The following is a 72,089-nucleotide window of genomic DNA, read 5'->3' on the forward strand; positions in this document are numbered from 1 at the left end:
GCATTGCGGGTCCGGGGAAATAACATGCTGACCGGGACCCCCCCTGGACCCTGGTAGGACACCGGGGGCATTGCCTGCATTGGCTAAGCCTGCAACTGGGGCCGCGATTATGCTGGTAGGAGACGGCGAAGCGCGTGAAGCAGCGGGGAGCGCTGGGGGCCGCATCGGGGGACGGGAGCATGACAGACTGAGCTCCCTATTCTGTCCGACTGCCTGCTGTGTAGTGCTAGCATTGGGACATACCTCCGCATTGCTGCCCGGAGAGGCTGGGATCCGAGAAAATACACTGCCGCCATTTTGAAAAACGGCGCAACACCGCGAACTGCCCTGCTGCCCGCCAAAGGCGCTGAGAGTGTGTGGAGGCTGCTTGGGCACCTGTCAAGTCCTGCCTGGCCGGAACCCCACATATTAACACTGGTGACCTGGCTACGTGCCCCTCGCCTCTCGGGCGCACACTGCTTGCAGAAGATGGATAATACCTGCACCGGTTAATACATGTACACTAAGGACCTGCATTGGAGGCTGTTGAAACACATATAAAACTATCAGGAGCTCCCTGAAACCGGCGGCGCTACGACGCATTCAGCTGCTATCCCCGCACTGCGCAAGCGGTAATAACCCTGAGCGCTGGACATATCATACTGCAGGAGGCTCTCTGGCTGATACAATGGGGCTATCAGAGGCTAAACAAACGAAAATACCGTTTGAGGCTCATAAGCCCTCCAAATCACGCGCGGAGGAGCAAGAAGACACAGACAGCACTGAAGCGTCTGGGGAGGATTGGAAGGAAATCCTAATTGGCATGCGGCAAAGTCTCTCTTCAATCGACGCCAAGATGGATTCGTTGAATGCCCGCATGGACTCTGTAGTGACCAAGCTGGGGCAGCACGACCAACGCTTCAAGGAAGCGGAATCTAGAGTGTTGGACTTAGAATATGGGGCATCCACAAACAAAAAGCAGGTCTCGCAAATGGATAAACTGCTTAAAATAATCGCGGAAAAAAATGAGGACCTGGAAGCGTGTTCCCGACGGAACAACGTGCGAATCCTGGGCCTGGCGGAGTCAATAGTCACGGGCCGCATGGAGGACTTTGTAGAGAAATTAGTGATTGACCTCTTCAGCAGAGAAGCCTTTTCGACCCATCTGATTGTCGAACGTGCTCATATATCCCTGACCGCCCGTCCACCCCCGGGTGCTGAGCCACGTCCAGTGATAGCTCGTTTTTTGAACTATCGCGACAGAGACGGTCTTAAGACTTGCCCGAGAAAAAGGCCAAGTGCACTATGAAAACACAATACTGTCTTTTTACCCGGACTTTACGCAGATGGTGCAGGATGCTTGGCGAAAATTTGCGGCAGTTAAGAAAAGACTACCGACGCAGAAGATCCCGTACGCCATGGTATACCCGGCAAAGATCAAGATCACCCATCATGGATCGCAGCACTTCTTTTCTAACCCTCAGCAGGTAGAAGATAATTTGTGACGCCACCGCCGCTCGGACACCACTGACTCTGACATCAGGGAACGCGGATCCCCGCCGCTCGAAACAGAACCCCGCTGACACAAGAACTGAGTATAATTGATAGCCGAACCTGGTTTACCTATCCGACAGTGGACGAACATTGAGATATTGGTGATGTATTCCTATTTGGCTCGGCAACTTGCCCCCGTCCCACCACGGCTAGCAGCCTGAGGGTGGGTGAGAGTATGGGGGGAAGTGGGCAGGTCGTGAGCCCCTAGCGTGTTCCCGATAGTGCGATCCCCTGGAGGCAGTAGTTATGGGGAATGTTGATGGAAATGTACGTTTGGGGATTTGGAAAGGTGGGGATTTGCACCCTGGAAGTTGGGGAAGCCGGCGTGGGAGGGGGGAGGTGTTGGGATTGGGAATTCGCTAATTTATGTCCAACCCAGGGAGGCTGTTGCCCCACAGACATTAGATCCACATCACACGGGCACTAATGGCTACTGACACACAAGGCAGTACAACACTAACTATTGCATCGTGGAATGCGCGAGGATTAAATGACTCGAGGAAAAATCGTCAGATTCTAGGCTATCTCGACAGGCACCACATCACAGTAGCGATGCTGCAAGAGACACACTTGAGTCCCGATACCGTTCCCCACTTTGCCTCGAGATGGGCAGCGCACCGCAGTTTTGCGTCATACTCCACGTATTCTATATATATATATATATATATATACTGGTAAAAAGGGGGGTTCCCTTCCTCCCTGGCAGCTCGGAGGCGGACGAAGGAGGCCGATTTTGTCTACTCTGGGGTAGGCTACACTCCTATGATGTTACCTTCGCAAACTACTATGGGCCTAATGTAGACGATCCACAATCTCTCCTCCGGCTGTGGGACAAGATTCATGAGATTGGATCCACCTACATTATATGGGGTGGGGACTTTAATACTGTTATGTCTCCCGGAATGGACAGATCACAGGGCACACCAGCACATCATACAACCACACAAAGAACGTTAAACGCCGTTATTGCAGATAACTACCTACTTGACACCTGGAGGCACTCGCACCCGACTCACCAGGAGGGAACTCACTTCTCGGCATACCACTCCACTTGGGCCCGTCTGGATTACGTATTCGTTTCCAGGGGAATTGCTCACTGGTTGGGGCAAGTGACCCACCTAGCGTGCACACACTCGGACCATTCCCTAGTTGTAGTCACCATGCATGTACCCCTCCATCACTCCCCATAGAGCGGTCGGCGCCTTAACCCACTGCATTTACAGGACGCAGCATTCCGGACACAAATGGAGCAGGACATCAAAGACTTTTTTGATCGAAACATTGACTCTGTCCCAAGCATCACAACAGTCTGAGAAACGTTCAAAGTCACGGTCCGAGGCTGGTGTATATCTAAAGGGGGAGGTATTCTGGAGTCACTGCGCACCTGCTTGACCGCCTTAGATAACGAACTTAAGCAATTGGAAACAGAACTAGGCTCAAACTCTGAGGCCGAGGGGGTAAGGGCAACCATTCGTGATAAACTGACGGAATATGGTGACATGGCAGATAGAGAGTGCAAGTTTCGGGGGAAGCATCATGTGGCAAGGGTTTATGGTGTGGGGGACCGCCCCGGTAGAGCCTTAGCAGCTGCAGTGCGCCCGCCCAGATTCTCAAACTACGTGACTGAGTTACAAGACATTCATGGGGACATGCATAGGAATCTCCTTGACCAACTGCATGCCCTCAAAGAGTTTTACATTGAGCTGTACTCTTCCCACAGAGGCACTCCCTTACAACTGCCTGAATATTTCGAAGACACTGCTCTGGCCTGGCTGGGGGACACACAGAGGAAGTTCCTTAGCTTGGAACTTGAGCTCGACGAAATAACGGAAGCCATAATGCAAACGAGTTTGGGTCGGGCACTGGGGTCGGATGGACTGCCCATAGAGTTCTATAAAACATATGCCAGTGTGTTAGCAACGATATTGAAGGCAGTATACTATACAGCATTAGAAGAAGGCAGCCTACCCACCACGATGCGCGAAGCGCTTATAATGTCCCTACTGAAACCAGGGTAATCCCCTCATTGTTGCGATTCCTACTGACCTTTATCCCTTTCAAACAGCGATTCCAAGATATTAGCCAAAGTTCTGGCAACTCGCCTTAACTTACTAATGCAACGCCTGGCATTACACGATCAGGCAGGCTTTATCCCCACCAGAGCCACATCGCATAATCTCGGCACACTGGCGGTGGTGCTTCAGGCGATAGACCCGAAATGTTCGGCGGTGGCAGTGTTCCTCGACTCCACCAAGGCGTTTGACTCCCTGGAGTGGGACTACCTGCTAGGAACACTTTGCCATATGGGGATGCCACCGATTTTTCTCCAATGGGTTCAGTTACTGTATACCCACCCTGTGGCCTCAGTCCTCCTGAATGGAGCCAAGTCCACTCCTTTCCCTGTATCTAGGGGTACGAGGCAAGGTTGCCCCCTATCTCCCATTCTGTTCGCTTTAGCCATCTAGCCCCTGGCCGCCAAATAACGACAGCACCACAATCACAGAGTGCTAATTTACCCATCTTGACAGCTACCCGTCTCCCTGTATGCGGACAACGTGACACTATATGTACATAAACCGCAGGAGAACCTCAACCCTATACTACGGGAGATCACTAAATTTGGGGCCATCTCTGGAGTGCAGATTATTTAGTCCAAATACGCCGTCTTCCCCCTCACTGACAATACTCCACAGCACCAGTTAGATTATCCACTGGCTTGGGTAGAAGACAAGGTGAAATATTTAGGTATTAGGATTACTAGAGACCGAGACATGCTCATGCGGCTTAATTACGGCACGACAATAGATAAAATAACGGACACTATCACTAAATGGTTGCGCTTACCACTCTCCATGGCAGGATGAATCGCCTTAATTAAAATGGTTATACTCCCCAAACCTTTGTACCTTTTTATTAACATACCATATCACCCGGGCCTTTCTTTTTTAAAACACTAAACTCGCAACTAATTAGGCTCATCTGGGGAGGGAAGCAGGCATGGCTAAAGCTACATACTTTAATGCTGCCTTACCATCAAGGGGGGTATGATGTCCCGAATTTTGAGATATACTATTATTGTGCACAGGCGCATTTCGCCACCTACTGGTTCCACCCACCGCCGTTCATGCCCCACTTGGCAGTGGAAGATGGCTATATGGCCCCAACGCCCACGCCATGTTACCTCTTCACAGCTGTGAAACAGAGGGAAAGAGACCCTTCTATGGTAGACTGCACTATACAGGCATGGCAGCGCATTGCTAATAGACTGGAAATACCCATGCTGTACTCCCCTAAAATATCCCTGCAATGCAACCCACTGTTGCAGGTTACCTATGAAGGAATTTGCCGCAAGCTGCTGGAAAAACTAAACTTTAGTAACTGGGGGGACCTTTACATGGGGGGTCGCTTCCGAACCAAGGAGCAATTCTTTGAGAAACATACCCCGTCGTTTATGGATGTATTCATGTACACCCGACTTCGACAGAGCGTGAAAGCCGCCACTCCTGACTTCCCGCAGGAACCGGAGATATTGGTCCCACTGCACACACTATTGCAGGCAGATAACCCTCAACACACTGTGTCACTATTATACGGCTATGTGCGCACCCCACCTACGCCCGCATGCGTAAAAGCCAGGCAGGGCTGGGATAATGAATTGCAGATCACACTGACTGATGACCAGTGGGAACTCAGCTCTGCGCAAACAGAAGCAGTGACCGGCAATAACAGGCTACGGCTTATTCACTTTAAATTCCTACACAGCCTATACCACACCCCGGCTAGGCTTTACAGATTCCCACTTCGAGACAGCGACGCGTGCATGCGATGCGGCCAACGAGATGCGGGGTTTTTTCATTTGGCATGGACCTGCCCCAGAGTAAGTGAATACTGGACGCATACGTTCCAGGGGCTATCGACCATGCTGGACACCCAAATCGACCCATGTCCCTTCACTGCTCTTCTGGGCCTGACTCAAGACATTCAGACGATAGACAAAAAGTTCCTGGCACTGGGACTACTGCTGGCAAAACGTCAGGAGGCATGCCGATGGGGGAGAGGCAGAGCCCCAAGATTTAAGGACTGGATACATGACATGACACGTGGCAAGACCACTTGCACCACTACGCTGATACACTTCCCCTTAAGTCGCGTCCTAAAAACATTTGGAGCCCATTCATGACGTATATCTTAGCGCAGACGGCAGCCGCAGAGGAAAGGGAGGAATTACCGGGAACAGGACCGAGCTCCCACTCTTCGCAAGAACAATCTGGAGGGAGTAGGGAGGTTTAACACCACACGGAATGGGGCAGATGGGAGACTTTGTTCATTGAAAGTACCAAATTGCAGTTTTGGGCAGGCGGGCGGAGGGAGGTAATTGGGAAGCTACTCCATGCGTATACTGATTTGTTCCACACCATAGAGGGACTATACACCAAGATGTACCGCTATGAGATGTATGGGACAGTGCCGGTCTTGGAGTGACCTGAGGTTGGACAATTTATATTGAACATTTTTGGACAAGAGTTAATATAAGCAATACGTGGGTGGGGGGTGGAGTTAGACTGTATATATAGCACTGTGGGCTGTTGCTTTTACAAGTTGCAATGCATACACCAGCATTGACATGTGTGTTCTTGTTTCCCATTCTTCTAAACCCTGGACCATGCAACATACTCTCAATAAAAGTTTTTGAACTATTACAAAAAAAAGGGGGGAAAAAGCGGAGGAGCACACTCCAATACAGCCCTGGAACCTGCTGCAAGATTGTGGCTACCTAAGTAATGCTCCACAACATAGCTATGAAAAAAGGCATCCCAATAGAACTGAGTGTTACTGATACATCGGACGATGATGGCCCAGGTCCCCCTTGCAGACCAGCAGTTGGAGTTGGGGCAGCTGCCGGACGGCAGAGACAGAACAACTTCTAGGTGAGTAATGATGGCATGAGGCAACATATATTTTGTAGCAGATCTGTGTTTATTCAAACCTTTAACTGCTGTATGAGAGTTCTTCACACAGTCTGACCAACACAATGAGTGTCGTTGCACGTAGCACATGTTAGGTTCACAGTGCAGGTAGTCAGGCAAGTCTGGAGTCTTGTAGGAATGGGTTGCCTCACCCATTTGCATGACTCATTGTTTCAAATTCACCTCCTTCTGGGACTGACTGCTGCTGCCCGTTCTGGGGGCTGATTGCCCTCCCTTGGGTCCACAGGTGCTGCACCCTGTCACCAACGGCGCCTTCTTGGATCTGGCACTGGTGGGTGATACTGCTCCTGCTGGATGTCTCCTCACTCTCCCCTTAGCCCATGAGTGCTGGGCCACCTGTGTTTGCCGTCTGCAGTTGTTCAACGGCAGTGGTGACCTGTGCCAGGCCTTTTGCAATGTGGTGGCAGCAGTGGGACATCTCCACTTGCATGCTCACGCTGCGACGTGTCAGCTGGCTAGTGGTAGTGCACAGGCGGTTCACCGCCTTGGTGTAACTGTGCAGACGGATGTTTGAACATTGGCTAGCCCTGTGCCTGGCTGCTTGGTCCATGTTTAATGTTGCACACAGTTCACGAATGGCACCTGCCATGCCCATGATGCCCTGCCCCATGTAGTGCAGGCTTTTGTTCATTGTGCACAGGTGACAGTTAATGGACCTCATCGATTTCTGTTGCAGGTGCTGTAGCTGCAGCATGCTGCCGTTCAGTCCTGCAAACACTATGACATCTTCATCTGTGGCAGAGCTTGTCCTGGCCCTTGACCTGCATCTCACTGCTCCTAGTTCCCTATGTTGGGGTGTGTGCTGTTCATGCACCTGGGTCACAGCCTGCCCTGGCTCTGCCTGTACATCATCCTCCCCTGTGGCCTGCATTTCATCCTCCAGTGGTGGCAGTGGTGGCACAATGGTGCGCTTCCTACGTGGGACAGGTGTGGCCTCTGTGTTTTCGTCTGAGTTCCATTACCTGCTTGGTCATCCAAATGTTCAAACTCTGCGCTGTCTTCCTGTGTCCTGGCTTGTGCTGTGGATGGAAAGGGGAATTTATGATTTTGTGACATTGTTTGCATTTCTCACTCAAAAAGGTTTTCTCAATTTGTATTGGCTAACTGCTATCTCTCACTTTTCCCCTTTACATGAATTCACATACTGCGTTAACATTGCAATGTCTCATTGCCCCACTGTTATGCATCTAACTACGTCTCCCATGATGCATTGCTGTGTGTGCTGGAAAAAGTGGATGGGAGTGACATGTGAGTTTGTGTTTGGTGCATTCCTGACTGTGTGAATGGGATGGTGATGTGTGCAGCTGCATTTGGCATGCATCTTACCTTGGCTGGTGGTTGTAGGGTCGGAGTTGTCTATGTCAGCCACACCACTGACGCTCTTGGGCAGGAGGGTTCACTCCATCAACTCCTTATGGGGTGTTGAGTCGGTTGCAGTAGATGTTCCACCCCCGGTCTTGTTGGCCTCCACCAGCCTGGCTGCCACCTTCTCCTTCGACCTTTGGCTCATGTTATACCAGCGCTTCCTTAACGCCTTGACCGTGCACTGGTTCACTCCAACTGCATTGACCTTCTCCTGTATGTCCAGCCAGATCTTCCTCTTTCTGGACTCAGGTACCCGGAGTGCCTTCTTGCCAAATAGGAGTTCATGGCTGTACTCCATCTCCTCAATATGCACCTCCTGCTCCCTTTCTCTAAATTTGTGTTTTCTTTTTCTTACTGCATTCTCCTTGTCCTTATGTTTGTCCTGTGACTCCATTGTAGCAGTTTGCTAATGCTGTGCTCACTCCTCTGCCTCTCCTCACAGCCTCTGACTCTGCCTCAGGCAATCAGGTGCAGCAAATCACTCCCACTTTCTGGGTGTGATGTCATCAAGCTGCACCTGAATTGCAGATTCCCCAAATTATGGATTTCTTATTTGCGATTTTCGCAATTAAGGAATCGTAAAAACGGGATTCTCTGAAGTTTGAGACTTTTTATTTACATCGCGATTTGCGGTTTTCAAAATGCAATTCGCAAAAAAATCGCTTTTTTAGAAACGCAAATCAGATTTTTGATACATATGCCCCTATGTCCCTATCTGACCTCAAATCTCATCGACACCCTTAGGGTTGATGCCACATAGGTGCCCTCGCTGCCATACGAGGATTACGCGGTCCTACCAGCCCACACTATTAATGATTTGGGATTGCTGGTGGATCGCTTCGCCTCCTTCATGTGCAATCTTGACCTAACAACCAATTATGGAAAGTGGCACACTATGGCATGTGGACCTGGTAAAACGAATTTAACCAGACTCAGTATCAGAGGCCTACCACTTACTAGTGTTAGCGATTTAGCTACCTAGGCGTACTTTTTAGTTCCTCTGGTTCCTGGCATTCCCAGTTAAAAGGTTCACAGCTTAAGCTATACAGATCCGCAGGAACAATATGTGAACTTCAAGACCCAGGGGAAAAGAGACTATTTCCCTTCTTCTAAAACTGTACACCACATGGTCTGTTATCGCCTCTGCATATGGGGTCATCACAGCACTTCTTTTCTCCAGGCATAGGAAAAACGCGTTTATCAGAGGTTTTTGTACCTCTCCCAATTTACCTCGTGTTTTATTATCCATTTGGAGTTAGATTATCTAGCCCCCTTATTGCTGTGGGTTAGCTTTTTTTCAGACAAGGAGTATTGTACTCAATTAAAGCATTACAAAAAATTTGCGGACAATATAGTATATAAAACTCCCAAGCACTATTTAAAGTTTCAGCTCGAACAGAGAGTGAGGCGCTGTATTCGTCTCTTGCGACAAGGAATTCTCCCTTTAAAAGTTTACTCAACCAGATTGAATTCCCCTAAACATTCTTCAGGTATCTGTGACTTGTGTAACGGTGGAGTACAAGACCATTTTCACATACTTTTAATTTGCCCAAATTCGACTCTGGTAGAAGCACGACAACGTTTTATAAAACCGATCCGCTTTAGATATAATGCTATTCTAACGCAGGATTTAATTACATTGTGAATGTCTCCTCAAAATGAATTTATTTGCTATAACTTGTTTAAGTTCTTAAAGAGTTTTTTTAAGTTGTTTCAAAAAATGGTATAAAACTAATAACTATAAACCATGTATCTGTATTCGTCAATTTTAATTTATTGTGTTTATAATGCATTTTAAAGAAAGTTGTAAAAGTATAAATAAAGCTCTTTGATATTATGTACTTGCATTTGTTGATCTTAGACGAGGTCTGAATTAAATAGATGTTGAATTAATGGGTTAGTGAATCGGTAAACCTGGAGGCGTCACTTTGCAGTGTCGTAATCTTGGATTGCCTCAGCTTGGACAAGGGGTCTTTGATCCCGTTGCTGAACTACATCTCCAAAACTCTTGACTCTTTGGGTCTATCGTCTCTGTTTACAGAGCCGAGAAACAACAACAAAGAGGACAAATTAAGGGTCAAATCAAATTTCCTGGAGTATAGTGAAGAAGTAAGATTGAGATCAGAACTATCTAAACGCTCTGTGTTGGCTTATTAAAGACCCTTACCATCTGCAGTACCTGTTGTTTACTTATCATTAGTTCTTACATAGTGGGAGACAGTGGCTAGACAAAAGCACCCGCAGCCCTTGCTGAGGCGTACTTGATCTCCGGGTGCCTCCTCTGGCACTGGCAGGTCCCTGGCCTTGGAGCTCCAGACTGGGTTCAGAGTGTGGGGGGGGGGGGTCCCTGCATGTACTTTGCAGGGGGGCTCCCTCCAGTTTAGTTATGCTGCTGCTGGGAGAGATCCCTTCTTTTCTGTTTTAGGACATGAACAATCTGGCGGCTTCTGTGTTTTAATGGAGATTTTGGTTTGCTGGGGGATATTGCTCTGACCTACACACCACTGAGCAATCATTGTTACACTTCATGTCCTTTTGTCGATTTTTTAAATTGTCACACAGAAATGTTTTCAATCCTTGACTCAAGAACATAGGGTACCGCAGGTGTGGAGAAGCTTTGTTCTACTTATTCTTACTGAATTACCCCGAAATTTGTTTTTGGGTCATTTCCTTTTTTAAATCTGCAGTAAGAACTAGATATTCACGGGTTATGTAATTACGATAATTTTTATCTTTTGTTTAATTTATTTTCGGTTCATGTATATTCATTAGCCATTTTTATTGCATAATTTAATTTAATTTTAATTGCGGGTTTATATAGCGCTAGGAATCGACTCCCGGAGGAGTATCTCCACGCTTCGACCGCTGGGGAACCCGTCCTGGCTCACCCTGAGAGATGGTCCCAGATGGGTATCTCTAAGGTGCGACCAAGCATCCCTGGCGATCTGGGGGGGCCGTTGTGAAGATGAGGCAAGCTGATGCCCAGAGTTGCCGCGTGTGGTCTCTGACTAGAGTAGGCACCGAGGCGAGAATTATCGAGTCCGCTGAGCCTGGTCCACGACCCTGCCGCGTCGGGAATCGAACCCTGGTCCCGGGCCGTTCTCTGCTTACGGGTCTGCCGCCTCTAACCAGTGAGCCACACTTCTCCACGAAGCATACATTTTAAAATGGTGAATTTTTAGGTTAAGGGACACTTAAATGTGAAAATGTATTGGAATCACTTAGCCCTGCTAATTGCTAATTTGTGTGCTATCTGATCACTGTTATTTTTCATTTTACAAGTGCGTTTCTCTTTATCGTAGTAATCTTTTGATCGTTGGCAATTTAGTCGTAATATGTTTTTATTGAGTTTTGTGCCTTATTTTTTTACCCAAAATGGTCAAATAAAGATTCTTTGAATTGAATATTCTGATCACTTTCTCAGGGGGCCCTTGGAAGGTGTGGGCTCTGGGCAATTGCCCAGTTTATCCATGCCTTAAAGCGTCTTTCTGCGGATGCTTTATCTCATTCACAGTGGCAGAGATTCTATGGGCAGCCACCAGTAGCAGATGTTGGGAAGACACGATTTCTACAGGATGTATGGTTTGTAGGTGAGTAGCAGTGTTGGAATTCATTCAGGATTAATTGTTTGAGATGATGAAAAAGACTATCCAAGGGATGTGGAGGGAGTATTTGGACAACGGTGCTAAGAGGAGTGGGGCATCTCTTAGGGAACTAGTGGAAAGGAAGAAATACATTTTGGGCTTGATTGACAGGAATTTATAGGTGGTGACAATTTCAGGCAAAGTAGAGGGCATAGCATTTTAAGGGAAGAGTGTTTGGCACTATGAACCGTTGGGCGGATTAGGAATGATGGTGGATCGTTGGGCCAGGATGAGGCTATCGAGCAGGAAATTGAAGATTCCAGTTACAACTGAACTGTTACTGGTGATGTCGGTTTGGGGCAATTGCGAAATGTATGTAGGTCACGAGAAAAAGTTGTTTTATTTAAATCATCCATATTATGATTATTGGACACCATGACAGAATATCAACAACACCAATATCGACTTACAAGAAATCATGTCAAACAAGTTGTCTACAAAAATATCGAATTTACATACCTTGAATGTAAACTATCAAAATATTGTGTCAAAAACATTGTTGGACAGAAAATTGTCCCCAAAAAAGTAAGCATATCTAAATTTTAATGTATATATATATATATATATTCACTGAAAAAACCATAGGTTATAGACCATATATAGTTAGGAATTAGCATTTAAAAAACCTTATTTTACTCACACAAAACCATTGAAATTCCATATATAGTTAGTTGCACTAACTATATATCGCGCACCCGCAATCCACTGCTGATGATGTCACATATTACATCATTCATGACATGGTCAGTGACATCACTGATGACATCACTGATGACATCTCAAATGACATCACTGATGACATCACTGATGACATCTCATTTGACATCATTCTTGTGCTAATACGATAAACCTCTTCAGACTCTAATATAACCTTAGATACACTCAGTGTATACAGACACTCACACACTGTCACTCATCCATGGAGTTACTCACACACCTAGTCAGTCATGCAAAGAAACAATCTCACCTCCATTTCCTCAACTATACAGTTATACACACCTTACTTATTCAAACATATACTAACACATATATACTCTCTTATACAATCCCTGATACAAGTTCACAATGATCCATACAGCCACTCACACATTCAGTGGCTCTCATGCACAGTTATTTATATATGCCAACTCTCACATGTACTGTGTTTTACATATGTACTTACTATGACATGTAGCATTGAGATATCCATTCACTCATCAATACACTCATGCACACAGTCAACCGCCCATGTAGCTGTTTCCACATGCACTCTTGAACTCATACACCTAGTGAATCAACTGCTCACACATCTATGCACAGAGTCACACACCTCCCAGCCACCCCCACACAAACTCAATCTCCCATACAAATACTTGGGCAACCAATCAATAACACATATAACCTCTCGTATAGCTAATGATCAACACATGCAGCAGTTTACATCACAACAGACATACTGATGCACACATTCAGACAGTTTAGTCACTAACCCATGCATTTAGTACGACACATTTATTCACTCACTCATACAGTCAGTCACGCACCTACTAAATCCCTCATCCAGACACTTATACATCCACTCATTCTTCAATATATCAAACATATTTAAACTTTACAGAAACACACAGTCACTGGATGATGTCATCAGTGATGTCATCAGTGATGTCATTTGAGATGTCATCAGTGATGTCATCAGTGATGTCATTTGAGATGTTATCAGTGATGTCATTTGAGATGTCATCAGTGATGTCATCAGTGATGTCATTTGAGATGTCATCAGTGATGTCATCAGTGATGTCACTGACCATGTCATGAATGATGTAATATGTGACATCATCAGCAGTGGATTGCGGGTGCGCGATATATAGTTAGTGCAACTAACTATATATGGAATTTCAATGGTTTTGTGTGAGTAAAATAAGGTTTTTTAAATGCTAATTCCTAACTATATATGGTCTATAACCTATGGTTTTTTCAGTGAATTTTCGAGGTTTTTTAAATGCTAATTCCTAACTATATATGGTCTCTAACCTATGGTTTTTTCAGTGAATATATATATATATATATATATAACATCTCTATGGCAAAATGAAACCCCTCATTTTGTTCCTTTGCAAATTAAATGTTTTAAGTGTTAACACTTTATTCCAATCAAGATGACTTCAGGTGTGCCATACTTTTGTCATAAGTAAGACTGTTAGCGCTCTAGTTGTTCTTTAGAACACTCTGGGACATTCTGTCACTGGGCTATAGTTCGGCTACATCTGGCTGATATTTGGGCTACATTTGGGCTCTTTTGTCTCTGGTGGCCATCTTTGGGCTACATTGGGCTACATTGGGCTACTTTGGGCTACATTGGGCTCCAACATATATATAGCCCAATGTAGCCCAATATATATTTTTCAAAGTTAATTTTCGTAAAAACCACTGGAGCATATATCTTGAGACATAGCAAAGGCACATTGGGCTACCAGTCCCTACAATTTTGCCAAGTTTTGTGGAAATCCATTCAGCCGTTCGAGCTAAAAGTGAGTCCAACCGCCCTATGGAAAACTCAATGTTAAAAACATGTTTTGGGACCCCCCTTTTTTCTCGGCCCCTGCTTGACGAAACCCCCCCCAAATTTTCAGGGGCTGCTCAGAAACAAAATGTGCCATTTTCCTGAAAATTTCAGCCAATTCCGTTGACAAACGCCAAAGTTATTAGACATAGAATTTTCAGAAATCCCATAGAGAAAAAATCCTAACTATATATACCTACTGGCTATCGCCAGTAGGTAATATGTGTGTGTATATATATATGTATGTATGTATATATATATATATATATATATATAAAACATTATAAGTAATGTATTTAAAGTGTTAAATTACATTATGTTTATATAATTAAAAAGAAATCATGTTTGTAGGTAATGTAAATACTACATATATTCTTTAAAAATATAAAAACAATAATTAAACACATTATGAAATACATTAAATTGAAAATATTAACAATAACGTAAAAGTTAAAATTAATAAACATATAGGGGCCGATTCCGATTCAGTAAAATTCCTTACAAATAGCCATACGGAGCATATTTCCCATACGAATCGTACCCTTAAACTTCCCCGTACGTACGATGAAGTACGATTCAGACCCAAAGCAGATCTCCATACGAATCGTACGAAAGACCATACGACTTAAAAATCTGTAAGAATCGCATTCGGAACACGCAGTATGCGACGTCTGTATGGATCGAAGCAGCATTTTCCGACCCAGCAAGTACGATTCGTCTCGTCAACACTCCGTACTACCCTTTTTCTACGGGAGCTCAAAACGTGAGGAAAAGCAGATTTCGACTCGAACCACGTACGAAACGGACCCTCCGGGTATGTTGCGTACACCCCATGATTGCAGGGGTACGGTGCTTAAGGGTACGGTACGTAGGGGTACGGTGCGTACACCCCATGATTGCAGGGGTACGGTGCGTAGGGGTATCGTGCGTACACCCCATGATTGCAGGGGTACGGTACGTACACCCCATGATTGCAGGGGTACGGTGCATATGTGATTGTGTGGCTCACCGTACGAATCGCTCATACGCGACGTTTTCCGTACGAATCGCGTTCTCATTCCCCGGTCCGGATCGTACTTGTCGGGTCGTACAGCATGTTTACGATTCGTACGGTTCACTGTGAGGGTCCGTGTCGTACGGATTTTCCCTTGCTTTTCGTACGGTTCCCAACGATTCAGTCGCATATTTTTCAAATGAATCGGACTACGCGATTCGGACGGAATTGTATGAGTCGTACGGAAAGGACTACGGATTTGATTCAGTCGTACGTTTGGTTTACCGAATCGGAATCGCCCCATAATAACCAAAACATACATGTAACCTAATTAAAATATTAAAATTATTAGAAAAATATTTTTCATTAACATTGTGAACTAAATATATATATCCAACAAATTAAAAGAAATACAAAAATAGTTAAACAATAATTTTTTTAATTATAGTAATGATATTAATAATATCTTTAAATTAAAAATAACAAAGATATATTACCAATAACATATCACAAGAGAGCGTGGCTCGCGCGGCCAAGATCGTGGTCACACTCTGAAGAGCCTCTTCTGGACAATCCTGATTATCCATGAAATATCCTGCTGTCTGTTTGTCCTAGACACCAAACATTTCCCCCAACCCACTCTCTACCCAAGCCCCTACCCACGAGCTGCAGCGACGACCAAGGGGAAATGAGTACACCCCCATTGCGTGGGGCATGATGCCAAGGGAGCAGGATCGATACAGCACGGGCCGGCCGGCGAGGTTGCATAGTGCCAGCGACGAGCAGTGACCAATGCGTGCTGCCAGCCCTCTTGCTACTTGCACTCAGGGACCCACAGCTCCAATCTGAGAGGCAGTGAGGAAGGGGCCGAGGTGGGAGGCCTTGGCTCTAGCCCAGAAACTGACGGCCTGAGGATTCCTAGTAAGAGCTGTTGTTGGTGGGAGGGGCTAGGAGCACAGAGGCTAAATTCAGGTGGGCGCTACCATAGACTGGTGTCCCCCCGCTGAGTAGCCTGGCATGCCCCACTCTTGCAGACCCCCTCCGCCATTGAACTCACCGGGAGACTGCTGCGCCCAGCGCCTCGCTGCCTCTTGGGATTTGCTCTAATGGCCCTGTCTGGTGGGCCTGATGGTCGGGGGCTGCCACGCAGTAGACAACTCATCGGCGCTCTGCACCCTGCCACTCTTCCCTCCCTATCAGCTCAACCCACACTACTGCTTGAGCCGCAGGAATGCATACACACAACTGCTGGAATTAACTGGAAGGGCCAGCACGAGTGCTGTCATGCCATTCCCTTAAGGCTGCCATTGCTTAAGACCAGCTTTACTACATACTCCCTACGCTGTCCCCACCAGGACCAATATCGTCATCCTGTACAACTGGGACAAGCCTGCTAAAAGGGATACTGTGCCCATTGTAACTTCCTCTATTTGCTCCCCCGCTTGGACCAGCTGTGCCACATCAGCTGCCCCTTGACTCTGGAACACACATGGCATTCCAGATTTCTTGGCTCTGGCTACTGATCTGACAGCTCCTCTGCCTTCCTCGGTGTTACTCCATGTAGGCTGGAGACACCAGACTGCATTGGGCTGCTCATGCTGCTGCACTGCCCTTCATCCAAAAGCGCAAGCAAGCTGGCCCTTCTGCCTGGGGACCTACAGTGGACACTGTCAAACATCACGCCTGCACCTCAGCTGTGGCTCCCCCGTGCGGACCATGCACCTTTGAACCTAGTAACTCCTGACTAGCTGCCTTATCTGAGGACCATGCATCTCAACCCTCCTTCTCACTTCTATACTGGCACCCTCCCAAGAACCTGCTCCAATCTAGCTACTGACAGATAGGTAGGGGCTGCTCATGCTGCAATGCCCGCTGATTGTAGGGCGTCATCAAGCAGGCCTCTTGATACAGCAAATTCGTGCTCCTTCTCTGGACCTCGTATTCACAATGCACCATCATGGGCTGCCTTTGTTCCAGAGTACCTAGAATGTGTCTTCACGCCCGCCTGTTGCCATGGACCAGCCAACTAGCAGCCCGGACATACTGGACCCCTCAGACCACCTCTATGTTCATAGGGGACAAACTGGACACAGTGCTGATAGCTGTTGAAAGAATTGGGGCCTTGTAGGAAAGTGGGTTTCTGTTGCAGTAACCCCCCCACTTTTTGCCTGATAACTGATGTATTTTTCCTTGGTGTGCCCTGGGTCCCTGCCAATCAGGCACCCAGGGCCTGTGTTCCTTCCCTAAAAACTGTATTGAAACCTAAACACAATTGGCATCTCTGGCCACAGGTAAGCCCCTAGTAAATGATACCCTAGGTACCCAAGGCACTGTGACCAGAGAAGGCCCCTAAGGGATGCAGCACTTATTGTGCCACCCTTAGAGGCCCTGTACCCTGACACACACACTGCCTTTGCATGCTGGCTGTCGTGGTGCAGAACTAAACAGAGAGTCGACATGGCACACATCCCTGTGTGCCATGCCCACAAAATACTGCCCTGGAATACCTCAGTCACCTCTCCAGCTGGGTGCACTATGCCAGTGGTGTGGGAACAGGTGCATAAGCCCGGTGCCTCTACGCTACCCCGGGCCATTCCTGGGCACTGTAAGTGCAGTGATGCCATTAAGAGTATATGGTGCTGGGAGGTTGTCATTACGAACTCCACAGCACCATAGTGGCTACACTAAAGACTGAGAAGTTTGGTATCAAACTTTTCAGCACATTAAGCCCATACTAATGCCAGTGTGGGATTTAATGTAAAATGCACTACAGAGGGCATCTTAGACATGCCCCCTAAAACCTAACCAACTCCCAGTGTCCTGACTGCGTGGCTACCGAGGCTGCCACCAACAGACATGTTTCTGGACCCCTGGGTCGAGAGCTTGCCGCTCTCGGGGGCCTTAAACAATGCACATCCTGGGACGAGGTGCCAATCTTCCTCCCCCAGGATGGGCAGGGGAAGCTGCAAAGGCATGCCGCCTTTTGTGAGCTTCCCCAGGCCAATTGCTGTACTCAGCAACTGGCCCCCACTGGTTCTGACCCCCACTCTGGCGGGAAGACAGGTGGGAAACCCTAAGTGAGGAAAGGGGGTGTGCCAGCCTCTGCCAACCCCACCCCTCAGGTGGGAGAGGCGAGGTGAAGCATAACTCCGGGCTCCCGCCATCTTGAGGATGGGGAGCCCTACCCAATCAGAGATAGGCCCCTGCCCCTCTCCCACAGGAGAGGGGCAGAATAGGGGATGTACTCACCCCAAGGACAGGGACCAATTGGTCCCTGCCCTTGCACTACCTGTAATGCCCCTAAATGTAGTATTTAGGGGCACCCTGAACCTTCCTTCCTCAGATCCCAATTCCGAAGCAAGAAAGAAGAAAAAGAAGAAGAAGACCTGCCGTGCAGCTGATAACAAGCGGACGATACCAACTGACTTGGCCCCAGCCCTACAGGCCTGTTGATCTTTGAACCTGCTCCTGCTAAAACCCCGGCGTCCCCAGCAGACAGCAACCTCGAAAACCCAGGAGGACCTGCCTGCCTTGCTCATTTAAAGACTGGGACTCCCATGAGCAGTGGTTCTGTTCAAACAAGCAACACCCCTGGTGCCAGCCAGGAACCGTGAATCCAGCACACTCTGCACCCGCCGAACCTGGCCTGTGCCTGAGTGAACAAAGACCATGAGGGCGTCCCCCCGGTGATTGTGACCTGAAATCCAGTGCCCAGGGACCCTCCTCGACGCTCCTGATGACCCCTGCAGCCTCATAACAAGGGACCCCCCAACCACGACCAGCTGAGGTTAAGATTTCCCGATGTCAAAAGACACCCCTGCACCCGGCGCCCCACGGCCCCCTTTGCCCAACTCCTGGGTGTCTACCTATCCTCCAAGATCCCAACTTATCTCTCGAAGTGGTGGTCGCACCTGGAGAATCTCCATCCCTGAGCCTGCAGCCTTTGTTCAACTTCCAGCTTTCCCATTGAATAACATTGGGGGCCCGAAGGCTCAAAAGCACCCTACACCCAGCCGCCCGAGTGCCACTGGGAGTGCAGCATCTATCCTACTCTACTTCCCCACTTGCCATGTGTAAGTGACCAGGAGCTCAGCTCTCACAGCCGTGGGGCCTGCCTGCTAACAGTCACCAACCGAAGGCGCCCTATCCTCCATAGGATAACATTGGGCCTACTCACTTTGCAGCTGGCTGCCACTGTGCCGCTAAGGGTGTAACAACTTTACTTACCTGAACCTGGGGACTCCTGAGTCTACCCCCAGAACCTTAACTCTGCCAGGCGAGTATTTACCCAAAGACCGATAACTTGATTTTCTTCATAGGGTAACATTGGCTGTTTTCACTTGGAAATTCTTCTAAGTGTTGAATTCTGCAACTTTAAAATATTCCTTAAAAATCATCTGAACATCAAAAACGAAATTACTCACCTGTGATCAGGAGAGATCCCAGTGCTGTATCTTTGAGCCCAGCACTGACCCTAAAAAGTAATTATAACCGTGATTTACTGCTAACCCAATTTTCCCCCATAGGAATATATTGCTTGGTTTTCACCAAAATTTCTTCTATGTGTCGATTTTCAAAACATACAAATATTCCTTAAAAATGTAACAAAAATGATTTCTTTCAACTGTTTACAGGAAAGGCACCAGCGCTGAATACAGGATCCAGCCCTGAGGAAGAAAAACATATGTAAAGTGATTTTATTGCATTTACTTAAAACTTCCTGTTGAGCTCAATGTTATTTTGTGTTTAACTTGTGTTGCATATTGCAACAACTGTATCTATTGCATTCTAAAGTCTATTGCTATTTGGAAGTAATCAATTGCAACATCTCATTCTGAGAAAGTATTTATGGTACCTACTTGTGGTTCTAAAATAAATAACTATATATTTTTATATACAAAACAATTGACCTAGAGTTCAGTTCTTGAGTGTGTGAGACCATTTGCTGACTGAGTGTGTACAACAAATGCTTTACACTGTCCTCTGATACTGCCTTACTGCTCGACCAAGCTGCCACTTTAGAGAGTAAGGCTATATCTAACTTTAGCCTCTGCCAAAATTCTGGGTACTGTGGACTGTGTGCACACTGTTCCTTCCTTTGGTCTAGTATATACAGAGCCACTTTCTTACAGGCCTCACTAAAGAACACTCGGGATCCCTAGAAAACGAGATTGACAATGTGGTGGTGGATCTCACGCCAATAACCATAAATTAGCCGATAAAGTTAATTCCGCTGAACAAACTCTTGCCGAACTTACACCGAAATCCTGCAAGATAGAGACATCACGGCAGGCGCTAGTGGACTGAGTACATATCCTGGAATGCAGGGCAGAAGACGCGGAGGGCCACTCCAGAAGAAACAACATCTGTGTGGTTGGTATCCTGGAGGGACGTGACGGGGTCGAATATGTGGATCGCTGGCTGCGTGGCCTGCTTCTGCCGACGGAACTCTCACTATTCTTTTCCATTAAGCGTGCTCACCACATTCTGACACGCAAACCCCCACCTGGCTCCAACCTTAGACCACTACTGTATATACTATGGTAACAAGGATTCTGTCCTACGAGAAGCACAGAAACTTCGAGACATAACTGTGGAAAACGCTCATATCATGCTTGTTCCCGGACTACACTATGGCGGTGCAGAGAAACTCTTTCTTATATGTTAAACATCGATTACGGGTCATAGACTTACGATACTTACTCCTGTTACCAGCACGCCTGCCGGTTGTTGCGGAGGGGGGCAACACATTTCTTCAACTCCCCTGAAGCCACCGGTGAATGGCTAGACTCATCTGGGCTGGCGACCTCAAGCCAATCCACACAAGAAATGAGGGGATCTCGGGACTCCCCCCAAGTCGCAGTCGTGGATGCTGACGCCGCCCAGAAAGCTCCCCACAATCTAATGCCATTCCTGACCTGGAGCCGGTTATACGGGAGACGCACTGGCCCCTCAGATCGCTGCTACGATCCGAGATGCCACACAGAATTGGGAACCTGACGACGACTCCACCAAATGCATCAGTGATGATGGTTCTTCAGCCACCTGGCCTTCCAGGATGGTCTCGGTTGCTTCTCCTGATGTGACACCACAGACGGCAGATAACATCATCGTCTTCTTCAAAGAGCATGCTCTGGCAGGCCACGTAGACTGGCACACATTGACACTTAATATTGGCCTATCTATGTTTCTTTCAATAACTTTTCCTTTACAGCTGCCATGCGATAACTATGATTAGGTACTCCTTTGTTATACACGGCCACAACACTGAGGTAAACTCGCCACCTAATGCGATGCCCAAATTGATGGTAAAACATTTACCCAAGCTGCTGCCCATTCATCCTTACTATATGGGGTGTCTCATCTTTTGTTGTCGCACTTCCCCACCCCTTTTGGTTTCTCTTCCTTATTCTGTTGTTGTTGTTGATCTGTACAGACCGGCAGTTTGGGCGGACACATGTTGTCACTCTGCTCTGATAGTATTGACTGTTTTCCTTTCATGGTTTTCTTCCTGGTTTTATGCTATCGTTCTATAACGTCCACTCCTGCTGCCCGTGGCTGCGTACAATTGTTGCCTATTATTGGCTGTTCTACATGGTGCCTGCAGACGGTAACATTGGAAGACTGGCCCTTCCGATACTCCCTTGGTACAGCCATTGCTAACTACTTCAAACAAAACAATAACACAGCCTCCAGGAGACTAATTGAATGGGATAATTAGAGGCCCTGTCTGGGGACTGTTAGACCTGACACCTTGGCGTGAGTCTCCCTTCCACTTTTTGCTGATGTGCCTCAGATGTTTTGCTGGTATTGGCTGCTCAGGGCACTGCGCCACCGCCAATCCGTGCCGCCGTGCAAGTGCTCCCAATGTAAAGTGTATATGTAATTGGTTTCCACAATTGGCTTATTTGGTTTACTATCAGTCCCCAGTAAAGTGCATGAGGAGTGCCGGGGCTTGTAGATGCAAATGCCGCTAGTGGGCCTGCAGCGCTGGTTGCGCCACCCACAGAAGCGGCCTCATAAGATGTGTCTCGGGTCCTTCATTGCAGACTCCGCGTACAATCTCGTACTGTCACGCTGACTGCGCAAGTGCCCACACTTGCCAGTCCCTGAACCTTCCCTAACCTTCATATCAGTCACCCCTATGGTAGGCCTGCGGGCAGGGTGCATTGTAAGCGTAAGGTAGGACAAGCCTAGAGTGCGGCATGTCCTAGTAGTGAATTACCGCCCTTTTTGTTCTTCACTATTGAAGGGCTACCTGTTCTCTTAGGCCAGAATGAGCTGCCGGAACTATTACACGCTATAGTCCCGGCAGGCTCAGGGAACACGGTAGCACGTCGAGTTTAGTATGCCTGAACTCAGAATAATAAAATACTTCCTTTAGAAAGGTTTATTTTAATATCCTGTGTTTGCAAATGCTACTTTTAGAAAGTTAGCCTTTGCTGGCCTAACTATTTCAGCCCGCCTCTGCCAGGATGAGTATCTGTTGTTTGGGTTTGTGTGAGTGACAGGGCTGGGGAATTCCCGGGGACAGTCGGGGGCTCCAGGTGGTGAATGGGGTGCTTACACCAGGATGGGTGGGCGGAGTAGTCCTTGACTCTGGATAGGGTTGTGCTCCACCACCATAATGCTGGCTCCACCTCCTGCGGAGCGTCTGATGCCCCTGCCCTACACCCTGAAAGGAGACAACAGCTTCCTGTAAACAGAGTACTCCAAAACCGGGTTGAACTAGGCTCAGGCCCCTTGGCCTGCAAAGACAAAAGAATCTCAGTATAAATATAGGAGCTCCGCTCCTTTCAAATCAGATCCAGTTTTGACCACGGCGAACCTCTGCCTGACTAGAAGGACCAAGAGAAGCTGAAGGACGGAAACCAGTCTGTATCCTGTAAGACTGGCCTGCAGTGGTGCCTTGCTGAGAACGGAGAGGAAAGGACCAGAGAGGACTTTGTAGACTTGTGCCTGAAACGATCTCCAAGGGCTCTGATTGCGAGCTTGCCCCCTGAACGGAACCCCAGGACCATTGGGTTCTATTCTGCTTGTGCCCGTCTGCTGTTGGGCCTTAGTTCTTATTCCCTCGCCGGAGTTGTGACTCGGGTGCCTTCGCCCCTCCCAAGGTCGAGACAGCTCGGAGCCTGGTCGCCCCGCCGCAGAGAGCCCCGCTCATCCCTGAGTCGCTATTCGCTTCAGTGCCGGGCCGCCCGCTCTCCTGTCACCTCGCCTGCTAACGGAGCGCGTTGTGCGCCTCTCACCTTCTCCAGCCGGAATCTGCACGGAGCGCATTCCATAGCCTCGGACGGTCCGTACGTCGTAACGTACCCGACTGTCTCGCTTTGCCTCCTGCATACCAAGGCTCGTGCCGCACCTCAAGAAAGGCCTCCCCGTACGGTGGTACCGGAAGCCTGGTGCTGCACCCGCCTGCCCGAGAACGCGACGCCCCTCACAGATCCACGAGTACGACCCGGCGTGCTAAGAAGTAGTACGTCCCGCAGGCCTGAACGGCGCCTCGCCCCGTGAGCTGCACCGACCCCGGATCGCCGCAACACTCCACAGTCCTGCTCCCACGTCCCGCTCCTCGAGGGGGACCGAGCCGGAGAGATCCTCTGGAGAACCGTCGGCCTCGTCCCGGGTCCGCCCTCACCAGTAGCCGCGCCTGAAACGCCTCAGACTTCCACAAGCAAGGTACACTTGAACTCCGTCTCGAGTTCATATCGGATCCAGGGTCCGCAACGTTCTTATTTCCCTGTCATCGTACCTTGCTGAACAACGAATATTTAAAGACTAATTGCCTATTGTAATCTGGTGGCCTCAAATCGCTAAACGTTATATGGTCTTGTGATAACCCTGCTTGAATCTATCTTTTATATAAGGTATACGTATTTTTGATACAACCATACGACTGGTGTCCATTTGTGGTGGGTCAGTGGGTTTACTGTGTGTGATCATAAATGCTTAACTTACTATCGCCCTGAGGATTAGCCTTGTCTGCTCGCGCCACACTACCTAGTGGGTGAGCAGGGGTTATTCGAAGGAGTAGTTCCCTCGCCCTGACTGGAAGTGAGGGTCCCTTCTTGTCACAAGTGCATACCTGTGCCAACCAGAGACCTCCGGTTCCAACATTGGTACCAGCGGTGAGGATTTCGGATTTGCATTTATGATTCATGTACAGTGAATTACTGATCACCACGTAGTGAGAGCAGACCTATAACGAAGCCACAGAATTACTTTCTTGCCGGGAGATCTCCAAACTCCAAACCATGCCTGGTTCACTCCCCGCGAGAGCACCCTCTGTTATCTCTGGACTCGATGATGTTAACTGGGAAGACCTTGAAAATTACAAAGCCGAGCAATTGAAAGGTTTTTGCTCGAAATTCCGAGTCTCCCACACCGGGTGCAAAAACAAAACCCAGACCATCAAGGCACTGAGAGCCTGGAAGGAGTCAAGAGAGCCAGAAAAACAGCTGGTGGTGGATCCACCAAATAGCCTTGTCGAGGTGCAGGGAGGCCTGTCGTCAGAAGAGCTGGCGGATAGGGCCGCAACCAGAGCGCATGAAGTGGAGATGGCCAGATTGAAAGGACAAATGGCGATGGCGGAGAAGAAACTCCAGCTAGAGCACGAAATACGCATCAAAGAATTGGAGCTGAAAGCAAAGAGCTTGGACGCAGCTCCTGGTGGCAGCACAACGCCAGCCCAGGTAGAGTCAATGGTCTATGTACCGAAGGATGGGGTTAAGGAGTATTTTAAGGGGGATGACATAGGGCAGTGCTTCCGGGCCTACGAGGTAGCCATGTCCTCCCACAGGGTCCCTGAGCGAGATTGGGGAGCGGGGTTGTGGGGACGGTTCCTGACCGAGGGGCGAGATACCCTGTTAGATCTTCCCTCTGAAGAGTCCAACTCCTACCAGCACATTAAAGATGCCCTGATGAATCAATTTGGGTTAACCCCTGAAATGTACCGACAGCGATTTAGGAATTGTGTGAAGATTCAAGGGGGTACGTATGTGGAGTATGTGACATTTTTCTGCCGAGCGCTGGATGGTTGGGTGAAGGGTAGTAAGGTAAATGATTTTCAAGGGCTGCTTGATTTAATGGCATGGGAACACTTGTCGCTTACTTGTTTTCCTGAGTTATGCCAGCACCTGATCAATAGCAAGCTGTCCAACCCGAGGACGCTTGCTGAAGAGGCAGACCGCTGGCTCAGCACCAGGGTCCACAAGGGTCCAGTGGGAGACTCAGCCAAAGGTGGGCAGGGTCCCCAGAAGAAGAGTGGAGGGGACAGGGGAAAACAGAAAGGGTTCCACAAAGGCCCCCAAAGTAATCCCCAAGGGAACCAAGGGAAAGGTTCTCAGCCTCCTCCACTCCCGAAACCGACCGGGGCCCTACAGGTAAATCTGTTCAAAGAGGGCCCATCACCTGTTTTAGATGTGGCAACCTGGGTCACGTTGCCTCTGACCCTAAGTGTCGCTTGTTCGCAAAACCCACACCCACTGGTGCTCCACCCCGGCAAATGGCTAGTGTTCATTTTGGGGAGGAAGTAGCCGTCCAAATGGGTGGGGATCCCGTCCAGATGACCTTAGTCTCGCTAGGAGACAGTGAGATGGTCCCCGAAAACTACCTACCCAGTAACACTAAGAAATATGGGCAGGTAGTGACCATCAATGGAAAGAAAGCGGAGGCTCTTCGAGATACAGGAGCCAGTGTGACTGCAGTGAGGCAGCACCTGGTGTCTCAAGAGCAGGTCCTACCGCACGCCTACTGTAGGGTTGTCAATGCTGACAATTCTGAGAGCCAGTGTCCGATGGCTCAGGTTCCCTTTGAGTGGGGGGGGTCTCTGGTACTCTGCAAGTTGCTGTGAGGACCTCCATGCCTGTAGATTGTCTGCTAGGGAACGATTTGGAGAACTCCCCTTGGGGAAAGGTGGAGAAAACGACTCATCTGCGGATGGTGGGTCTACCCGACTGGGCGTGCGTGACCACGCGGTCCATGGCAGCCAGTAGGGGTTTTGGAGAAGTGCTGGATCCTGAAGGAGAGGCCCAGGAACCGGCCTTAGAGAGGAGGCACGGGAGGCGCGGACAGCCGGCCCCCGAAGTTCCCACGGCCCAGGAGGAAGCAGACCTTGAGGGGGATGCCCGGGAGCCTACCGGGGAACAGATCGCCGAACTGGGAGACCTGCCTGAGCTGACCCATTGGCAGCAAGAAGGAGGCCCCTCCAGGGAGGAATTTTGCAAGGAGCAGAAAGAGTGCCCTTCTCTTGTGGGTATGCGGCAGCAGGCTGCAGACCAGGCCAATGGTGTTCAGTCCGGAAAACACTTGGTCTACTGGGAGAACGATCTCCTGTATTCAGAGCCTAAGGCTGCTGAACCCGGGTCAGCCCATGCGCTGGTGGTACCCCAGAAGTTCAGAGCCTTCCTACTGGGTTTGGCTCACGATGTACCTTTAGCAGGACATTTGGGGATGGACAAGACCTATGACAGGCTTGTCACCCACTTTTATTGGCCCCAAATGCACAGGAGCTCAGACGCTCATTGTAGGACCTGCCAAACTTGCCAGGCAAGTGGTAAGTGCGGAGAGAAGAACAAGGCTCCCCTCCAACCATTCCCCGTCGTCAGTACCCCATTCTAGCGAGTGGGAATTGACATTGTGGGGCCTCTGGACCCCAAGACAGCCATGGGCAACAGGTTCATCCTGGTCTTGGTGGATCATGCCACCCGGTACCCTGAAGCCATCCCTCTGAGGACAGTGACGGCCCCCGTGGTGGGACGAGCACTGATGGGAATTTTCTCACGAGTGGGATTCCCTCTAGAGGTGGTGTCTGACAGGGGCACCAATTTCATATCAAAATATATGAAGTCCCTTTGGCAAGAGTGTGGTGCAACGTACAAGTTCACCACCCCATACCACCCCCAAGGAAACGGGTTGGTTGAAAGATTCAACCGAACCTTGAAAGGCATGATCAGGGGCCTAGAAGGACCAATGAGGCGTAAGTGGGACGTCCTCTTACCATGTCTACTGTTTGCGTACCGAGAGGTGCCGCAGAAGTTGCTCGGGTTCAGTCCCTTCGAGCTTCTGTAAGGTCACCCGGTCCGAGGACCTCTGAGTCTGGTTAGGGAAGGCTGGGAGCAATCTCCCAGGAAACCTCCCCAGACTGTATACAGTTACATGCTGGCCTTCCGAAACCAGACCAGGCGATTCAGGCAACTTGCTGAGGCAAACCTGGAAGCTAGCCAGTAAGAGATGAAGCGGTGGTACGACCAGAATGCCACTCTGGTGGAGCTTCAACCTGGACAAAAGGTGTGGGTCTTGGCCCCAGTGGAGCCCTGTGCACTTCAGGATAAGTGGACGGGTCCATTTGAGGTTGTGGAGCGCAAGAGTCCTGTCACCTACCTGGTGAACTTGCAAACTCCCAGGAACCCTTTGAGGGTCCTACATGTTAACCGCCTTAAGCCCTACTTGGAGAGGTCCGAAGTGGGCATGCGGTTGGCAACCGATGATGGAATGGAGGAGGAGACCGAGCCTCTTCCGGACCTCTTGGTGGCCTCCGAGCGAGACGGGTCAGTGGATGGAGTTAACCTCTCACCCTCCCTGACCCCTGAGCAGCAGAGTGATTGCCGCCAGCTGCTGGGGCAATTCTCTGACTTGTTCTCCCTGGTTCCGGGTGTCACAGATTGGTGCGTCCATGATGTGGACACGGGAGACAGTTTGCCGGCACAAGGCTTACCGCGTGACTGACAGGGTACGAGCCTGCATCAAGGAGGAAGTCTCGAAGATGTTTGCTCTTGGGGTGATTGAGTCCTCCAGCAATCCTTGGGCCAGCCCAGTGGTCTTGGTCCCGAAGGCTGCGACGCCGGGAGCCACACCCGAACTACGGTTCTGTGTGGACTATCGAGGACTCAATTTGGTCACGAAGACTGACGAGCACCCCATCCTCAGAGCGATGAGCCCATCGATCAGTTGGGGGCTGCCAGGTACCTCAGTACGTTTGACTTGACGTCTGGGTACTGGCAGATCGCCTTAACTGACGGGGCCAAAGAGAGGTCAGCGTTTTCAACCCGCCGATGGGCACTACCAATTCCGTGTCATGCCATTCGGGATGAAAAACACCCCTGCCACCTTCCAGAGGTTGGTCAACCAGGTGTTGGTTGGACTGACGTGTTCAGTGCCGCCTACCTGGACGACATCGCAGTGTTCAGCGGTACGTGGGAAGAACACTTGCGACACCTGTGTGAAGTGTTGGCGGCTCTGCGCAAGACAGGCCTCACGATCAAGGCAAGCAAGTGCCAGATCGGGCAGGGTTCGGTGGTGTATTTGGGACACCAAGTTGGGAGCGGCCAGGTGGTGCCCCTTCAACCCAAAATTCAGACCATCCTGGCTTGGGAAGCCCCCAAGACCCAAACGGAGGTGAGGGCCTTCCTCGGACTCACCGGGTATTACAGGAGGTTCGTCAAGGGATACGGCACCATCGTTGCCCCCTTGACAGAGCTGACTTCGAAGAAGCAGCCCCGGAAAGTGATATGGACTGACGCCTGTCAGGTAGCATTCGACACCCTGAAGACGGCCATGTGCACGGCGCCCGTGCTCCTGGCTCCTGATTTCTCCAAAGAGTTTGTAGTGCAGACAGACGCTTCAGAGCATGAGATAGGGGCTGTCCTTTCACAGACGACTGAGGAGGGCTGGGATCAACTGTGGCCTTCATCAGTCGGAGGTTACTTCCACGGGAACAGAAGTGGAGTGCGATCGAGAGAGAAGCTTTTGCTGTGGTCTGGGCCCTGAAGTAGCTAAGACCCTACTTGTTTGAGTCTCACTTCCGAGTTCAGACAGACCACAGGCCCTTCAGATGGTTGATGCAAATGAGGGGTGAGAACCCAAAACTGTTGAGGTGGTCCATTTCTCTACAGAGTATGGATTTCACGGTGGAACACCGCCCTGGCGTAGACCACGCCAATGCTGACGGTTTGTCAAGGTTTTTCCGCCTTAGTGATGAGGAACTCCCTGGGTAAGGGTAGTTCTCCCCACATTTCAGCTGGAGGGGACACGTGTTAGACCTGGCACCTTGGCGTGAGTCTCCCTTCCACTTTTTGCTGATGTGCCTCAGATGTTTTGCTGGTATTCGCTGCTCAGGGCACTGCGCCATGGCCAATCCGTGCCGCCGTGCAAGTGCTCCCAATGTAAAGTGTATATGTAATTGGTTTCCACAATTGGCTTATTTGGTTTACTATCAGTCCCCAGTAAAGTGCACGAGGAGTGCTGGGGCCTGTAGATACAAATGCCGCTAGTGGGCCTGCAGCGCTGGTTGCGCCACCCACAGAAGCGGCCTCGTAAGATGTGTCTCGGGTCCGCTATTGCAGACCCCGCGTACGGTCTCGTACTGTCACACTGACTGCGCAAGTGCCCACACTTGCCAGTCCCTGAACCTTCCCTAACCTTCATATCAGTCACCCCTATGGTAGGCCTGCAGGCAGGGTGCATTGTAAGCGTAAGGTAGGACAAGCCTAGAGTGCGGCATGTTCTAGTAGTGAATTACCGCCCTTTTTGTTCTTCACTATTGAAGGGCTACCTGTTCTCTTAGGCCAGGATGAGCTGCCGGAACTATTATACGCCATAGTCCCGGCAGGCTCAGGGAACACGGTAGCATGTCGAGTTTAGTATGCCTGAACTTAGAATAATAAAATACTTCCTTTAGAAAGGTTTATTTTAATATCCTGTGTTTGCAAATGCTACTTTTAGAAAGTTAGCCTTTGCTGGCCTAACTATTTCAGCCCGCCTCTGCCAGGATGTGTATCTGTTGTCTGGGTTTGTGTGAGTGACAGGGCTGGGGAATTCCCAGGGACAGTCGAGGGCTCCAGGTGGTGAATGGGGTGCTTACACCAAGATGGGTGGGCGGAGTAGTCCTTGACTCTGGATAGGGTTGTGCTCCACCACCACAATGCTGGCTCCACCTCCTGTGGAGCGTCTGATGCCCCTGCACTGCACCCTGAAAGGAGACGGCAGCTTCCTGTAAACAGAGTACTCCAAAACCGGTTTGAACTAGGCTCAGGCCCCCTGGCCTGCAAACACAAAAGAATCTCAGTATAAATATAGGAGCTCCGCTCCTTTCAAATCAGATCCAGTTTTAACCACGACGAACCTCTGCCTGACTAGAAGGACCAAGAGAAGCTCGGAGCCTGGTCGCCCCACCGCAGCGAGCCCCGCTCATCCCTGTGTCGCTCTTCGCTTCAGTGCCGGGCCGCCCGCTCTCCTGTCACCTCGCCTGCTAACGGAGCGCGTTGTGCGCCTCTCACCTTCTCCAGCCGGAATCTGCACGGAGCGCATTCCATAACCTCGGACGGTCCGTACGTCGTAACGTACCCGACTGTCTCGCTTTGCCTCCTGCATACCAAGGCTCGTGCCGCACCTCAAGAAAGGCCAACCCGTACGGTGGTACCGGAAGCCTGGTGCTGCACCCGTCTGCCCGAGAACGCGACGCCCCTCCACGAGTATGACCCAGCGTGCTAAGAAGTAGTACGTCCCGCAGGCCTGAACGACGCCTCGCCCCGTGAGCTGTACCGACCCCAGATCGCCGCAACCCTCCACAGTCCTGCTCCCCCGCCTCGCTCCTCGAGGGGGACCGAGCCGGAGAGATCCTCTGGAGAACCGTCGGCCTCGTCCCGGGTCCGCATTCACCAGTAGCCGCGCCTGAAACGCCTCGGACTTCCACAAGCAAGGTACACTTGAACTCCGTCTTGAGTTCATATCGGATCCAGGGTCCGCAACGTTCTTATTTCCCTGTCATCGTACCTTGCTGAACAACGAATATTTAAAGACTAATTGCCTATTGCAATCTGGTGGCCTCAAATCGCTAAACGTTATATGGTCTTGTGATAACCCTGCTTGAATCTATCTTTTACATAAGGTATACGTATTTTTGATACAACCATACAACTGGTGTCCATTTGTGGTGGGTCCGTGGGTTTACTGTGTGTGATCATAAATGCTTAACTTACTATCGCCCTGAGGATTAGCCTTGTCTGCTCGCGCCACACTACCTAGAGGGTGAGCAGGGGTTATTCGAAGGAGTAGTTCCCTTGCCCTGACTGGAAGTGAGGGTCCCTGCTTGTCACAAGTGCATACCTGTGCCAACCAGAGACCTCCGGTTCCAACAGGGACACAATGGGATATGTGCCGGTAACCTGAGGGTAGCATCTCCCACATTGAAGTCATACTTCTTGATTGCAAAACCCTTGCGGAGCACAACCCAGCCAAACTTCACCAATTAGTAGTTAAACGTCGCAAGCACACTTCATGATTAGAGATTTTGCCTGTCTTAATTATGCTGCCTACTCAGCTCACACGCATGCCACTGCTGACCTATCCGGATGGTTACTGGCATGGCTTATACGCCAAAACCAGCCAAGACAGCCTATCATGGCACTGCGCTCCGCTGCTGACACACTACTTTACACTCAACGCAAAATACATGATGAGCTCACACAACACTATACCAATTTGCATTTAACGTAGATCCCAACGAACTGGATTCCTTTTTCTCTACCATAACACTACCCTGAATTACACCTGAACAACGGACGGAGCTAGACGACACTCTCACACTGTTTGAAATACAAGAGGCTATTCGAGCCCTTGTCACAGGTAGAACCCCAGATCCGGATTGCCTGCCTGCCGAAATCTCTAAAGTTTATGCCCCACTCATTGTTGCCTACCTACAAACTCTATTCGAGGAGGCTCTTTCAGTCGTCTATCTTCCAGCATCACAGTGCGAAGCGCTACTCACCTCCATCCTAAACCTACCCTGCTGGGATCATACAGGCCTCTGGCTTAACCTAACACAGACTACGGAGTCCTAGTCAAAATCCTTGCAGACCAATTAGCGCCCCTGGTCCCGACGCTGGTCCACCCGGACCAGAATGGCTTTGTTCCAGCACGTAAACGAGACAACCTTTCCGTGTCCTAAAGTATTCCCCGCAGCATTAGCCCCGGGCAGGGAGCAGGGTATTAGACTTTGAGAAGTCCTTTGACTCCCTAGAGTGGGCTCTGTTGTTCGACGCGCTGCCACGTTAAGGGGTTGGAGATAGATTTTTTCATTAGGTTAAGTTACTGTATACTCAACCACAGGTCAGGGTCAAGACAGGCTCTCTCATTTTGGAACTTGTCCACATACACAGAGGTACCCTCCGAGGTTGCCCATTATCCCCGCTACTCTTTTATCTGGCAATAGAATCACTCATGATTTCACTTAGAAATGAGGGCGAGGCCTGGGGCATTCCTCTAGCAGATGGAATTCACTCTATCTCCCTTTATGCCGACGATTTTATACTATAACTCAGAGACGTGCACACCATCCCTGACACGATCACTCTGACACTCAACTGCTTCGCTGCCCTTTCTGGTTTAACATTTAACTGGGCAAAATCCTGTCTGTTCCTCTTTACACCTGAGTTGCCAAACCCAGACTTCACCCTAAACGACATACACGTACCGTGGCAGCCCAATACATTTTGGTACTTGGGTATGTGAGTATATCCTTCACCAGTAGACCTAATCGATGCCAACCTTATACGTGCCTTCACATCCCTAAGATCCAAGATGACCTTTTATCATACGTTACCTCTATCAGTGGCGGGACACGGATCCCTCTTTAAAATGGTGGTCCTCCCATGCCTTTTAAATTACTTTGCTAACTTAACCCTTTATCTAAAAACGCATTGTTTCTCTCTTTTGAAAAGCACATAAGGGAATTTATATGGAACAAATCGCAATGCAGTGTGGAACTTGATAAGCTCTACTTGCCCGCGAATCAGGGTAGGCTTGCTGAACTGCACTTAGAACAATACTGCCTTGCCTCCCAACTTCAATGGGTGGCTAAATGGGTAGCTGGTCTACAACTGGCGGCACTGCCATGACATCACCAGTCTGGACATTGCCCAAGATCCGTCTCCTGTTTCACAGATGCACCCGAATAAAAATGCCTGACTCAGTGCTGCTGGGAGTGGCATATCACTGCTATCGCGAGAACCTCTATCTCACATGGTTAGTAATCACTTATGCCCCAGCACTAGCCCTATTAGGTACACCTAGTGACTGCAACTTCACCTCAGCAGCGGAGCAAACTACTTGGCATGCAACTGGTCTGCATACCTGTGGAGATCTCTACTAGGATGGTGCCCTCGTCCCGCATGAGACACTAATGGAGGATACAGGGTTACCACCCGGCCAATTCCTATTACAAAACTCACTACTCACATCATTGGCAAACACATGGGGCAATATGACATGAGGCCATCCAACCCAACTCACCATAAGGTACCTACATGTTATGGGACCAGGCTGACACTTAATACACTGGTTCGCGGAGTCACTGCAAAATCATACTGCGCTACCTCTTATGGCCCTGCACTACCGCTGGAAGGGCAGCTTGGCCCGCCCCTGCAAGGGCAAGGAATGGACTGCCTTATTGGAAAGCCCCACATGTATTCAGCGCAATGCTTGATTTATTCTTATCCAAGTCTACATTATACATAGGGCCTACCTCACCCCTGCCAATATCAATCGCTACTTTCACCTTGCAGTTAATGCGTATCCTGATGTTGCCTGGTCAACACAGACCTGCTCCACATGCTATGGGCTTGTCCATCTCTCCAACACTACTGTTGAGGTGTCATATCTAAACTGTCCACCTGCACAAGAAGTCCAGCACTACACTGATGGGAAACATGTCTCTTGGGTCTCTACCACATGGACAAGAAACACAGAGTTACCTCTCGTTTTCTCAATCTGGGATTACTGACAGCCAAATGCCTCATCACCCATTGGTGGAAATCACCCGCCACTTGTAGCCTGGACACAATCTCTTCTCACCTCGGCACAGGTGAAAAGTGTTGCGCTGCATAGGCAAGATAGTCTAGGACCATGCAAACACCCCATAGCCATATCCTGATCGAATTCCAGGCTAATGCACACTACCAGGCTGAGACTCAAGTAGATCCACTGGAAGACAGGGATAGAATGGCAACTGTTCATACCCCTTTCTGACCACATAACATATGCAGAGATCTAACATCACCCCTGACATTCCTCCACATTTTTCAGCCTGTATGTTAATCAGTGTCATCATGTGTTCTCCTGATTAAACATGGGTGTGGCATGTGGGAGAAGTTTACAATCTGGATTTTTGTTCTCTAGTTTCTTTAACTAATTGTTCTATTTCATTAAAGGGAATCACTCACCTACCCTTTGCAGCTTATGTAACTGGTCCTTCAGTAGGGTCAACTTGATTGTACTGTGTTTCCTCCACTATGACAAGATGGTCAATCCAAGAAGACACATGTTAGCTATGGTATGGCAGTTTGCTCTTTGTAACAATTTCTGATGCCAAATATGCATTGTATCTCAAAAGACGCTCTGCAACTAATAATTTACGCCAGGTTTGTAATTACAATTGACTTTGCTATTGGACCACTTTCTTAAAACCTTGATAAAACGAATAAACAGATTCAAACAAAAAATAAACCAACAACATGTCACAATTCCGAAGGAAATAGGATAGCAACGACTTGGTTCGACAGTACATGGCTTCCTTTACCCTGGCGTGATGAAGCAACTGAAGGAGAACCAGGATTGCTGATGGTAGGACACTTGCCCCCCCCCCCAAGGTGACTGAAGCTGAGGTGAGGGTGAGGCGGTGAAGCACCAGAGAGACAAACCAATATGCAGACAGTTCCACTGATGGTATTTGTGGGCTAGGAGCAATGCTTTCCCTAGCTGTCGCGAGCGCACAGGTGCCTGGTGGAATGGCTTTCCGCACACCAGGAGGTCTTGTCGGCAAAATCAGTGCAGCGACATGGAACTGCACCTGGAGTTCCTCAAGCAGGAGATGAAGTGACAGCAGCAGTAAAGATTGCAGGCATGGCAGGACTCAACAGAGTGGAAGGAGCAGGATGCACAATCGTGCTTGGCATCACCAGAGCATCTAGTTTGACCCCTGCTGGGGAGACAACAGGATCTACAATCGGCAGGAAGGCTACAAAGGGAGCAGCTGTTGTTGGAAGGTCTGGGTCATGTCCAGACCAGAGGTATATGGGAAGGTGCAGAGACAGAATATTGAGTACAAAATATCGAGATGCACAAATATCAAGTCATTAATATTGTGGGTTAGAAATATCGACAGCAAGGATATTGTGGTCAAGAATATCGACTTAAAGTAAGTAATATCGATTTTAAAAATATCAAAGTGTTTAATATCGTTTGCAAAAATATAGTTGTTAAAAATATTGTTATTTCTTATTATGTATTTTAGTATAAATTTTATATGTACGTGAAGTATGTTTTTTTGTATAAGAAATGTTTGTATTTTTAATATATGTGAAAAATGTTAGTAGTTATGATTTTTTTTTTATTTGACTTTTGTGCTTTTAGTTCCGTAGCGAGTTGTGGGTTTGTAGGGGAATAGGGTGGAAAGTAATTTCATTATATTAAATGTATTCATTTTTTTAATTTGAATTTTGCGTTTTCAGTTCCGTAGTGGGTCGTGGGTTTATAGGGGAATAGGGTGGGAAGTAATTTAATTAAACTAAATTAATTCATTTTTTTAAATATGAATTTTGCGTTGTTAGTTCTGTAGTGGGTTGTGGGTTCATAGGAGAATAGGGTGGGAAGTAATTTAATTATATTACATTAATGCATATTTTTAAATGTGAATTTTGCGTTTTTTGTTCTATAGCCGGTTGTGGGTTTATAGGGGAATAGGGTGGGAAGTACTTTAATTATATTTAATGTGTTCACTAATTTTTGTTTATTAATATTTGTTTAATTGAGATGTTACAGTGTTAAATGTGTAAAGTAATGTTTAATTAATTAATTAATAATTGGTTGTTAATTCATTTCAATTAATTCATTGGTTATTAATTGTGGTAATTTTGTATTTATTTTAGGTGTGTGTTGTGATGTTTGTAGGTGTAAAGGGAGGGAAGTAATTAATTTCTAATTTATTAATTAATACTTGGTTGTTAATTAATTTTAATTAATTAATTTGTAATTAATTTTGGTAATTGTGTATTTAATTTTAAGTGTGTGTTGTGGTTTATAGAGGTGTAAAGTGTAGGAAGGGTGGGAAGTAATTTATTTGTAATTGATGAATAAATATTTGTTATATGTAATCAATATTATAATATGTGTTCTTTTTATATGTTTAATATATATATATATTTAAATATTGTTTTTTTAATTTCATTTTTAATTTTTCATATATCTTTTTTGAATGTTTAAGTGTGAATAGTAATTTTCTTTTCTCCGGTATCCAACACTTTCCCTACTGTTGCATTCACTGGAGTGGAAATAGTAATTTTTACCCCTCTGCTATCCAACAGTTTCCCTACTGTTTCACTCACTGGAATTGGAATAGTAATTTTTACCCCTCGGCTATCCAGCACTCTACCTATTGTTGCACTCACCGGAGTGGAAATAGTAATTTTTATCTCTCCGCTATCCTGCTCTTTCCCTACTGTTGCACTCACTGGAGTTGGAATAGTAATTTTTACCTCTCCGCTATCCAACACTTTCCTTACTGTTGCACTCATTGGAGTTAGAATAGTCATTTTTACCCCTCCGCTATCCAACACTTTTCTTACTGTTGCTCTCACTGGAGTTAGAATAGTAATTTTTTTACCCTCTGCTATCCAACACTTTACCTACTGTTGCTCTCACTGGAGTGGGAATAGCAATTTTTACCCATCCGCTTCCCAACACTTTTCCTACTGTTGCACTGTTTGGAGTGGGAATAGTAATTTTTACCCCTCCGCTATCCAACACTTTCCCTACTGTTGTACTCACTAGAGTTGGAATAGTAAATGTAATTATTTTGCTATCCAACCCTTTTCCTACTCTTGCACTGATTGTATTGGGCAATTTAAGTTTAAATATTTTTTTCATATTTTAATGTATTAATTTATTTTAGAATGTTTTTTTAAATATTTTAAATTATTTATATATATATTATTTGTATATAATTTTAAAGTTTTAACATAAATTAAAGATAATAATGTAATATTTTTAAAAGTAAGTATACATATATATGTATAAATTATTATGTTTGTGGGTTTATTTTTTTAATCAAGTTCATTTGTAATATTTTGTAAAACTGTATTTTACATTTAATTTATTTTGTTAAAATGTATACTCATATTTAATATATGTAATATATATTATTTTACTTTATATATATATATATATATATATATTATATATATATATATATATATATATATATATATATATATATATATATATATATATATATATTTAAATTAATATTTTTTACATCTATATTTTTACATCTATATTTTTTACATCAATATTTTTGATTCAATATTTTTGTACTTACCTGTGTAGGTATGGGAATCGATATTATTGTACTCTATATATTTTTTGTGCTATTTTGAACATTGATATTTTTAACATCAAAATTTTATCAGTGGACCGAGCTGGGAAGCTCATCTGAGAAAAGGCAGGGGTAGTGCAATGGTTTCTAGTCCTCTGAGGAAGACAAAGACTATCCCTACCTCAGTGCTCTTGGATGAAGATACATTGGCCTCTGCCTCCCATGCTTCCTGTACATCTGCAGGTCAAAGGACTGGGGGTGCGCTGTACACCATAAGGGTTATGATTAACAAATACCACCAAACCACATGCAGAACTTGGAGTGGTGAAGAAAATTTGCAGGCACACATGCCTAGCACTAAGGAAAGTACTAAGTTCAGTACAAGGCCCGTATCAATGCTGGCTATCCAGGATCAGCAGTGGCATCAGGATCCAAGGAGCCCTTTAGAGGCCAGGAAGAGCATGGTACAGTGAGCCAAACTGATGTTGGTCGAGGGAGACCCACTGATGATAGTTTAACAGCTCAACAATAAGGTATGGCGATCGGGAGCTGGTGTCTCAGGACCCTATCACTGGACTGCATTTTAGTGGCAACAATGCACAAGTTAAAATTAACCACACAATCATGTGAGGAAACCGAGCTGTAACAGTAACACTGCTCTTGGTAGGAACAGGCGGGAAGCAATCCCTATAAAACCGGTAGCTCTTGGCTCAGATAATAATGTGGTAGAGCCCTTTTGACTTTTTCCGATGCAAAAGAATCTGAGGAACACAGTGAGAGCGATTCAAGCAGCTTCTCTTCTGATGCCAGCTGTTCTGCTGCTGAGGTAGAAGACTGGGCTGGTGCTACCTGGGCCACAGTTTGAAAGGCAAATTAAAAAATCACACAGAAGAGGGATTCAAGGTCTGATCTGAAATGGGATGAATCAGGGACTCAGCACTTTACTACAGATCAGTTGGGCACTAATGAAGGACCTGTTCAGTATTCCCCAAAAAAGAAAGCTTTCTCTTACTCTAGAGGCAATATATCAAGGCATAATGGCTCATCGGGAAAAGTCTCAGGCAGATAGTCGGAGGGCTCGGGCGGCCTCTAGGAAGCTGCAGGGTGTAATGTGGTCGCTGCTCTTACCTGAATGTGAATGGCGCCAAAAGGGATCGCGCTGTCACAGCTGATGCTTATGTAGTGCTTGGGGTTAATTGGTTTGTTGGGGGTGGGGTTTGTTTGACCAATAAAAGGGTCCTGGTTCGGCCAGGACAATGAACAGTCATACCGGTGTGTACTGATTACTCGATACATAACACAGGGGACAGTACAAAAATCTTTAAGACTTGCTGTGAAATAGCGGAAAGAATTTTGGCAGTTGAGGGTAGGACTACCGCGCAGGAGACAGAGGTCACCTCAATGAGAGAACAGTTGATGGTTCATATGTCTTGACTGGCGGATGTACAGTAGAATTTGGAGGATTTTGAAAATCACCAACGCTGAAACAATTTAGGGATTCTGTGGGATCAGGGAAGGGGCCAGAGGCAGAATGTTCAGTGATTTGTCATCAAGTTATTTCAGGGTGCATATTCAGAAGTAGAGGGCTGGGACTGGACACATGAGATACAAAGGGCTCACAGGTTTCCGCTGATGCCGCAACAGTCTCACAGAAGGATAATTCTCTGGATTCCAAGCCAAGAATTATTCTGGCTTTCTTTGGTAATTTCCAGCAGAGGCAATTGGTCTTTAAGAAGGCGTCTCTAGAGGCCAAGCAGAGCTCTGAAGATCATGTATTGTTTGCAAGGCCAGACTTTTGCCGTACAACAGTGGAGCGTGCTGGAGCCTCCCCCAAATGATCAAGCCTTTCCAGGACAGAGGATCTAAGTCCTATCTTCTCAACCCCCGCTAGGCTTAAAAGTAATATAAAATGAGAACATCTATATGTTTAATTCAGAGATGAAGGCTAAGAATTTCCTGGACTGTCTCATGCAAGGATTGGTCTCGTAAGAATGAGTGTACTATGTACAGGAATAATAGAGCTGCATCCTTATGTGGAACTATTTTGCTGTTGGTATATCTGGTGTTCACAAGTATATTGTTCTTCAAGCAGGGGTTGTTGCATGAGTGGTTAGTTTGACAAATACACATGTTTTTTCCTTCATGCAGCAGATGGACGGAGGGGTGCTTTCATACCATGACTGTCCACGGAGGGTCTGCTGCTTCTCAAGGGGGCAGGGGGCAATGGGACTAAGGTGGGCAGGGTTTGGAGCCTGGGGGTAACATAGGGAGGGAAGTTGGGGGAAGGATAGGGGAAGGATGAGGGTTGACAAATGAGGAAAGAATGAAACCACCTCAACAAGACTGTGTTAGATTGAGTGGGTCTCTGGTCTATGAGAGTGGGACCCTGCCTGGAAATGGGCCATGTTTTCATAAGTTTTGCTTTGTTTGTTTCTGTCAAAGTCTTATGTTTGTCTCTTTCCTTTGGGCCTCAATGACTATGATTTGTATTCTGTCAGTCAATGTCCAGGGTCTAAACAATAGGGCTAAACGGGCTAGGGTTGCCAAGTGATTGCGAATAATGAGGGCTGATATTTTTTGCCTCCAGGAAATGTACATTTCAGCAGATAAGAAGCCTCTATTGGGGACCCTGGGATTTATACTCCTGGCACATTCTACACAGGGTTGCGCTGTGAGGGCAATAGCTTTATTAGCCAGAATTCAAGAGTATTAAAAGGAGCGCCTCAAATAAATGGATTCTAGCTGAAAATAAAAAAGGGGAATTTAGAGGGAAACATCCTTTACCCCACAATCAGAACAATGACCTGCCTTTATAACACAGTCACTAACCGACTGTGACATTACCACATATTCCTGTAACCCGCAAGTTGTTACAACGACTTGCTTTACGGGGCGTGTTGTTGTTAGACAGCAGTTGGAATAGTAATTTATACTATTCCAAAGTTCAGTGCCCCCCCTAGTGGCAAGTCATCATAACAACTTGCGTGGTAAAGTAACACATGGTAATGTCGCAGTCAGGGTAGTGATAAATGCATGCGGGGTTCCGTCATACAATCCAATTTAGATTTATGATTTGTTTGATTTTTGTGTTCAATCTCGAAGAGCAAACATTTATAGATAACATGATGGTCCTGGCCAATACATATAGTACTGTGTGGAGATCGCAACTGCAACATGGGTTTCGCACACCATCTATGTCAGGATATAGTGGGCGAAAACTCAAGGTTTATCATGCTTCAAAACAACTTATGGATTTGCATGGGTTATCAACATCTGGGCAGCCCTATAGAGTTGGGATCCAAGGTTAACGTATTATTATTTTCCTCATAAAAAACAGGTGCAGTTGGATTCTTTTTTGGTATCATCTTCTCTACTATGTCGGGTGGAAATTTCGAAATATCCAAGAGTATTTTTTGATCATAATCCTTTGCTCCTGAAATTAAGTTATGCTGGAGGGGCTAGATCAAGAAACTGATGGTCATTTGCTAGAACATCATTGTCAAACCCTGACTACATCAGGCACATGAGGCAGAAGCAGAATAGCCTCTTAAACATTAACAGAGACAGTGCTACAACAGGGGAAGTATGGGATACCCTGGAGGTCGGTATCAGAGGTGAAACACTGAGGGGCCTATTATGATGGCGGGCAAATCGCCACCGCGCGATGAGTGTCACGTTGTGCATGGTAATGCAAACCATGCACTTTTAACATTGCGGAAGGAGCTGCACCCAACAGCACCATCCGCAATATTGCAGGCGGGCGCATCCTAATTGGCCTCGTGGGACCGCCGCACCTCTGCGGTCAGTCCCATTTTCTGTAACGGTGGCGGGCGGACAAAGTCCACCCGCCATCGTAATGGGGCCCTTAGTTTCAGCCTCAACAACCAGAGTTAGAAATGACATAATTATGGCACTCTATAAGGAATTAGCAGGCCTGGAAGGGACTCATGTAAGGATAAATTTGATAGCGCAGGCAGAGTGGTGGATAGAAGATGAGAACTTCCAATGGACAGCTGCCGATAAAGCAGAGATCAACAGCTTGCATGAAAGGAGGGCAGCGGAAAAGTACCAATTACAAAAGGCTGAGAGTGAACACAGCAATACTGTGAGGAAGCAGCTTGCTTGGAGAGTAAGGCATAAAAAAATACAGGGTGTAATTAACGCTATTAAGGACAAACAAGGCCAGGTGGTTATTAGCCCAGAAGGTATTATTGGGGTTTTCGCAGATTTCTATAGCATTTTGTATCAGGAGTCGCTGGACCCCTCAGCGGACACTATTAAGCAGTATCTGGATCACACAGCTGTTGAGGTTTTAGATGAAGAGGACAGGACTGATCTTGATTCACCACTCAAGATAGATGATTTAAAAGAAGGATAGATCTCTATGTCACCTGGGAAGGCAGATGGGCCGAATAAAATTCCAATAGAATGTTATTGTGTCTTCTTCTAGTCCCTGTCAGCTGATATGCTTAGCATCTTTTTTGGATACACAGAGGGGGGAATCTGCTCCAGAATCATGGTCGAGTCCTCCCGCCGCCGCTCCTACTATCCCCGCGGCCGCCGAGTGGAGGACTCAGCTTCCCATCACCCTTTGCGGCGGCGCAGCCCGGTCCTGTCATCCCTGCGCCTGGAGGCGCTACTAAAGCAGCGTGTCCCCGGCGGAGCGGGTGAGGCCTCAGCAAACCCAGGTTTCTTTTCCTAAAAGCGCCAATAGTGACTGTGGGACCAGCCTTTGAACTGTTACCTGGCCGCTGCATTGCTCGAGTCCTCCCGCCGCCGCTCCTACCATCCCCGCGGCCACCGAGTGGAGGACTCAGCTTCCCATCACCCTTTGCGGCGGCGGAGCCCGGTCCTGTCATCCCTGCGCCTGCAGGCGCTACTAAAGCAGCGTGTCCCCGGCGGAGCGGGTGAGGCCTCAGCAAACCCAGGTTTTTTTTCCTAAAAGCGCCAATAGTGACTGTGGGACCAGCCTTTGAACTGTTACCTGGCCTCGTTTGTACCATCTCAACAAAATAGAACATCAGAGGATCAACTCGAGGAAGGAGAAACGCCGAATCTCTTTAATTTAACTCTCCCGACAGAAGCAACACCATATACTGTGGTCTTGGCAAATGTACCTCCACTTCCCCCTAATACTACTGAAAAGTGGTCAACCCTGAGAAATAAATCTCTTTATTTCCTGTCATCTAGGGTAGGACTTAAAAATCATCTTTTTTCAGAGTTTAAAATGGTTAGACGAGCAAGATGGGTGGGCACGTCGAATAAAACGTTGAGAGGTGATTGTGTAGTTTTATCATTTCGGTCCCCTCAACTGGTTAATACAGTGTTGGAAAGAGTGGCCATGGGGATTTAAGACTCTCATCTTGTTAACATTCTCCCCCTTGGTTACTTCTACTCTCCTCCTCCACCAATTAGACGCATAGCCCCCGTCCGTTACCCGACCATGAACTCGGTAGAACCGTGGGCTAGAAGATATGGAATTCCTACATTTAACTACTATGACACCCTTAGCGGTTTGGAAAATATCGACTGACTGCGGTCGATTACTACTAACCCCACTGCACCAGGTTTAGGAATATGTAGATGCATCTGGGGAGAAAATTCCATCAGTAGTGCCAACCATGTGTGAGGTTGTGGAGCTCGGGGGGGGGGAGGGTGTTCTGACAGCAGAAGATGACACAGGGCGGGGGGGGTGACCAACTGGCCCCACTCTTACACATTAACCCTACCTCTATGTCCCCTGCAGTCTTGTCTACCCCCCTGAAAAGTCCATCGGTGCTTAAAATTTCATCATGGAACATAGCTGGTATCAGATCCAAAATTGAAAATCCAATTTGAAGGGATTTTATTCAATCCCTGGACTTGCTTTGCCTTCAAGAAACATGGAGCCTTGAACCCGTGCACCTGAATGGCTACAGAACTTTTTGTACTTCAGCTGTAGCCGTTCCCCATGGGAGACCGAAGGGTGGCTTGAGTGTCTACTTGTCAAACAAATTAGTGCTTGAGAAAATCACTGAACCTGTTAAAGACATTTATTTTCAAATTTTGGTTCTTGGCCTGGCCTGTGACACCCCAATTGTTATTGTCAATATATATAATAATATTCCCTGTGATGATGTTACGAATGTCCTAAGGAAATTGACTAAAGCCTTGTTTGTACAGGAAAAAAATTTCAAGCACAAACTGATGGTGATCATGTTGGGGGATTTCAATTGTAACTTGTGTGAATTAACCAAGGACAATAGGTGCGGTGTAGCACAGGATGATGGTGAGGGACGTTTCCATTTTAAACATAATTTTTTAGGGGAACAATTCAATATCTTGCTAGCTAATTTCGATCTAGGATTTGCAAATGAAATGTGTATCTCTACCCCTACAGTAGCCCCAACATATAATGGTAGAGGTTGCTCTACAACTATAGACTATATCACTATTTCTAATAACTGTGGGAACAGAATCCATTCTTTTAATGTTCCTGATATAGCATTGAGCGACCACTTCCCGCTCTGCGTGTCTATTCTGCTGCCTACTGTATCATTATTGTCCAATGATAAGGAATGTAACAGTTTAGACGCTGACTTAGCAATTGGTAAATTTAATGGATATACACTAAAATGGGCTATGATAAATGAGGCAGAGATAATTAAAACAGTGGTTGATAAATGTTTTTCAGAAATAGTTACGTGTCTAGAGATAGACTCACCACCTGAAACTTGTCTTGCATCCTTTTCTGTCATATCGAACGAAATTAAGAACTCCCTCACTAGGCAATTTAAGAACCGGAAGAAGGAGGGAGGCTGGTTTGATTCTAGATGCACTAGGGCCTATGCAGGCCTAAAAAGGCGCTGCATAACAAACCTAGATCTGCTGAGGAAATCCGCAGATCTAGGAAAGATTATAAAATGGCGATTAAAGATAGGAAAAATACTCTGAGGTCCGAAGCTTGGGAGGCTCTTCATTCAGCCTCCAAAACAAATGACAGTGCGAGCTTCTGGAAGATTGTGAGAACCCCCTTTCTTAGTGAGGAGGTTAGTCCAAAAATAGATATAGCAATATGTGAATCAGATTGGGTCAGACACTTTTCGAGAGTATATGAGGGAGAAGAACATGAAGGAGAAGAACAAGTGGGATCTTTGATCCCCACTTTTGACCATCCCCCTAGCAGTAATCTGCATTTTACTCTCGAGGAGGTCGAAAGGGCCCTGAGTAGAAGCAAGGGCGCTAAGGCGCCTAGCCCAGACGGGGTTCCCATAGATATATTTAAGAGTATTTCCTCTCTATGGGCGCCCCTTCTGGTCCAGGTGCTCAATGCTAGCTGCGTTGCTGAATTCCTGCCCACCTGGGTGGAATCTGTCATTGTCCCGATCTACAAAAAGGGAAATAGACAGGACCCAGCCTGTTACAGGCCTATTTCCCTATTGGACTCCTTCACTAAGATAGCGGGCAGAGTTATTCTGGACCGGCTTCTGGAATGGGCGGAGGAAAACTCGGTTCTGTCTGATCTTCAGTACGGCTTTCGTTCCGGTCTGGGGACAGTAGAACAGGGTTTGAACTTGTTGATGCTGGTCGGGAAATATACGAGGACAAAACAGGGCAACTTGTTTTTGGCCTTCGTAGATCTCTCGGCCGCCTTTGATTGTGTGGTACATTCTAAACTGTAGTTGATATTAGAACAACTTGGGGTTGAATCTAACATTATTTATTATCTTAAACGTTTTTATAGCAACGCGTCGGCCCGCGTTCGCTTTGGCCTAAATGGAAAGCGCACAGACAAAATACCAATCAGGAGCGGGGTCAGACAGGGCTGTGTTCTGGCCCCTTCCTTTTTAACCCTTTATATAAATGGATTGGAAGATGTCTTGTGCAAAGATAGTCTGGACCCCCCATTTGTAGGTGGCCTCCCAATACCAGCTCTTTTGTACTCTGACAACGCTGTACTTATGTCACGTACTCAAGTGGGCTTACAGCGGGTGGTTGACAGCTTTTCCCGCTTTATGAATGAGTTGGGCCTGAAAGTCAATACATCAAAGACTTTCACTATGTATTGTGGTAGGCAAAATAAATCTAAGAGGCCAATTTTTATAGTGGGACAGAAGCTCGAATTTGCTAAGCATTTCTCTTATCTTGGGATACTTTTTGCCCAAAATGAGACGTGGACCCAAGCTGTTTCTGCTAAAAAGCTTGAGCTTATTAGATCAACAGCTGCTCTTAAAATCTTTTCAAGTAAATTAGGGACTAGACCCCCTGTAGAATTGATTCAAATCTATAAAGCCAAATGTGTAGCTGGTGCTACCTACGGTAGTGGGGTTTGGGGTTTTGTAAACTCCGCACTTATCCAGGTTGCTGAAAATTCCTTTTTAAAATATATTCTGGCACTCCCCAAAAGCTCCTCCAATTTTAATTGTCACTCAGAATTAGGCCTTTGTTCTATCACAGACCTGATTAAAATAGAGCCAGTGCTGTTATGGCACAGACTCTGGACCCAAGAAGCAACACATTTAAACAGAGATGTCCTGACAGACATTTTGAAATTAGAGGGTGCTACTAAAACACCTTGGGTGAAGTATGTTTTTAATTTCTTAAAAGACATTGGGAGAGAAGAATATTTTCTGAATCCCATGGATATTTCAGAAATCTCACGAAAAGATTTGAAGAAGGAGTGTCTAGCCCTCTTGGATTTCCACCGGACTGCTGCAGAGGTCTTAAAACCTTCTGTCCAGCAGCATCAATTGGGTTTAGCAACTTTTAAGATTCAGCCCTACTTAATCTATGTAACTAATAATTATGAGTGCTTTTTACTTTCACGCTTTAGATTTGATATCTTCCACAGATTGGTCAGTTTCCCTATGATTAATAATTGGACGCACGATCTACCTCTTTGCCCTTGCGATAATGTCTCACCTCAGAGTACTATCCATGTATTCCTATTTTGTAAACTGTATGATGAAATGAGGAAAAAAAATGTATTGCCATTTTTAAGAGAATTAGGACTTCGTCATTGCCGTGCGGCGATGATTAATATCCAAGCCCTAGATAATCATGTATCTGTAGCAACAACAATTTTGTACTTAAGAAATGTGATGATTATTAGGAAACGTATGGTCATATAACTGCACTTTATAATTGTAATTGTTTCTTCCCCCTGTATTTGACTTTTATGAATTTAATGAATTCTTGTATTTTTATATGTGTATCTTCTTTTAATATTGTAATTATGCCATTTTTATCTGTACTTTTATGATTGCATCTAACAATCTAATAAAGATATTTTTAATTGAATTGAAATCATGGTCAAGCACTAACATAGTTGTGTTTTAAAAAAAAGAGGGAAACCGTCCTCCATGAATTTTGATTCATACAGGTCAATTTTGCTAATTGACAGCGATGTCAAAATGTACTCAAAGTTGCTAGCGACCCAGTTGAACATAGTTGTTGCCAGATTTCACTCTCCTTGGCAGCATGGGTTTATTCCAGGCTGGGGTATGAATGACTACATTAGATGCGTTATAACTCTGTTTGAGATAGCAGAAACTAGGAGGGCCCCTCTGGTATTGATCCTGCTCAACGCGGAAAAGGCTTTGGGTCAGATGGTCATATTTAGGGGGGTTATTAGAGAGGATGGAAGAGGGGCCTGGTTATTTGACAGCTATATGGATCGTGTATAAAAACCCGACAGCTAACATACAACTGATGGACTTGGAATCCATTATAATCAAGATTACAAGGGGAACAGCGCAGGACTGGCCATGCTCTCCTTTATTGTTTGCCCTGTATAGTAATCATTTTCTGGTCAAACTCATCAACAGTTCAATCATAAGTCCTGCTCAAAGAACTCAATCCAGATGACTCAAATGTTCATTAACGGAAATGGTGCAGAAGACAGGGTCTTGCTCCTGAGGATATATGCTTTCCGCAAGTTTTAAATCTCGGGCAGGAGATATTTATTGCTTAGCGCTAGGTTGAAAAGCCAACATTAACCTGTGCTATATTTTCTATATTCCCTCAGAAACTGTGAAGCTGGGGTAAAAGAATGGATTCAAACTTTCGAGATAAGGGGATACTGATGCAGATATTGTACATAGGTTTTTCTCTTGTGTGAAATTAAGAGATCTCAGGAATAAAATGTGCAAATTATTGAGCAAGGTTCTAATCACTTTGGTTAATATCACGCCCCAGCAGATGTTATCAGGGATAGATGTTCATCATATGAAGAACAGATGCAATGTATAGCCTATCTTTATAGCCACAGCTCTCGCGCAAATTTGCATTGCGGTAGCATTGCTCCCGGAACTTCCTTAGTTTCAGCAGTGGATATCTAGACTCTTGGCAAAATTTCATGCAGAAGGGTGCTTATATCACTGTAAAGGTAGGAGAGCAAGGGCTAGAGGATCTGTTTGGTCACCAGTGGCTAGATGGCTGTACACTGTGTAATGTCTTTTGGTTTGGGCAGGAACTCTGGGCAGGGAGAGGTGACTTTGGTACATGATCTCTCAGGATAACTATACAATTTAAAGGTAGTATTTAAGAAATTAATCATGCATTATTATTTAGGTTTTGCTAATGGGATATCATTGAGTTATGAATTAATGAGAATTAAATCTATCTGGATGAAGTTGTTGATAATAATGTTGATCTGATGTCTTTGTACTTTTACTGGTTTCTCTTCTCTTTTCCTCAATAAAAAAACATATCACAATTAATAATAAATACAAAATTATATATAAAGTAACATTTAAATATGAAATACATATTTTTTAAAGTGTTATATAAACATGAAAAAAATATTTAAAAAACACCAATCAAAAATCAACAACACTAACAAAAGTGTTGGAGTTGAGGGGGTAAATTTACTATTCCCACTCCAACGTAAGCAAAAGCATTGAAAGTGTTGGATGTTTGAGGGGTTATATTTACTACTACCACCCCAATGTTAGCAAATTTAGGGAAAATGTTGGACTTTTCAGGAGACAGATTAGCTAATCTAACGTCAATTTAAGGGGGTGGTTTAGACTGAATATTCCTACTCCAATCTAAGCAACAGTAGAGACAGTGTTGGACATTGGAGGGATTAGCTGTACTACTCATAAGCCGCCGGAAGGAAAAGCAAGGATATTGTAGAACTTCAGGTGAATTAGATCTACTATTTCCAATTTAATCTAAGCAACAGTAGGGAAAGTGTTGGACTTTGGAGCAGTTAGATTTTCTATTCTCACTCCAATATGAGCTACAGTAGGGAAAGCCTTGGAATTCGTAGGGGTTACGTTTATTATTTACACTCCAGCATAGGAAAAATCAAGGAAAGTATTAGACTTTGGAGAGGTTATATTTAAGGCCCAAGTTGTCCATTTTCACTGATTTTTGCATATAAATACAGACAGAAAACAATGTGTTCTTGTCTGCATTTATTTTTAAAGCAGAGAAATACTGAAAATTGTGCTTCTTGTGAGTGACTTTCCATGCAGTCTTTTGTGAATTCCAGGCCAACAGCTGAGAAGATAGACAGCATGAGGATTTATAAACAAGATGAAATTATCTTAAATACAGGCATATATAAGCATATATTTGTAGTATAATGCTAGTATTTACCTGTGGGTATAGTGTTTTGTTATCTTTGGCTCCTTAATTTGATAAAATGCAAAATTTATCAAATTATAAATGCATGGCTATCAGTTAAATACATGTGGAAATATACTATTTTACAGCTCCATTTATTCTCAAACACAAAAAAGGGGCCCATTAAGATGGCGGGCGGAGTGCCCCCGCCAGGCTGGCGGTAGCCACCGCCAGCCTGGCGGGGGCAATCCGCCCGCCATCCGCACCTATATTCCCCCGCCATATTAGGATGGCGGGGGGAACCGCGGCGGACGGAAAGACCGTCGGATGCTTTTCGTTGTCTAAAACACCGCCAGCCATATTATGATGGGCTGCTGTGGATGCCTCTCCGTGGCGGCGATGCGGCATGCGGTCTTCACTCTGGGGGCCCCATGTGAGCCCCCAGAGTGAAGGAGAGGTGGGGTTGCACATGGGGGGTACCTGTGGTACCCCCCTGCATTTGCATAGACAAAGTGGCAGGCACCACGCAGTTTTGTCTATGCAAATGCATTAATGCATTTTTAGCATTGTGGCAGGCGGTGCTCTCAGCACCGCCCGCAACAATGCTAAAAATGCAGGATGTGCCCGCCACTGTGGCGGGCACATCCTAATACCCCCCATGGGACCCCCGCCCTTATGGCGGGCGGTCCCAATCCCCGTGAGGATGGTGGGCGGGCAAAGTCTGCCCGCCATCCTAATGACCCCCAAAGGATGGATAAATACCAATGAGATGACCTAAAAGTAAATATGGATAAATACAGATGGAAATAAAAAAAAATACCATTAAACCAGGAGCCCGTTATATTTACTACCCCTACTTCAATCTTAACAACAATAGAGGCAATGTTGGACTTTTAAGGGGTAAAACTTACTATTCCCACCCCAACATAAGCAAAAGCAGGAAAGTACTGGACTTTGAAGGGGTTAAATGTACTATTCCCAATATAAGGTAAGCAAAAGCAGGGGAAGTGTTTGACTTAGGAAGGGTTACATATACCATTTCAACTCGCAATCATTATTAAACAAACATTTAACTAGCCAACAACATAAAATATTGAAACATGTTCATAATAAAAATATAAATACAATATAAAAAAAATAATACACTTTCCTTCCTTCTACCGAAACAAACCCACTAATCCCTCAAAAACGTAAATAACGAATAATGACATTAAAATAGTAATTAAATATAACACTTAAAATTAAAATCAATAACAAATATAAAAGACATATTACAGTTTATTGTGAAAAACACTTCTAAATAACTTACAAAATAATAAAAATACAACAAATAATCTAACAAATAATCTATATAACAACTACTTTAAATAACAAATAGGCAATTAAAAAATTTACATAATTAACAATTGCATATTTAATTAATATAAACATGAATATGTAAAAATAAATATTATTATTTAAAGAACTTCCCACCCTACTCCCCTACAAACCAAATTACCTGTAAGTAAAATATAAATTAGTTATTAAACTGTACACAAAGACAATATCCATTAAAAATGATAAAATACACTTAAAAATTAAAAATAACTATTGATCACTTATACACTTTTCGTAATTAATCACCAATTAAATATTCAATTAATATACAAGGTATTTGAAAATAAAAAAAGCAATAACTTATCATTTCAATACCTTCCCACTTTATTCCCCTACAAAGCCAACAACCTGCTACTAAATTATAAATTACTTTTTAAATGTACAAAGAATAATAATTGCACATTACAAATTGCAAACTACACTACAAAATGTAAAACAATTATAGTTATAATACTAACACCCAAAATTATATAACTAATATAACTACATTAATTAAAAACATTATATGTAACAATATTTTATAAAGCAATATGATATACATACAAAATAATACTCTTTCTTTCTATATTCTGCAGCTTGATATTTTCGTAGTGACAATATTTATGACACAATATTTTGTGAAGAGCTATTTGTGTCATTCACCGATTATTCTTGCGGGTACTTTGTATATAGGAGCTGTTGGGTTCAGAAAGAAGGCAAGGTATGCTATAAAAGGAGGCCTTGCTGCAAGATATTGAGGTCTGTGGTTGTGGCAGTCGAAGACAGATCAACAACATTAGAGTAGATCGGTGGTGGTGAGGAAGGTTTTTGGGAGTGTTATCTGTCTGATATCTGCATGGGAAGTTTTCAGGTAAGAGATGGGTGAAGAGCTTTTCAGCTGCAGTAGGTAATCCGAAGAGCCCTATTTTCATTGGGAATCAAGGCAGAGCAATCTTGTACTCATTTGTTTAGGTTTGAGCAGCTACGAAGGTGGAAAGATTGTTTATTTTGTAATCTGAGATACAGCGGGTGCGTAGATGGGACTCTAATTGCTGCAAAAGATATATTTGGCTTGTGGGTCATTTCTAAGTTTAATAATACTGTTCCTATTTCTTTTGTTTCAGCTTGCTTTTCAGGAACTTTGTCAGCCATCCTGATGATATCGATAATAGGGCATTTGTTAGTTCAACAGACATCGAGAAAGGCAGAGTCCATCAGGAATCATTGGCTAGTTCTATCACACCTGTCAAATACTACCCACCAAGCATATCTTGTACCTCCTTCCGAGATGAAACTGAAATAGTCCTAACTTGCTGAACAGCCCATACATTACCCTTCAAATTGTATTTCATACTAGAAACGTGACAACATTTCTAACTCTTTCCTGAAAACACAAATGTACTCATGAAGTATATCTGCAAATTCCTCCTCAGCAACACTGAAACCCTTTGGATGAATGGATCTAAATTCACTCAGCACCATAAGAAATATGATCACATCACCCACATCCTGATGGAACTCCAATGACTCCCCTTGCTAGCCCACACTATCTGCTTAGTTGACAAAGCCATTAGGACAAGCACCTCAGCTTATCTTGCAGACAAGCTCACAATCTCTGGTGGATCAGATTGCAGACGACGAAGTGTAAAAATAAGACAGCAGACATTTTTCATCTATGCACTCAGGATCTGGAACAATCTCCCCATAACTATCAGGACTGCCTCAATGCTGCTAAAATTTAGAAAATAATTGTATGTTCACCTCTTTGAAGAACACTACATCACAATGCATTATCCGTCCACAACTCAGCTTCCTCTCCTGTTACACATTGACTCTAAGCTTGCCTTTAACCATGTACAGTGCTTCTCTGCAGTTTGGGCTTGGACTATAGAAATGCCATATACATACAGACAGAATAACAGACTATTTTGTTTAGTCCGCCCCTGGATGTTCACACCTTTGTCCATCACTAATATGTTGGCTTCTTCTCTCCTGTTGCAGGGGTTGCATCACTATGCTTTAAAACTTTAGACTGATTCAAGGTCGAATAAACATATCTTCAAAGTATGCTAGCTCTTAACCCTGTATCAACTGAAAATATCACTGGTACTCCATCAACCTAGAAACCCCATGTGGGTTGCTTCCTCCATATTATGCATGGTGACAAATAGTATCAGCTGTTCCATTGGATTTTCAGTCTCCAGAGTACAGTCAATGTCTTATAGAGAATCAATTATTTTAGATAGGGCCTGATTTAGATCTTAGCAGATGGGTTACTCCGTCACAATGGTGACGAATATCCCATCCGCCGAAATATAAATCCCATTATATCCAATAGGATTTATATTTCAGTAGACGGGATACTCTGTTACCGTTGTGATGGAGTAATTCGTCCGTCAAGATCTAAATCAGGCCCAAAGTCATGTACATAAGAATAAAGAAGGAACACAGAGATATTGATGCATGAGGCTGATACAATTTAGCAGCTATGTCTGATTTCTGGATTTCTTGATCATTGGTTAGAATCTGTTGTTGAATATGATTAAATTTTTTGAGATTAGGTGATTTGGTTGTTTTTACATTTTAAACTCTAAATATTGTTATATATGTTCTTTGCAGCCCTGATGATGTCTCACGCGAGAGCGAACCGCTTTAGGTAGGCTGGCACCGTCTTATTTGATAAAGAGTGATAAAGAGTGAATAAAAAAAAGAGCCATAATATTTTATAAACTTTGACATTTGTGCCTTATCTTTTAGATTTTGCATCACAATACACTGTCTCAGCATCATGGACCCTTGGAACTTAATGTAATTGGACTAGTGAATAGGTTGATATTGACTCTAATCAGCTCTGAGTGCTTCCCATTTGTTGAGTGCTATTCGCGGGTGCTTAAGGGGGTTGTATGGCAGGTTCAACCCTGGGGATGAAACATCAAGATTGGAAATTAAATTCTAATACATACTAGTGTGGTGGAGTGTAACCACTGGTGCCATGGAAGTGAGGTTCTATATGCACTCTGGAAAGAGTCCCTTCCTTCTACTAGCTCTGCATTTCTTGCAAGTAACTTGGCCTTCCTTGAATGTTGTGATATGACTGGTTGATCATAAGTGGTAACAAGAATTACTATCTGATCATGTAACATCTTGTCAACATCCTGGAAGGAACACTTTGATGACAATAGTCTAAGACTGGCAGTTTACGCCTCAACTGCCTACCCCAGTTGGTATCGCCTGATATTAGTAGAAAAAAAATGTGTCTTTCCATAAGGATGTTCATTATGGTATAAAGGTGCTTTAAATCCATTTTTGACCTAATTATAAATATCCCAGGCATCTTCATCTTCTTCATTTCCAACTGTGGCAGTGTGGTCAAACAACCTGCTACAACTACACAATTGTCGGTATTGGTCCACGTTACGGAAGATTATAAGACTATGATGTATTGACATTGTTTATATCAATAGAGCTGTGTACAATGGATGTATGAGAGTGCAACTGCAGCATAGTTACTTTGCGCCTGATATATACACTACAAGCCTACACATGTGCTTGTGCTGTTGTGAGACTATCGTCTATAGAGCTACATACTTACCAGGGTTGTGCCTCGTGCTTCAAAACGCTATACATGGTCTACGCCATTATATTCTCCACTTGGAAATAAATTTTGCAATACTTACAGGGATTCAGGGTAAGACCATAACAGTTTATGTTCCTTAAACGGAATTCATGACTCATTATTGTGTCGTTTGATGTACCACAGTTGTTTATTTTGTCAGACCAACTTACACAGCGCATTAACATTGTGTACATTGGATCACGCTAACGAACGTACCACATCGACTGATCCATATTGGACTATATTTCGTCAACATTCCCATCTAGCCTTAAAAAAGTCAGAGCACAGACGAAACACATGTCGGCTAATCGTATGCTGGGAATTTTTTTAAAGAGACAAGGAATTATCAACGGATGCCGTTTTGGACTATTTGAATTATTTACACTTTATGTGTCTCATTGTATTAACCTCATGTGTATAACAACAATTTGGACTCTAGGTTGTACTTAACACTTGTCCAAGACTGTTTTTGGATTTGTATATATGGTATGGGTGTGCTGTAACAGCTTCTCTATTTTTGTGTACTGATTTAGAATTTGACAGATTGGCTACTCCATCACGAATGTGGCAGATGTTCTGTCTGACGCTTTATAAGTGCATTATATCCTATGAGCCTTGTAATAAGGCGGATGTGATATCCGCCACATTTCTGACAAAGTAACCTGTTTGCCAAACTCCAACTCAGATCCTTAATTTGTTAGTCTATCTTATGTTGTCTATGGATAACATCCCGTACAGGAACTAGTTCAAGCTGGGTTCTGGTGTGTTAGCACCTAGTTTTCTAGAAATACAGGAGGATAACAATTTATGAGCGCTGTGCCGGTTACCAGTGTTGCTAATTTTAAATTGATCAACATATACATTTGATGACAAATACCTCCAGGATTGGATGACAGGTAGAAGTCATGGTATGCGAGCCGCATCCATAGCTAGCATTACCCGTGCCATATTGGTGCCAGAACTTGAATACTCAGGAATGGGCATCCCCATGGAAACTACGTACAATGTGAAGCCCAGAAATATCCTTCCTGACCCTAATTGAATTGCGGCACCAAGATTACCCACCCTGACTAGGCTATAACCTCGCAGACAGTAACTCTGCACTGGATTCTCCCCAATCACGGTTGGGCCTTAAAGACACCATGTATTTGCAGTTCTATTCTTTACGGCGGACTTTTGCAGGGCTGAGTAATCTATAGTATTGAATGGCAACCCTTGCGAGGTACAGATCCCTTTATATACAACTCTGAGTGTAGGTGTACTACCGCTAGGTCAGTATCAGAGACGTACTATAGGACAAAAAGCAATGATTACTCTTTAGAATAGATATTCCAAGCTGTCCGGGGCTGAAGATTTCCAGTTAGACTTGATTAATGCTATCGGTCCACTAAATGATGTTCAATATTTACTCTAAATGGCCTATAATGTACAACTTGAAAATGCCATAAAGATGGTTTACAGAAGTATTTATATAGTAGCATATATCACATAAGGTTTTTCCTTTTTATTGCCCAGTTGCAGGCCTTCATAGTCTGGCAAACGACAGAGGTAGATGTATGCAAAGGGGAGCTTTTACCCCAGTGACATCACACACGCAACATGCACCAGATCACACACAGGTAAGAGGGAACATGATACCACACACCCCCATCCTTCCATAACTACGGATGCACATGACATCTACCAGCTACACGTCTCTTTCACCAGGTGAACAGATGAAAGGCTCCTCAGAGAACGCAGCACAAACCTCCCATCACATATTCACACCAAACAAATCTATGCATCCACACACCGCAGTAAACCACACACAAAAAAAGGAGAGGAACCAGTGGGGCACTTAACATACTCCTCGTAATGTAAAACATCCTCATGAAACTGCAAGAAAACAATACAGACAGGCATCACCACAGGAGCGATACTAGCAAGTGAGATATCCCCACACACACTCTTACAATCATACAAGCCATTCCTGACAGGTAGCACCAACCCCCATCCCTCACATAAACAACAATATAATGTAGTCCATGCTTACACCATGCTGCATCCAAACCACAAAAACAACAATTGATGGACAGAATGCAGAACAATGTCATACATTCTCCCCATTATAGAGATCTGGGCCTAAATCCATAGTCTTTTTGGTCGCCATGCCTTTCCAGTTTGAACCCAGCCATATGCAAATCAGTCTTGACCCTGTGCCCTATGGGAACAGTCCAGCCCGAACTGCCAGGCCAGGTCCTCCCTGGATTGGAAACAAGCATCCTAGGACCGGTTTCAGGGGTTCACATCTCATCAGCCAGGCTAGCTTTACTCCAGTGGCATGGAGAGCACAGGACCCACGTCTAGGCATACCTATCCCACTTGGGGTGACAAATGCAAAAACAACAATTGATGGACAGAATGCAGAACAATGTCATACATTCATCCCAGTACAGAGATCTGGGCCTAAATCCATCTTTTTTTTCACACCATGCCATTCCAGTTTGAACCCAGCCATATGCAACTCAGTATTGACCCACGCTCTGTCCATCGTCCATCATCTCCTTATGTTTGCTTTGTTCGCCCTAAATTGGCAGGGTATGCCCAGACCTGGGTCCCTTGCTCACTTTGCCACTGGACTGAAGCTAGCCTGGCTGATGAAGGGTGTTTCCCAGAAACCGGTCCCAGGATGCTTATTTCTGGTACAGGGAAGACCTGGCTTAGTAGTTTGGACTGGACTGTTTCCATGAGGCAGAGGGTCAAGACTGATTTGCATAGAGCTGGGTCTGAACTGAGGTGGCGAACTGAGCTAAAGAGTGATGATGGATTCAACCCAGATCTGTGACTGGGGGTGAGTGTCGATCATCGCCTTGTGTTTGCATCTAAACCGCAGCAAAAAAGCAAACATGGTCCACCTGTTATGACTCCTGGTAGCATCGCACCCCCCTACCCCCGAGTGACTGATCGTGGGGGCATCGGTAACTCTTTAAGCATTAAGAATCAGTATCTCTGCTGGAGTTACTGGGGACCTCAAGTCGACTTTCGAAAGACCTGTTAAAAATGCAGGATTACCGAGTAAATCAGTAACTTCAGCCTGTTGCTGTGTAATTTCACATTCTAATCTGTTATTTTGCCGAGGTGGAGTCTCTTCTTCAGATCTAACCCTGGTATTGTCACCCTGATTGCAGTGGTAACTGCAGGTGCTGGCGGAAGTGGGATTAACGTGGACCTTGCAAAGAGGCCCTTAACATGACTGTCCCACATGACAGAGATCAAAATGCCTGCACACTTTACCCCAGATATCAGAGATAGAGCCGAAGTGTACAACATACGAAGGATTACGGTAAATGCGCACAGAATTTAGTAAGTTAAGGTACATGTACATGATGACGATGCTTCCATTTGCAGTGTGCTGGTGTTATTATACACTAAACTCTCCTTTTCCATAACGTGTTTTCCAATATTGTCTTTTTCCCTTTTTAAATTATCTCTGGAAAAGAGCTAACTTCAGAGAAGGCTGAAGGGAAAGTTTCCACCACCTTTTGAAGCTCCCCTTGACCTCCCCATAAATGACCACAATTTATAAGCGTGGAAGGGTATACTCAGATGTGAGTCCCTTGCTCATTGCACCATCAGGATTCAAGCAAGCCGGGCCGAAGACGGCTGAAATGCCAGAAACCGGTCCCCGGAAACTTGTTTCCTTCCCAGTGTAAGAATTGGCTTTTGTAGTCTGGTCTGCCCTGTTCCCATGATGCACTGGGCCAGGGACAGACTAATTTGCATACAGCCAGGTTCTGAAACTGGGATGGTGCAATGAGCTAAAAAACGGTGTTGGATCTAGCCCTGATCTCTTGACTGGGTGAGAGTATTCTGCTTAATTCAGAGACTCTGTCCATCACCACCCCTTGTTGTAAATATTTGTGTCCACCCTAAGCGTGGAAGGGTATACTCAGATGTGAGTCCCTTGCTCATTGCACCATCAGGATTCAAGCAAGCCGGGCCGAAGACGGCTGAAATGCCAGAAACCGGTCCCCGGAAACTTGTTTCCTTCCCAGTGTAAGAATTGGCTTTTGTAGTCTGGTCTGCCCTGTTCCCATGATGCACTGGGCCAGGGACAGACTCATTTGCATACAGCCAGGTTCTGAAACTGGGATGGTGCAATGAGCTAAAAAACGGTGTTGGATCTAGCCCTGATCTCTTGACTGGGTGAGAGTATTCTGCTTAATTCAGAGACTCTGTCCATCAACACCCCTTGTTGTAAATATTTGTGTCCACCCTAAGCGTGGAAGGGTATACTCAGATGTGAGTCCCTTGCTCATTGCACCATCAGGATTCAAGCAAGCCGGGCCGAAGACGGCTGAAATGCCAGAAACCGGTCCCCGGAAACTTGTTTCCTTCCCAGTGTAAGAATTGGCTTTTGTAGTCTGGTCTGCCCTGTTCCCATGATGCACTGGGCCAGGGACAGACTAATTTGCATACAGCCAGGTTCTGAAACTGGGATGGTGCAATGAGCTAAAAAACGGTGTTGGATCTAGCCCTGATCTATTGACTGGGTGAGAGTATTCTGCTTAATTCAGAGACTCTGTCCATCACCACCCCTTGTTGTAAATATTTGTGTCCACCCTAAGCGTGGAAGGGTATACTCAGATGTGAGTCCCTTGCTCATTGCACCATCAGGATTCAAGCAAGCCGGCCGAAGACGGCTGAAATGCCAGAAACCGGTCCCCGGAAACTTGTTTCCTTCCCAGTGTAAGAATTGGCTTTTGTAGTCTGGTCTGCCCTGTTCCCATGATGCACTGGGCCAGGGACAGACTAATTTGCATACAGCCAGGTTCTGAAACTGGGATGGTGCAATGAGCTAAAAAACGGTGTTGGGTCTAGCCCTGATCTCTTGACTGGGTGAGAGTATTCTGCTTAATTCAGAGACTCTGTCCATCACCACCCCTTGTTGTAAATACACAATTTATAAAGGCATTCTTCTCTTCTCCTGGGCGTCAGAAAGTACCTTGTTTCATTTCCTGGGTGTTGAATTTAAATATTTAATTGTTTAAAGGAGCAATAATCTGTGAAGTGCTCTGATACCCTCGGTGGTCATGTTCGTGCTATATAAAACTTTCAAAATAAATAAATGAATAAGTCATGTAGAATTCATTTTGGAAATGTTCAACCACGAATATGATTAGAGGAGCATGGTAAAGCCGGGTGTAATGCAGTGGCGTAACACAACATGATGCCCCCCCCTCCTAAAATGTGATAAGGGACCTCTGAATCTTACATATTTCACAAATATTCATTGGTATTGGGCTGAATAGCCCACACTTGAAGAGTCAGGGGCCCTCTGAAGGCCGGCGATTTACAGAACTTGCATCTTTGCCGTGGTATCTACTACTGAGTACCTGCACTTCTTTATTTTTAGAGGGAAAGTACCAGCACTTCTCTGATGCAAGTAGGTACTCTGGCTTAAGATACCCGCGCTTCTATTTTTCCATTTCAAGGACCGTGGGTGGGAGAAGGTAAATAGCCCAAATAATAGGTGCGAAAGGGGTTCTCAGTACGTTCTGTCTCGGCCACTCCATTTATGCCCTTTGAGAGCAGGGATAGCAAGAGGTGTGAAAGGAGCACCAATGCCTCTACTAACCCCGGCTACCACTGATTGGCGTTTTTAGAGCCCAGAGTAAGGACAGTGGGACTGCCTACACTCATCCTGAGGTATCACCCTCTAAACGTGGAACTTGGACTTGCCCGTTTCAACATGGGCACCCAAGATGGCTCCGGGGACCTCATATGGCAGACCTTACTCTTAAATGAGCTTGATTTACTGACTCGGGGTTTCTCAAGCAGATATGGCGTCCACAGCAAGCAACTCCTCCCCTTCGCCGTAATTCAGGGTCGAGTGCGGCGCTCTGCAAATTCGGATAGGGTTACCGGCCGCCTCTGTGACTGACATGCTACCTCAGGCACCGCGGCCTCATCTGCAGGATGCGCGCACTCCACGCCCATATATCCTAATTAATGAAGACGAAGTTCACAGGGATGTCGCAGGCGTTTAAATAACAGTTCTGTCAGTTGTGAACCGTACTCGGCCGCCTGCTTATTAAATTACAATGCTTCGCTTGTTCTCCAAAGACAGACTCGCCTCTCCACCTCTGTCAGTGAGGGGAAGAGGACGAAGGTGGGGGGCCTGGGGGCGCGGATATGTATCATTGGATGAACCGGGTAGGAGGAGGATGGGGGAGGCTTCTGCTATGTTTTGTATTTTTACTACCTCTGTAAATCCCTCAATCGGGCCCGTAGGCAGGAGTGGATCTTTTAGGGTGCCTGGCCTCCATTGACGACATCAACATGAAGGCTGTTGGGGGAGGCTGTCGCTCAGAAGAATGTGATGGTATTGGGTAAACTATCAGGACATCTTTGGGCACACATTCAGATTTTGCTGCGTCGATGATTATTGATATCACTCTGCCCAGGAGTATTAAGGAAGATAAGTTACATATAGTGCCCCTACCTGCACAGCTGGCCAATAATATTGGTTGGCATTGGTCGCCATTTCGCAGGAGGCAAGCCCCTAAAATTTACGAAAATAATTGAAGCACATTTCAGGTTTTAACGCCCACTGTGCTACCGTCATTCAATAGGTTCTACCTTCATGAAATTTAAAGTTAACATAGAACTGAGTTATGTCATCATGTTCAATTACTTTTTTAACATGATTTACATCTAATGTGTTGTGCCGTTCAATAAGTCAGCAATAATGGTGAAAACTGTACAGAATTGAATTACAGTTACAAAGAGGGACTTGGTGTTTTTCTTCTGCACTATAAATGCTAATAATTTACTATAATTGCTCTACAAAGCGAGTAAAGTATAGGAGTTGTACTGAGACGTCATGGAATGAGGCAGTTCAAAAGTCCCTCGTTCATGATCACATCTTTAGAAGCACCGGGTATACTAGTCATAACAGTGGCGACACCTCTCAGAAGTTTTGTCACACTTTTACAGTGGGAAAGTCAACACTTTAAGTGGTGCTTTTACAGCACTACCAGTTTTTCTCAGTATGGGTGCCCATGTTTAATAGGACACTGGCATCACTTCTCTCCATGAGTATATCTGGGTGGGTGAGGGGGTGGTGTTCTATTATGGAGAGATTTGCAAACAAGTATTAACTCTTCACGATGTGAGTAAAAGCATGTCTGGTTTTTAAATGTTTACCAAAAGTGGTATGCTTAAATGAATGTAATCACTCTTTATCTCTTTCACATAGTAACCCTCCATCAGGGAGTGACCAGTCAGGCCTACAGGTGTAGGGCCAGCTCTAACGTTAGAAAACAATATAGGCAGCACAACAGTTTAATCTCACTTTTTAGGAATATAAGTAAGACACAGGATTATAGAGTAGTAATTTCATCTGTTCACTCTGACCTGCAAGCAAGAGAGTTCTACAGGCGCCAATGATGAGATGGGATGCATAGCAATACATCTGCCCCTTGCTCCCATGGTGTGTTCGTCAGGTGTGTCTCTGTTTTTACCTTGTGGTACAAAAGGGGGTGGTGATGGACGGAGCATCTGAACCAATCAAACACTCACACCCACTCATCAGATCTGGGTTTAATCCATCAACGTTCTTTAGCCCACTCTGCCACCCCAGTTCAGACATGGCTATATGCAAATTATTTGTTATTATTAAATCAGTCTGACCCTGTGCCTCATGGGAACAGTCCAGCCCGAACTGCCAAGCCATGCCTTCCCTGGACCAGAATCAAGCTTCCGAGGACCGGTTTCTGGCATTTCAGCCTTCTTCAGCCCGGCTTGCTTGAATCCAGTGGCAAAGTGAGCAAGGGACTCACGTCTGAGCATACCCAGCCAACTTATGGCGAACAAAGTGGTACATTACTCACTCACACTGATCTTTCACTCACCCAACTGATTCTGACAAGTGAGTGATAATGGTGTGCTAATAATCATGAAGTGTGCTATTCCTAACAGAAGGAGAGAGATCAGTTCGGAAGGAGGAGAATAGCTCCTTTAAGGAGCAAGGGCCCTCATACACACCGGGAGGTGTCATGCTTCATCATCGGGCAGCTCCTCATTGGGCCGGCGCTGCAATGCCCAATGGGCCCCATAGGGGGGGCTCTTTGCCGAGATCTTTTCCCTGTGGTTTCTGCTGTGATGGTAAGTATATGTGTATACAGACTTACAACCATACCCTCACCAGAATACACCATTTGTCACTGCTACTTATAGGAGCTATTCCCCCTTCCCATTGACCCCTCTCCCTCTGTTAGAAATAGCACACCTCGTGATTAAAAGTTCATACTTTGGGGCACATGTGCCGGACCTTCATTTGCCCTTGGTCCCCCCTTTTGTTTATGTTAATGGTGTGCTACATGTCCAGGAAGATTTGTCAAAATGTAAAATTACTTTAAAGAATGTTTCACCAGGTGACTTTGGAACATCCACCCATGGAAAGTCCTAACTGATGCAAAATTTCATATTTTGACAAGTTGGGCCCATGATAATGGTCACAACCTGATATGTTTCAAATTCCACTTAAAGACATCCCTCTCGTTTCTCTCCTTTCTTATTCGCTTACGTTCTTCTTCTATATGTTATTTCTTTTCTCTCTCACCCTTCCTCACTCTCCTGCTTCTTCATTCTCTCTCCCTAGCAGAGCCACGCTCACACATTATATTCTGCCCCTCTCTTCCTTTGTCATTCTACACCTGCTTTCAGTCTTTGGCTTCCACTACATTTCACTCCTGCTATCCCTCTGCCCACCCTCTTATTTTCAATCACTTGCTTGCTTTTCTCTCTGCTGTTCTTTCTCATTCTCTTTTCAACTCTTTGTGTGTTCTCCCTCAATTTCCCTTTCTCGCTTGCTCACACATTCTTTCTACCCTCTCCTTCATCTCTCTCCCCCTTTCACACATATTTACACATTTTATCTATAATCGTCTGTCCATATATTGTCTCTTCCCTTGCTTATTCTCCAATTGTACTCCCTTCATGTGTTATTTCCCTTTCTGCTCAATATCGTATCTTTCTGAAATAAGGCTCTGTCTCCTTCTCTCATTCCTCCCTCACTTTTCGTCTCTTACCTTCTTTCTGTCTCCATCTTTAGCATTGTCATATGTTTTTCTCTTTCTTTGCTTCTTTCTCTTAGATATACAACTTTTTCTCTATGACTTTCCTTTTCTCATCTCCTCACTCATCTCTTTCTCATTCTATCTTCGCCATTCTCTAGATACTGCTCTCTATTGGACATACTACTCTCTTCTTTTTATAAGGTTTTTGTACTGCTCAGCTTTCCCCCAGTTCCTTGGCTATAATACACTTTGGGTTCTTGGAGGTTGACTGAGGAATGTCTATGAGGGTGGCGGTGGCACCTTAAACCTATCCCCGGCTTGAGTAAGTGTGAGTGATAGGCTGTGTTGGGTGAGGACTTTCAACACAATAGGGTGAGCCCTGGCGACCTCCAACTTATGTGACGTGTTACCCCTTTAAGGTGCTGAGATGTATATACCCCTCATCCAGAATCATCTTTGGCAGTGTTTTCTATTATATTTTAAAGCCTCAACAGATTTCTTTAAGGATGGCATACCTTGTGGCATCCTAAACAACGTAAGTGGGTGTGTGCCAGAGTCTTTGTAGTGAAGTGTTTGGTGCTCTTTGGTTTCTTGTCAGAGGCGCATTGTCCCCAGGCTATGGTTATTATGGATCCGAGGCCACCCTGACTCTTCTCTCTTTCTCTGTCCACTTCTTGCTCTTCTGCTGCTGTCCTCACGTCCATTGTCCCTGAATCCCTGTGTCTGGTACAGCCTATCCCAGAGTTCCTCTGTACCAGTCACTCCCTGTCCCCATGTTTTTCATATCTGACCCAAGTTGTTGTCTTTAAGACCGTCTTTCCCTGAAGCTGCGCGCTCTTTGGATCTCTGTCCATCAATGTTCTCTGCCCCATGATTCCCTAGGACTAAAGGATGAATGGGATTCAGATACATTAACAATTATGTAAGTACTGAGGAATAAATCAGTGAGCAAAGCATGGTGCCCTTGACAAGTGGGTAATAGCTCTGCTGTCCAACACAAGTTAGGGATAACTCTGTTGTTTGCAACGCGAAAGGGATAACTCTTCGGCTTGAGGTGAATGAGGGATCAGCTGAGCAAAGCATAGCTCTATAGGCCTGTACATTAGAGATACCTCTGCTGTCAGCGAGAAGGGATTGATCAGCTACTTATGGCAAAGTGAGTGATATCTTTACTCCCTCTGTCACGTAAGTGCCAGCAGTGTTCTCGGTACTGAGCAAGTGACCAATCAGCTCAACAAGCAACAGCACTGCTCTCTGTGACAAACGATGGAAAGCTAGGCTGCCTGTTTTAAATGATATGTAGGTCTGCTGTATGCAGCAAGGGAGGGCTGAATCAGCTGAGCAATAGCTCTACTGTCCACGAAAAGCCAGTGGTAGCTCTTGAATTAATGACCATTGCATTTGTAAAGCACAACTGTCACTTCAAAAGGAGCATCCTGGTGCTGAGCAGGAAAGAGCAGAGTTCATAACAGCAAGAGTGAAGGAGAAGTGAGGATCACCTCATTAGAGCATGACACAATGAATCCGAGGATGTGAAGATCCAAGTTTTCAAAAATTTCCTGAAGAGCGATTCTGGATCAATGAATCTCAGATGTCTGGGAAGTTAGTTCTAGGCCCTGGTCCCCAAGACAGCAAGAGGTTTACTACCTTTGGTCTAACACCTAAAGGTGGGAGGTTTGAGAAGATTAACAGCTGAGGGGCTCAGATTACGAGCGGTGGTCTGGGTTGACTGATAGAATATCGATTCCCAAAATATCCCATTACACAAATATCGATGCAAAAATATCGATGTCAAAAATATCGACATACTATATTTAAAATTGTACGTACAAAAATATCGATGTAAAAAATATAGTTGTACAAAATATCGTTTTTTTATTTAAATACAAATTAATGTTAAATATATTAAATAATAAAATTTACTTAAGACATTATTTACATTTAATATGCATTTTAACGAATATAATAACATGTCTTTATTTTATTTATAAAAATATTTAAATAGACATGTATAACTTGTAATATATATATATATATATATATCATACACGAAAATAATATTCCGGCACTCCACTTGATAGATGAAGTTAGTATTTATTTGATACGCTGTTGCAGCCTACGCGTTTCGAACCGAATGGTTCCTTCTCACGGCGGCATCAAACATTTGTCCTACTTCGCTTTCCATATTTATACATAGTAGGCATATTGTTGCATTCTGGGATATGCAGTTCTTGTGCATAAACGTCAAGCAGTTATTTAAACAATTCTAATTATTAAATCATGTGTATTTCATGTTAATTTTCGGCTGAGTGCCTCTCTGTATAAACATTATACTTTTTATCTGCAATGCAAAATAACATATTACTTGTAAGTATTGATTTCAGAATGTGACCAGGCAGTGTAAAAACTATCCACTTACAGGAAAAAACATCATCCTAATCATCAGCAATGTGCTTAATTTGCCGTGGTGGATAAATGATGTACGTTACTAGGGCTGAGTGCCCCTGCCACTGCCTACATCTGTCAAGATTATATGCCCTATGATATTTAAACGATCAACTCAACACAAAGTCAATAACAAATGATTATAATTGTTCTTGGTGCAGCAAAGTTGCAAACCATATCTATTACTGGATGTTACTTTTTCGGTTTTGGAGCTGTACATGATATTCAATGTCATTTAGTGGGGTTAGAGATGGAAATAAAGTTCCTCATCCCCATTCAATCCTGTCGGGTGTTTAGTCTTGAATCGCATGATTAGTTTTGATTCCAATCTTCGTAGTTTTAATTTCCTGTTGCCTCCTCGTTCGTTCTGTTGGATGGTTGCCAAACCAGAGAACTGGATATCTTTCCAGGTTTTGTTCTCATGACTTCTGATGTGTTTTGCCATTGCATAGGTAAAGTCTCCATTCTGTATAGCACGTGTGTGCTCCAGAATTCTCTTTTTCAGGGGGCAGGTGGTGCTGCCAATATAACTTTTACCACAGAAGCATTGAAGCATATATACCACGAACGTTGTTTCACAAGATGATGTTAAGGTTGTGTTGACGCGCTATGGAGGCGAGAGGACTCATGTAGACGTTGAAGAGGGTGGGACTGAGTGATGATCCTTGTGGTACGCCGCAGATGACTTCGGTGGCCTTTGAGTAGAATGGTGGAAGTCTGACTCTTTGAGTTCTTCCAGCGAGGAATGAGATGATCCAGTCCAAGGCTTTTCCTTGTATGCCGATGTTGCTGAGGCGGTGTATAAGGGTACTGTGGCAGACTGTGTCGAAAGCGGCGGATAGGTCGAGTAGGATGAGGGCCACTGTTTCTCCGTTGTCCAGGAGTGTTCGGATGTCGTCGGTCGCTGCAATGAGGGCGGTTTCGGTGCTGTGTTTGGCTCGAAACCCGGATTGGGATGGATCAAGGGAGTTGTTGGATTCGAGGAAGGCAGCGAGTTGGCTGTTGACGGCTTTCTCGATGACTTTGGCCGGGAAAGGGAGGAGGGATATGGGTCGGTAGTTTTTAAGTTCAGAAGGGTCTGCTGTGGGTTTCTTCAGAAGGGCGCTGAGTTCGGCGTGTTTCCAGCTTTCTGGAAAGGAGGCAGAGTTGAACGAGCAGTTGATGACATCACGGAGATGGGGTGCGATGACGGAGTCAGCTTTGTTGAAGATGTGATGGGGGCAGGGGTCGGTGGGCGAGCCAGAGTGGATTGAGTTCATCAGGCGAATGGTGTCTTCAGTGGTGATTGGGTTCCAGGCGCTGAGGTTGTTAGTTGGCGGAGCAGGATCTGAGGGGGGTGGGGAGGGTAGATCGCTGGGAGTATTCTCGAAGCTGTTGTGGATGTCGGCAATTTTGTTGTAGAAGAAGGAGGATAACGCGTCGCAGAGGTCTTGGGAGGGAGTGATGTCGTTGGATGCTGCGGTGGGGTTGGTGAATTCTTTAACGATGTTGAAGAGTTCCTTGCTGTTATGAGAGTTGTTGTCGAGACGATCCTTGAAAGCTGATTTCTTGGCGGATCGAATCAATTGGTGGTGTTTGCGGGTGGCTGACTTGAGGGATGCCATGTTGTCGGAGGATGGGTTTGTTCTCCATATCTTTTCCAGGGTGCGGCATAGCTTCTTGGATTTTTTAAGTTCGTCATTGAACCAGGTAGCCTTTTTGCTGGCTGATTTCATCTGGTGCTTTTTCAGGGGTGCTAATTCGTCAGCACTGTGGGTAATCCATTGTCTGAGGTTGATGGCCGCTTGGTTTGGGTCCATTGAGATGGTGGGAGGGTTTTCGTTGAGTGATGTGAGGAGTTGGTCGGAGGTGATTTTGTTCCAGTTTCTCCGAGGGATTGGCTGTGGACGGTTAAGGGTCAGGGTGGTTTTATAGCTGAAGTGAACACAGCTGTGATCCGTCCAGTGGAGAGCAGTAGTGCGATCGAAGGAGATGTGCTTGCTGGAGGTGAAGATGGGGTCGAGCGTGTGTCCGGCTACATGGGTGGGGTGTCCACAAGTTGTTTGAGTCCGAGATTGGCCAGGTTGTCCAGAAGGGTGGTGGTGTTGCTGTCGTGTTTGTTTTCAAGGTGGTAATTGAGGTCTCCTAAGAGAATGTAGTTCTCGGAGGCGAGGGCGTGTGGGCTGACGAAGTCCGTGATGTCATCGCTGAATTGAGAGCGGGTACCTGGAGGCCTGTAGATGAGGGTGCCTCTAAGTGTGGTCCTGGGGTCGGTGTGGATCTGAAAGTGGAGATGTTCGGCGGTTGCAAGATTGTCCTCGGAGTTGGTTGTGATTTTGATGGTGTTTCAGTGGACGATGGCGATGCCTCCTCCAGTTTGATTGGTGCGGTCTTTTCGGATGATCTTGTATGTGTCCGGTATGGCTTTGGCGATGTCGGGTGCTGATGATGTGTTCATCCATGTTTCAGTAAGGAAGGCGATGTCAGGTGACGCAGTGTCGAGTAGGTCCCAAAGTTCTGTTGCGTGTTTGTGGATCGAGCGGGTGTTGAGTAGGATGCACTTTAGGCGGTTAGAGTCGGAACTGTGATTGGAGGACGTGGATTTGGCGAGAGTCCTGAAGCAGTTGAACTTGCAGGAGAGGCAAGCGAATGGGCCGTGAGTACGTCCAGGAGTAGCTTCGCAGCATAGTGGTGTACGTCCGGGGTTGAGGGCGAGGAGAGTAGCGGCATCATATGTGAATCTAGAGGGTTGGGAGCGGCGGGGACCAGGGGGAATGGCGCTGGGCGCGGTCCAGGCGCGGACGGGCGTAGACGGGCTTACCTTTGGCGCACCTTCGGCGCGCATGGGGCGCGACTGCTGCGCGTGAACGCTGCACGATTGTCCAGCTGTCATTAATGGAGGGTGGAGGGGGACGGAGCGTGGGCGGGGCGGCTGGGAGGCGGGAGCGTAGGGGGAGGGACGGGCTGGAGGCACAACCAAATGGCAACAAGCAGAAAACAGAAAACAAAGGCTAACACGCCGATATTGGGGCACAGGTAATGAAAATAAAGGTAGTGCAAATTAAAATACTTCCGTGGGCACAGTTAAGTACACAGGCACCATTAAAATCAAAATCAACATACGGCGCTATAATTGTCCAGCAATGCGAGGCGCTAGTAGGCAAACACACGGCACAATAAATAAATGTTCAGCAGTGCGAGGCGCTTAAAATGTGGAATTTCAAATTAACAGCAGTGTGGAGGAGAGCAGCGCTACGATACCCAGAGCTGCAGGAGGCAAGGGGGGAGCAACCGCTACGTCCGGAGACAGGCTGGTCACACACACCCACACCTCACAGACACACCCACACATCCCACATATACACACATATCTTACACACATACCCCCCACATCCACACACCCCCACACACACCTCACACACCCACACCTCTACCTACACTCAAACACCCACACACTCACACCCACACACACACCTTACACACCCACACCCCCACCAACACCCACATACCCCACACACCTACACACACCTATACACCCACATACCATAGTCTGTCAGGAAAACATAAAGAACATGGAGGCAGGAGATGAAAAAGAGATGTCAAATACACTTTGGAGATAATATAGTGGGAGAAAGGAAGTATATATGAGCAAAATTACTCTGTAAAACAAAAAAGTTGCCCAGTATACAATAAGTCTCACATTATATTATATTCATTTTGGAACTATTTCATTGATTACATATAAAAAAGAATAATGTCTGGAACAATTTTTAATTATTAAATATAAATGTATTGCTCTGATTTTTCAAAATTTAATAAGACTTCCAACATTATCTCGTCGGGAATGTCCTCATTTGGATTACATGATTCCATTTCTTCCACATATTTCAGAAACTCTTCATCAAGAGACTGATCGAAAAAATCTGAATTGTTAATCTCTTCCTCTGGGTTGTCCTGAAGATCAAGTTCGAATGAAATATTAAATTTATTTTGATCTCCTTCCATTATGTTGCTGTAAATTGCATAAAAAATAAATATATCAGTAGAGATAGGGCACTGTTGGGTTTAAGTTCAGACAGGTAGTTTTGATTTTTTAATAGTGAAGTTATCTTTGGGCAGTGTATGGTATCAGGCTGGAAGTAGAAATATAAAAAAAGTGTATGTGATGAAACCTAAGTAAATTCATAATTATACAAGACAAGCCTAAATCCATCCATAACTATAACAGAGAAGCCTATCTCAATCTATAACTATTACAGAGGGATAGTATATAACTATCAGAAAATGTTTTCCAAATTAACTTAAAGTGCACAATATATTTCAGTTTTCCAAAAAACATCTTACCTTTGAAAAAGCAATTGAAGTTATTAGTGAAAATCCTTTTGAATTGTACACCAGGAAGTAGTAGTCAAAATGGCTGTTTCCCTCTCTTTCTTTATATATATTCAGGTACATAACCAATCAAATGTCAGGTAAAAAAAGTAGAAAATGAAAGTAACATTTTAATTGGCTGTCAATTCTAACCCTTCAGAAGTGTTTTTGTGAAGTAATTTACCTCAGGATATTTAGACAGTGCTACAGCTTAAATGGCTCAATGGAATTCCATTGAATTTGGGAAAATGGTAGGGATTGCTATGTAGTATGAGCTATTCTATATTTGGTGAAAGTGTCTCCAGTGGTTTTTATGTAAATTAATTTTTAACATTTTTTGGGAGCGCTTACCGGTGAGCGCCCCGGTACGCGTACCGGTAAGCGCAACGGGGGTCCTCCATTTTGTGTTTCGGTAGATTTGAGTCAGAAAATGGCAGACAAACAACATTGGGAAGGGGTATAAGGGGGCACGGTAGGTACTCACTGACACTCTAGGTTTTCTGAGGGTTCTTAGGAGGCCCATATAGGCCCAAAAAAAATTATTTTTTTTAATTTTCGCGGGGTAGCGCCCGGTACGCGCACCGGGAAGCGTACCGGGGCGCGTACTTTGGTGAAAAATAGTGAAAAAAGTTAGAAAAAGATAATCATTTGGAGTGATCAGAGATAGGGTAGCCCTGAAAAGGGCTTTTGGGTTCTGTGGCTGATTTAGGTACCTACAAGTAGGTACCAATGCACAGTCTTAAATTCAGGAGGAATATTCTATTCCCCTCATCAGAAAAGTGCACACCATCTCCCCTGTAGATATCTTGCATGTTGTAACGCAAGTTATTATTGTATATTGAACCCATTCCATAGTCTCTCATGTAAGCAGAAACAGATTTATTCACATGTTTCCGTGCTTTCTCAAATTGTGGACAAAATTGATTGGACCACTTCCATTTCTGCCTTTGGCATATATTGGAATATACCAAGGCAGTTTGAGGAAAAAGTGCCATCAATTGATCAAAGGTGTCCTTTATAAGCATTTCCAGACCTACCCCAGTCAAAGTGCCCAAGTCATTTCCTACACAGTGCACAATTAACAGGTCAGGGTGTGGCAAATGCAAAAAGCGTTTCACCAATGGTATCAATTGGTGACATTTCAATCCTCTGTGGCCAATCCATTTAATCTTCACATTTGGTAAATCAAGGTTGTGGAAATTTCTGGTAGCTGCATACCTTTGAGCCCAGTGGATATAGCTATGTCCAATAATCCAGACAGAATACATGGTGAGAGGAGATTCTGATGCAGTCAGATGAAGTGTGGAAAAGAAATGGCAGTTAGAACAATAGGAGTTTGCAAAAAAAAAAACCTGTGGAGTTTCAGTGCTATTGAATCACAAGCAATGATTGGTAGAATGAGATAGTTGAAAACTGAAAGTTAGGGTGCATGGTTGTGTTCTGTGTAAGAAATAATTTGAATGGTTAAAAAAAAGTCATTGAAAGAAACATTGCACCAGATAAGCTGGTGTATTCGCAGGTCAAACATCCTTGCTGAGGTGATTTGCAACATTGTAAAATAAACTTTTAACCCTGGGAGCTCAGTGAGGAGGGAGTTGCTATGGTAACAGGTAGAAAGGGCTGAGGGGGGAAGGGCGTTGGTTTGAAAATAGAGAGGGAAGAGATTTGATTGGTTAACAAAAAGGGATATCTGTGTAGAATTAGAGGTTTTCTGTGCCTTTATGGTTTGCAGTGTCTGGAGAACATATCTTTTGCTCTGCTAAAGAAATATTGGTGTGTGTATCTGACACTGTTCTGAATCTCCTAAAATATTTGTAAAGGTGAGTTATGATTCATTTAATATACATAGAGACTTGTATACTCTATGGAGAAGATTTGGAAAGAAATTATGGTCTTTACATGTTGCTTTGTGTCATGCTTTTTGATAATGCTTGGTAAAAAGTTTTTACTGCATAGAGTAATTGTATTTTGTAAAATTGTGAATTTTTAGTCGTGACATGGAATGCTTCTACGTAGGACCTGTGCTGTGTTTTGTAAATGTGATGTAAAAAACGATTTTGGGGGAAAAAAATAGTTTTTACATTTTTTAAAAGGAATAAAGAATGTGTGCATGTTTAATAGAAATACATTTGACTCTTTACAATGATGTTAGCTGTGTTAACTCAGTGTAGGAAGCATATTGAGTTTGTTTGCATAGAGGAATTGTATTTTGTAAAATTGTGAAGCTTCATGTGCAAGATTTTGCCTCAGTCTTATCCCTGCTGTGAGGCAGATGGTT

This window comes from Lissotriton helveticus, chromosome 10 (genome assembly GCF_964261635.1).
Source record: "Lissotriton helveticus chromosome 10, aLisHel1.1, whole genome shotgun sequence".
In the NCBI taxonomy this organism is placed as follows: Eukaryota; Metazoa; Chordata; class Amphibia; order Caudata; family Salamandridae; genus Lissotriton; species Lissotriton helveticus.